Source organism: Mirounga angustirostris, unplaced genomic scaffold, assembly GCF_029215605.1.
Source record: "Mirounga angustirostris isolate CCGP_5_RB_7025 unplaced genomic scaffold, mMirAng1.0.hap1 SCAF_8, whole genome shotgun sequence".
In the NCBI taxonomy this organism is placed as follows: domain Eukaryota; kingdom Metazoa; phylum Chordata; class Mammalia; order Carnivora; family Phocidae; genus Mirounga; species Mirounga angustirostris.
Genome location: NW_026991716.1, coordinates 48,720,463 through 48,782,326, shown reverse-complemented (window position 1 = coordinate 48,782,326; position 61,864 = coordinate 48,720,463). Strand labels below are relative to the sequence as shown.

Genomic DNA, 61,864 nt, shown 5'->3' with positions numbered 1-61,864 from the left:
TTCTTTAACTTCTGACACATTTGAAGCTGGAGATCTATGGGTGAAAACAAAGAATTTTTTTTAAAAAATCAAAATAGTTTTCCCTGCTAAAAAGCTGAATGGAATTTAAGCCTAAGTAGTAACTAAGGTGCTAACCAGCGAGCTGAGAGGTGTGGGAGGACTAGAAGCCAATACATATGGAATCATAGAGTCTTAGAGTTGGAAAGATATCAGGGATGATCCAATGCAAGTGCCCAGCCAGAACGAGAGTCCCTACATCACCCAGTCGTGTGGCTTCTTTTATCTCCCCTCTTCCACTCATAAGGAACTGGCTCCTTTTTCATCATTAGGACCCATTTTCGTCATTAGAAACCAGTTGCTATCAGAGTTTTCTTTCCTTATTTTTAATATTTCCCTGGAATTTCCACCCATCGGGCCCAATTTCGGCCATGATAGGCTATAAGAATGTTCACTGAATCCCCTTGTTGCACAACAACCCCCAATACACTTGCCACAGGAGTTTCATCCATCCTAAGTCCTCTCTTGGTATTTTCTTCAGATAGTCCCAATATTCACAGCTTCTGAAGTTCTCTTTATTCCAACCACCTCCTTCAGGATGCAGAATAACTTCGCAGTGTGCCAATGGGCAAAGCGATGCCTAACACATCATCTGACTAATAGTTACAACATTAATTTTCCATGATCTATTTTTCCATTATTGCAGTCTAATATCACTTTTAACTCTTAGCAGCCATTTCACACCCTTGGCATCTATTAAAAACTTGTGGCCAGTTGTAATCCTTTAATTTTTTTGTTTGTTTTCACATGGAGTGTTGCCAAAGTAGATATTTCTACACCTGCGTGTGTGCTAGAGTGTGTGTTAGCCTCAGATCTCTCTGTGGATCACTGGAGAGTCAAGGACTGGTCGCAAACCTGAGTCTGTGAAACTATACCATGACCCTAATCATGTTGATGCCACATGTGAGATATCAAAGAAAGCACCTTGTCCTCCTAAACACGTGCTCTTCTTCTAAAGAACAGCCTATTTATAAACTCTATCTTTTCAGAGGACCTGAGGTGACCAGGCGATTTACCTTTCTAGAAACTCATTTTTTATTCACAAACTTCCCTTCTTCTTACCAAGTATGTACCCTGAAATCCCTGCTTCCAACAATTCAATTCCCACCTAATTAATTTTCTTTTCCTCCCACCCAGGGTGACTGACTCTTGACTCTTTTTTTTTTTTTAAACAACTGAGCAGGCCAAGAAACCCAACCCCACTCCACCAACCAGAGCCCCGCCTCTGCCCCAGGAGGCCTGGAGTTGAAGGCCAAAGAGGGAGAGGGGACTGCAGCGCCCACTCTGTGGCAGGCTGGCTGGGGGAGCGTGGGCTCTGCTGCCTCATCCAGTTGGGACCGCCCAGGGTCGCTCCAGAAATTGCTGCTGCTGGGACTCATCAGGTGGCTGCTGGTGGCTCCCCACCACATTTTCCTTCTCCCTCTCCCTCTCTCTCCACAGATTGCTTCCCAAGAGGAGCCTGCTGCTGAAAACTCATCATCACACGTCCAGACGCCACACAGGAGGGTAAGGAGCTGGGGCCACGATCTCCAATCCCTGTCTTCTAGAATTGAGGGTGCATATGGGTGTGTGGGTGGGAGAGGGTGGAGGTGTCCGCAAGCTCGTGGTGGTGGAGCTATGTCGCTGACAGGCAGTCTACAGCCGGGCCATGTTGCTCATGTTCTGGGTCTGAAATTGGGAGCCAGCACACATTCTCTCGAAATGTAAGGAATGCCAGAGATCAGGAGAATGTCGTAGTAATAGAAATGCATGAGAGGGATGCCTTTAGAAAGTAAAATTACTTGTCATGTCCATTAATAAGTTTCCATCTCTAAAGCCTAATGCATGTTTTTCTTCCTTCATTTTATAGAGAAAGGAGGGACAAAGTAAAATTTGCAGGTTTTGTTCACAAAGTTTGGAATTCCATCTTCATTTTTATAGGAACCATGTAAACATTTAGTACGTGATAATGTTTAGATGAAATACAATCAGTTTCAACTCAATTGGTAGCACAAAAATCAGAGAACGCCTCAAATTCCCAGAAATGTTCCTATTGGCAAAATAGAAACTCCCCCTATAAAAAGAACACGTGTTTTACTTAACCATAAAATGAGTTTTTGTTCTCGATGTGCACCCATGGCTATCCTGACCTCTGTTTTATGTTAGAAGTGAAACGGTGAAGTGGGAAAGCCCCCTTAAGTTGGACTTAACTTAAAATGGCAAGCAGCAGAAGCTGGAGTGTTTCTATTCCCGGAGTCAGTGCTGATGAGCTGGGACAGATGCAGCGACTGGAATGTGACAGGACAGGGGGAAGGCGCAGCTGATTTGCCCCTTTGGCAAGGACACATTCTGGGATCCCAGCTCATTCTGGCATGAGAATGAGAGTGATACTTGAGCACACATGGCTTTTCAGCTTGCCCTGTGGAGAGGCTCTCCCAGGAGGCAAGGGGAGAAGGCGGCAGAAAAGAGAATGTTCTTAAATATAAAGTGGCAATTCTTTTCTATAATCAGTTGTAGGAGATTTTCATCTGAGAGCTGTGTCAGGCCAAGAGGAGCTTCTCTCTAGAGTAATTCTTTCACAGGGACTTGCCTGATCCTCAAAGAGTAGAATTACGTCACCATTTCTTGTCTGCACCGTCTTCAGCCCAGTGGTTCTGGGTTTATTTTGGGTCAGGGGTCTTTTTCAGAACCTCGTGTAAACTCTAGGCCCACTCCACAGAAGAAGACACATAAACACACATGCATAACATGTTTCATAATATTCTAGAAATTTCCATGGAATTCATGGACTCACTTAAAACCCAAGCAGGGTAGCTAGATAAAATACGGAACACCCAGACTACATTTGAATTTCAGATAAACCACAAACCAATTTTTTGTATAAGTATGTCCCAAAATACTGCAGGAGATATACTTACTCTAAAATATGACTCATGGTTGATCTGAAATTCCAATTTAACTGGACATCTTGTATTTTTATTGGCTAACTCTGGCAACCCAGACCCCGCTGCATGCCTCCCAGGTGAAGAATCCTGTCCCAGTTGGTGTGTCTGTATCTGATAGAGTTGATCCTAGGATTCTGAAAAACCATATTGAGGGGAGAAAAGATTTAGGACCAGACTTTGACAATTCTGGCAGCAAAAACCAGCTGTTTATTCTTAACACTGTGTCAAGTTTTAGAACTGAAAGTTACACATATCCTCATCTGACGGATGTTTAAACTGAATTTCTAATTCATTGATGTTTTGCCATAGGTCTATTAGATGGTTAAAGCAAAAAGAACACTAAAACCCAATTTCCAGTTCTGTGACAACCAAAGAGACATGAATCTGAAAAATTACATTTCCAACCACCCCCCCAACACATAAACATACAAAAGACTAGGAAGAGAAAGAGCTATTTTCCTGAAATTTCAACAAAACCCAAACCAAAAATTTTAGCACTGGATCCTTGTGTCCTGTATCCAGTCTTGGTGAATGGAATTACAGTTAACTTTGTGCATAGTTTCTGTATACTTTATAGATAAAAGCCAGACATAAGCCTCTAGCTAAGTTGAACCATATGGAATTAATGTTTGTTTTTAAACAAAAATTGATAATTTCATATTCAACCCAACACTTAAAAGGAAGTGCTTGTGCTCTGATCAACAAATTCATGCAGGGTCTCCTTGAACCTATTTCTATTTTTGGCTTACCCAAAAGTTTTCTATCTTTACTACCCATAACAGGATTAAGAAATCCACAGGTTCTGTTCATCCTCAGATTTGTTTTACATTCGAAAAGGCAATTCTCTTATTTCAGTGTTTGGAGTTACAAAGAACCATTTCATGTTCTCTATATCCAAATTTTTATTTGACAGCCTCAGGTCTGTGTCACTCAGTCTCTGTCTTCTCATGCTGGAAAGAGCTAACTTTTTAACCTGCCACAGATTTTAACCTACCCTGGCTTTAAGGGAGGTGATTATGGGGATCAGGACTCAATCTGGGTTTGAGTCTTTGCTCCACTATGCATTGCACGCTTGTGTGACCCTGGATATGTTTTTAAACTCTCTCTGAATCTTAATCTCTTCATTTGTAAAATGAACATAATATGACCATCTTTTCAGATTTCAGTGATGCTTAAATTAAAAAAAAAAATAATAAAGTCATGTAAAGTACTTAACCCAGGGCTCAGCACACACAGTAAGTTCTCAATTAATAAATTAATATAATTATTATTTTAATTAGAAATGGAGGTAACAGTTTACAATTAATACATAATATAGATTCATGCTCGGTGATTTATATTTAAGAATAATTATTAATGTACTTAAATTTGGCAAATACAAAAGACGATGAAAAATGCGATGGCTCACATGACTGCCCAGCTGTTTATTGGATGCCGAATGTATGATGACACTATCGTAATAGAAATGACACGAGAGCCAAGATCTGTGGTGGACAATGGGAGGAGAGTGTGGAGGTGCATCTCTATTACCCTTCTATCTAGTTGCTAATGGGCAGCTCTTCCAGGAACCCAAGAGGCTGCTCTGGGTAATCCTGGATGGAGCAGAGAGGGAAGGAGGCTGTGGTGTCTGTGGTCAGAGAAAGAGAATTCTCTGGGTTTTCTGCACAGAATGAAGGGATAGTTTGGAAGCATAGGGAGCCTCCTATAACCCTCTGCACCCTGTGCAAAGTCTTTTCTTTCACCCAAAAAGGAAAGGGATGGGAAAGGATTTGCAGTGCCTCCAAATAGCTGCTCATCCCATTACACCACCTCCTCTGCGGTAGCTGGTCCTCTCTCCAGCAAGTCTTACTATGGTAGGGGCTGTGTGAAAAGTGCAAGTTGTAGCTGTCTCAGGGAGTGTGTATAGTTCTTCCTTTCTTTGATCCCCCGGTGGGAGGGCTCCCCCGCCCCGCAGCTCCCTGGAGCTGGATGGAGAGGGAGAATCAAGCCTGTTGTGCTTTAAGAAAAACAGAGAAACAGTCTTGAAACTCTCCCAGCCATGGGCACCTCAGCAAGGCTGTGTGCTCCTCACCACGCAGACCATGACCCCAGTCAAAGCCCTGCCCAGGGAATGGTATCCATGGTGATTGCCCTGCTACCAAGCCTGGAGAATCCCTGAGCAGTTGGCCACAAGGCACTCACTCAGTTTAAAAAAAAGAAAAAGAAAAAAGCTTTAAAAAAATAATAACTAAAACCCTCATCCAACTCTGAATTAATATATAATTGAATCAATAGGAATGGGATGCTTTCAAAATTTATTACTTAATGTCTAGGTTATATCCTAGATTTGTCCAGCCTCAGAGGGGTGACTGATCCTCAGGCTTCTCTGAGGGGTCTGTGGTGTCCTGATTGGAGGAACAGGGCACAGACTAAGAACACCTGGGCAGGTGGATATACAGTCTCACCTCCAAGGTGCACACCTAGGAAAAGGATGTAGTGGCAGCTCTAGTAAAGAAAGATTGAATTTGCGAGCATCTCTGGGAAAATATGGCCACTAGGAAGTGGAATGTAGGCTCTGATTTCAGTGGTTTCTTAACCAGTCTCCTGTTTCTCTCCCTCCTCCTCCCCTAGAGCCAAAGAAGCCAGTTACCTCTACAAACTGATTTTGAGGGCTCTAAAATCCCTCTCTTATTTTAAAAATGTATATATTAAAATATTATTTAAAGTGTTAGTAGGAGCACGTGGCTGGCTCAGTAGGTAGAGCATGTGACTCTTGATCTCAGGGTTGTGGGTTCAAGCCCCACATTGAGCGTAAAAATTACTGTAAAATACAATCTTTTAAAAAAATTAATAATATTAAAATCAAATTAATTGAATTAATTGATATTATTTAAAATAGCATTTAAAGAATAAAATGATATATCCATAATAAACAGCTAACCCTTGAACAACACGGGGGTTCAGGGCGCCAACCTCCTACATAATCAAAAATCTGCATATAACTTTTGACTCCCCCAAAACTGAACTACTGCCATACACAATTTACTGGGGAGACAAACTCTTTATGCAGAGATGATTAGGGTCCCACAGCATGTTAAGAGAATATTTGCAACACTTGAGCTCACTGCAATAGCAACAGGAGGTGGCTACAAAATTCTTATGTAGTATAGTATGGACTACAGTTACTTTTATGCAGTTATGACTTCATACTGTATCTTTACATTTGTTCACATTTCTCTCAACTATAAATGGTGCCATGCATGGTCTGTAAGTGTTTGTATGCCTAAGTTTTGATAAAATCTAACTTTTTATAATAGATTTGTGTATATCTTATGGTAGTAAATGATAAAATAGACTAGTACCTATGTACATTTTATGCATTCATGACAGACCAAACTTTTTCTTAATTTTTCAGTATTTCTAGACTACATAGTTCATCTGTGTTTTCAAATTATTGCAAATCTCCCCAAAAATCTCCAATATACTTATTGTGGACCCACGCAGTTCAAACTTGTGCTGTTCAACAGTCAACTGTATATATATATATATATATATATAAAGGAAATAAAAAGTGGCAACAGGAAATAAGAGAAGGAAGGCCTGGAAGAACTACTGATTTCACTAGGGCCTCAGATTGTCTTCTCCCTTCCTGGAGATTTCTTAATCCTTCTTGATCATAAAGGAATTTATTGAGTTCAAGCCCTTCCCAGCATCCAACATCCTTTATGTATTGGCCTAATAGGCCCGCCCACTGTCTCCCTCATGACTCAGCTATCTGAGTCTGCGCATACCGTGCTGAGTCATGGCTCCCTGCTACAGCATGAGGCATTTCCTCTACTCCTAATGACCTTCTCCCTCCAATACCCACTCCTCTTAAAAATCCTTTGTTTGGTACCAGGACCAGCAAGACTCCTATTATCTTCAAACCTTCCCATCCTAACACCACTTCATCTAAATGATCAGAGAACATACTCTGTATGACTTCAGTGCTTTTAAATTTATGGAGACATGTTTTGTGGTCCAGCATAGGGTCTATCTTGGTGTACCATGTACACTTGAGGAGAATTTTTATCCTGCATTTGTTGGGTGTAGTGTTCTAGAAATATCAATTAAGTCAGGGTGATTAATAATGTTGTTTGATAATCTAAACCTTTACTGATGTTTTTTGTCTGAGAGACCGTTACTAACATTTTCAAATATAATTGAGGAATTGCCTATTTCTCCCTTTAATCCAGTCACATTGTTTTGCTTCACATAACTTTGAAGGTCTGTTATTTGCACATATACATTTATATTCGTTATATCCCATGATGATTTGAACTTCTAATCATTATGAAATTCCCTCTTCATCACTGGTAATTGTTTTTTTCTTGAAGTGTATTTCACCTGGATATTAACATATCTACTCCAGTCTTCTATTTCCATGGTAAATCTTTTTGTACGCACTTATTTTTTACCTATCTGTGTCTTTATATTTATAGTGAATCTCTTGTAGACAGCATATATTTGGGTCTTGCCTTTCTTATCCATCCTGAAAACCTGTGTCTTTTAATTACAATGTTTAATACAATAAGTAATACAATTGGATTTAGGTGTACCATTAAATTATTTGGAGGGGTTTTTTTTTTTTTTTTGGTCTCCTCTAATTTTTGTCCCTCTGTTCCAACTTTGCTGCCCTCTTTTGAATTCCATTTAAATTTACCTATTGGTTTCTCAGCTATACTTTGCATTCTTTAACTGGTTGTTTTAGGGCTCTACTGTCCATTACCAGTCATCAGTCAGATGTGGCTATTGAACACCTAAAGTGTAGCTGGTCCAAAATGAGCTGTGCTCATTTAATATAAATACACTTTGTGTTTTGAAGACTTAGGATTAAAAAAATGTAAAATATCACATTAATAATTTTATACCAATTACATATAGACATAATATTCTGTAGATATTAGGTTGAATAAACTATATTATTAAAATTAATTTCACCTGTTTCTTTTTAACATTTTAATGTCATACTACTGGAAATTTTTTAATTGCATATGTGACTCATGTTATATTTCTATTGGCCAGCACTAATCTAGAGATTACAATATGCAAAGTTAAACTCTCACAGCTACAAAAGTTAGTATTTACCACTTTACATAAAATATAGAAACCTTGTAATTGTATAGATTCACTTACCATCACCCCATCCTTTATGCTGTAATTGTCATATGTGCTACATCTAGAAATGTTAGAAACCCCACAAGACAATGTTATCAGTTTTGCTTTGAAGAGTTATATGCATTTTAAAGAAGCTCAGAGGGGAAAAAAAGTCTTTTATATGCATCCAGATATTTATTATTTCTGATGCTCTTCATTCCTTCCTGAAGCTTTAAGTTTCCATTGAGTTTTCCCTTTTGGGATCTCTCTTTTCCAAAATTCCCAGCTCACTTTCCAGAGGATGTGGTTGCCACAAACTCTATCCTCTGCTTCTTCAATGCAGCGATACTTCCTGTTGGAGTTGTAGCTGCCCTGTAAAGTACCAATTGCAGTCTGCTCTTAGGTGAAAAACCACCAAAAAGCCCCCCAAAAAACAAAAAACAAAACCCACCAAAAAACACCCCAAAATCTTGCAAGCGTAGGGGGACTCATCCTATGCTATTTCTTTTTTCCAACTCTTGACTCCTCTACAAAATCATCCTGCTTTTTACACTCCCTATAGACCCTTGGTAGTTTCCCCCTACCTCTCCCCCTACCCCCTCTAATCCATGCGCACCCCCTCACTCCCTAGAGCTCCTTCCTAAACTTAAGTGGTCTTTCAGAGGCTGGGGTCTTCCCAACAATACTATATGGTATTCCTAAAGGCAGAGTGAGCTAGTCAGCAATTTATCAAACTTAATTAAGGATACCTGAGGATACCTCAATTAAGTCTGATATAGGAGAATAACAATGTAGAAAAAGAAGATTTGAAACTGGAAATCATATATTAGTGCTCCTACAGTTCACCTTTGGATTCTTTTGGAATTCCCTGCTGGTCCTTTGTCTCCTTAGCCCCATCATATTGCTGTGTTGTCGAGGCCAGATTCTCTCTTTTCTCCAGAAACCTCAGAATTATACCCTGTCCCAAGGACAAGAATGATTCGGTACAGTATACCAGTTGTTAAAATAGAGATCCTTCTGTACAGAGTTGGTAAATGGGCAAATAAACAGCCAAGTAATTGCTGCCCTGACCTCCCCCTGAATCCCTCCCACCCCTCCATCCTTCTCTGAGAAGCCCCTGGGCCCCACTATTATCCAGCAACTGAAAACTTACACAGAGTCCTCCAGGGAATCCTCTGGAACCCAGCTCCAGAACCTATGAATCCATACCGTTTAGTAGGTGCCCCGTTTTGTCAGTTGTTGAATATTTAAATACCACCCTGTGTGCTGCCAATGAAAACAGGAGTTGCCGCTTATCCACAGGGGAGACATTCCAAGCCCCCCGGGTGATGCCTAAAACTGCAAACAGTACTGAAGCTTAGATATACTGTTTTTTCCTATACATATATACCTGTGATAAAGTTTATTTTATAAATTAGACACAGTAAGAGATTAACAACAGTAACTAATAATAAAATAGGACAATTATAACAACATACTATAATCAAAGGTGAACGTGGTCTCTCTCTCAAAATATCTTATTGTACTGTACTTACCCTTCTTGTGGGGATGTGAGATGATAAAATGCCTGCATGATAAGATGAAGTGAGGGGAATGATGTAGGCATTGTGACCATTGACCTTCTGTTGATATGTCAGGAGGATCATTGATTGCTTCCTGACCACAGTTGACCATGGGTAACTGAAACTGAAGAAAGCGAAACCACAGATAAAAAGGGGACTACTGTAATCATTTAATGATAGATAAACAGAATATTTACCATTTCAGTCTAAAACATCCATGTTACTCCTCAAGTTCAGAATTTCCTTCAAAATAATGAGTGGTTATGAGCCCTACATCTACATGAGTAGAAACTTCTCCAAAGGGGTTCTTCTAGGAAAATAGACAAGACTTTTCCCAAAGACACATTGGTGCTTCTACTCCAGATGGTAGAAACTGATGCTTAAAAAAAATATATTCTGCTGTGCTTGCTAGTTACTTGTTACCATTTTGTACTTATCATGTCTTGTCTGTCTCCCATAACTTACGTATTGTATGGCTCCATCATTTCCAGCACAGTGCTGCCTACACAGCAGGAGGTGTCTGATAACTGCTTGCTGAACAAAATTTTTTAAAATTTTCCCCAGAAAAATCCATCACGGGGACACTTACCACCTAAGTCAAATGCATTTGAAGACTAAACTGATGGTGGGTTGAAAATGTATTTCATAAGGTAAGGTTGCATCTGGCATTGCTTGCAAGAAAGAATGAGGAAGGACAAATGTGCTGCAGTCTGTAAACCAAATGTAAATATGAATATGACAATTTGAGCTTAATGAGGAAGACAAAAGCCCTGGCAAAGAGATAGATCTCTGTTTCCTACCTACTTGCTATGCTTCTTCCATGTGGAAAGGAATAAGGACAAACACAATAGAAAGGTTATGAAATTTTTAAACATACATTCCAGTAATTAAATTGAAGGGCCTTTCAAGGGAGATCAAAGCGAAGTTTTACCCTTCAGGATGAACTCAACAGTGTGACTTAAAAGAGACACATACATACACACACCCTTCAATAAACTATGAAACACCTAATACCTAAGTGTCCATCAGTAGGAAAAGAATAGCATAAGTTCTATATATCTTTAGTATGGGATACTATGCAACTATTAGAGAGAATAGGGTAAATTTATATGTGTCCTGATATGGAAGGAGGTACATTGTTACTGCTAGGTGAAAAAAGCAAACTGCTGAATAATAAAGCATAAACATGCTTTGATGTAAGTTCTCATAGAGTGGTATGCTGAAGCTGACTTGTACTGGCTCATGAGAACCAATTGTTATACCTTCAGGAGTTTGACAAGCTGGTTGTTAAGCAGTAGAGAGCTTAAAATCAACTACAATAAGTGTATTTGCCCAAAGAAATCCATACCTTACAAATAAGGGCTCCCCCACTCTTAGAGAGCTGATTTATCAGCACACCACTGCTCAAAAATGTGCAGATACGAGTTTGTATAAGCATATCAAATTATCTGGAATAATATATACCAAACTGTGAATTGTTGAATTTACACATACTGATTTTATAATCTTAAAAATGAAAAAAAAAAAAGAGTAATCTCACAAAAAAAGTGAATGCTACCATGCTGTAAGTAAAATCCATTGAAAAAGTCCAAGTATTACATTTTCTGATGACTATGCTCAATATTTTGAAAAATTCTAAAACAATTTAATCAATGATATTTTAAGGGCTATGCATGTGTTTGCTAAACTTAATATATTTCAAGTCTGTTTAATACTAAAGCTGCTCAGAGCTACCTTAAAGGTTCAGACCACTTCATACAGGTTTAAAAACTGGTTCAAATATTGGGGTGCCTGGGTGGCTCAGTTGGTTAAGCATCCAACTCTTGGTTTTGGCTCAGGTCATGATCTCAGGGTCATGAGATTGAGCCTATGTTGGGCTCCACTCTGGGCATGGAGTCTGCTTAAGATTCTCTCTCTCCCCCTCCCTCTGCCCCTCCTCTGCTCACTCACACTCTCTCGCTCTCAAAACAAACAAATAAATAAAAAACTGGTTCGGGCGCCTGGGTGGCTCAGATGGTTGGGCGTCTGCCTTTGGCTCAGGTCATGATCTCAGGGTCCTGGGATCGAGTCCCGCATCGGGTTCCCTGCTCAGTGCAGAGCCTGCTTCTCCCTCTCCCTCTGCCACTCCCTCTGCTTGTGCTCTTCTGTCTATCTCTCTGTCAAATAAATAAATAAAATCTTTAAAAATAAATAAATAAATAAAAATAAAAAACTGGTTCAAATATTTATAACATTGATAGTGAAAAATGGTTATTATCCATATAAATATATCTTTATGAGGATATATCTCTATGAGCACATTCCTAGATTTAGATTTAATGTCAAAGCAAAGACTGTATCAATTATACTCCATCAATAATGTATGGAGAGTACCACAGCAATATCTGATATTGTGAATGTTAAAAAATATTTTAACCATCTGATACTCAGAATGTGTCCACAAAAAAATAAAAAAGATCTCTGTATTTCAGTTGATAGTTCCCTGATTATAATTAGTTTAGCTTTAAAAAAAGTATTTATCAACTATTTCTATTTTATTTTCTGTGAACAACCTAGTTACCTAGTCACAGTCTTTGATAATTTTTAATTGGATTACCTTTTCCTTATTAATTAATTATTGGAGCTCTGTAAACATGTCAATTAACCTTTTATCTGTCAAGAATGTTAAAAACATCTTTCACTATCAATTGCTTGTCTTTTAAATAGTTGATGTTGTTTTATAGAAGTTTTGGGGGGTTTTTTTGTTTCTTGTCTTTTTGTTTTTTTGTATTCAGATACTTCAGTCTTTTCCCCTATGGCTTCTGGATTTTGGGTTATGCTTAAGAGGGCCTTTCCTACCCTAAAATTAAGACAAACAAACAAAAAACCTACTTTGTTCTAGTTCTTTTGTGTATGTGTGTGTATGTGTGTGTGTGAGTGTGATTTAGAGATTTCATCCATCTGGAAGTTATTTTAGTGACTATGTAGAGTGGAAATCAGTTGAACAAATGTATTGGTACAAGTCCGTACCTATTGACTTTTAAATTCCACAGTTATTCTGATATATATACATTTTACATGGATTCCTGAATTTTAGTATTTTTTTGAGGAAAACTTCAGAGTTATAATTCACTTTTTCAGGAGAGTAAACTAAGCCCTTCAAATGTTGTTTAACTACTATTCTAGAATTGCTGTACAGCTAGATCAGAGAGTATTTGGTCACTTCCTCTGCATAAAATGACTTAGCAGTATAGCTATTGAGAGGTCTCATTTGATAATATAAATCTTTCTAGAATTGTCTTCAGTGCTTGATGCGTCAATAAAATGTACATTTAGTTTAATGTAAGTCTTTACATCCACTTTGAGTTTTAATCTACATTATGTCATTTAAAAACTATTGTGAAAAAGAACAGTTTCTCAATGTAGCATTTCAAAGTCCAAAGCACCGTTAAAATAAAATGTAATGTATGGTGATTAGCATAACATAATAAAAAAAAAAGTAAAAAAAATAAAACCATGCTTTTTTTTTTTTTTTTTTTTTTAGCAAGTTCTTGCCTGTGACAGTGTGTTTGCCAACATGGCCCCCAAAAAGAAGACTGTCAGAAAGAGCAAAGGAGATATCAATGAGATGACCATAATCGTAGAAGATAGCCCCCTAAACAAACTAAATACTTTGAATGGGCTCCTAGAGGGAGGCAATGGCCTTAGCTGTATTTCTTCTGAATTAACAGATGCTTCTTATGGCCCCAACCTCTTGGAAGGCTTAAGTAAAATGAGGCAGGAGAACTTCCTTTGCGACCTAGTTATTGGCACCAAAACAAAGTCCTTTGACGTTCACAAGTCAGTGATGGCTTCGTGCAGTGAATACTTTTACAACATCCTAAAAAAAGACCCATCTACCCAAAGGGTGGATCTCAATGATATCTCACCACTGGGCCTGGCTACTGTCATCGCATATGCCTACACCGGAAAGCTGACGCTCTCTTTGTATACAATAGGAAGCATTATTTCTGCTGCTGTCTATCTTCAGATCCATACCCTTGTAAAGATGTGCAGTGATTTTCTGATCCGAGAGATGAGTGTTGAGAATTGCATGTACATTGCTAACATTGCTGAAACATACTCCCTGAAAAATGCAAAAGCAGCAGCCCAAAAATTTATCCGGGATAACTTCCTTGAATTTGCAGAATCAGATCAGTTTCTGAAACTTACATTTGAGCAAATTAATGAACTTCTTATAGATGATGACTTACAGTTGCCTTCTGAAATACTAGCATTCCAGATTGCAATGAAATGGTTAGAATTTGACCAAAAGAGAGTGAAATACGCTGCAGATCTTCTGAGCAATATCCGCTTTGGTACCATCTCAGCACAAGACCTGGTCAATTATGTTCAGTCTGTACCAAGAATGATGCAAGACGCTGATTGTCACAAACTTCTTGTAGATGCTATGAATTACCACTTACTTCCATACCATCAAAACACATTGCAGTCTAGGCGCACGAGAATCCGCGGGGGCTGTCGAGTCCTTGTCACTGTTGGGGGACGTCCAGGACTTACTGAGAAGTCCCTTAGTAGAGACATCCTGTACAGAGACCCTGAAAATGGATGGAGCAAACTGACAGAAATGCCAGCCAAGAGTTTTAATCAGTGTGTGGCTGTGATGGACGGGTTTCTTTATGTGGCCGGTGGTGAAGACCAGAATGATGCAAGAAATCAAGCCAAGCATGCAGTCAGCAATTTTTGCAGGTATTTGATCCTTTATTAGGAACTGAAATGGTTCAATATTATGAGGAAATTGCTCTGACATAGAAGTAAATGAGTCCTGCCTGTTAGCTTAGTTCATTGGCTCAGTAAATCAATAATAATAATAATGCCACATTTCATATATACAACAGTCCACATTACATGAAGTATATGCTTATATAAAATGCACTCTATATTTCTGAATAAGCCTATGAAATGAGCCAGGAAGATGTGGTTATTCTGATTTTACATGTGAGAAATCTGATACCTAGACAAGTTGTACCACAAGTGAGTGGTACACATTCTCTCATTTATAGTAAGGTGCCCTTCACAGTACACTGTTTTTCTGAAAAGAAACTGGATACAGATTTAGTTTTTAACACTAAGTGGTAAGAAAGGTCAAAATAATACAAAATTTCTTTTAAGTGACTGTTACTAATGACTGTCAGATTCATAATTGGCAAATACAATGAGATCATTAAAAATGTGGCAGGTAATTAGTTCTAAATATTTTTTGAAGACTGAATACTATAAAAAATGTCAATATCTTTGATGCATGTAGAAACAGTAAAGGTATAATATATCCTTCAGAAAATGGAATTCAAATGCCATGTTGTTTTTGTATATTTATAATAAAAAACACTCATATATATGAAATGTCAGGAAGTCATGCTTATATCATGGTAGAAATACAAAGTCGAACATAACTAATGAGCAAGATCTGAAAATTTATAAAGTATATCATGAAAATATTCTTTATTATTTCATTATATGTGTGTCATTTAAATGAATCCAAACGATTAACTTATTTTTGCCCTTTAATTTATAAGTATAGTTAAGTTTTGATTTGGAAGTTAAATGGGAGAAAAATGAACATCAAACTAATGCAAGGAGGTCTGTGTTTACAATACTTTGGAACTATGTGAACAGTTAAAACAGTTTTTCTATGACTGCTTATTTTTCTCCTGCTGATAACTCTGTTAAGTATTCAAGTAACTGTTTTTGCAGTATTGATTTCAGTGGTTATGGTATAACTGTAATATAGAACACTGAAAATATATATCTCTAAGCTAAAAAATCTTACCTACTAATAAGTGCTAGAAAATAGAGAAATATCAAATTAAGCCTCTGGTGATGCTTTTGGACACAAGTTCCATTGATCTCATTCTAAACAGAAGACTTGGTTGAGTGACTTAGCTTTACTGTTGCAGTGATCAGGTCAGGTGTATCCATGAGAACATGTTTGCGAGACATGGAGAAATCCAATTAGCCAACTCCTATCTTAATTAAGCAGTAAGAACGAGCCAGGAATGGCTGTTGTCTGAAGATGTGTGGAACTGACTTAAATGTGGCAGTGTTCCCTTTCTGATTGCCACGAATACCCAGCTTCCACCGCCTCCCCACAAGCGCATCTCATAAGCCCTCCCCGATGATGGACAGTGTGGAGTATAGAAGAAGAGGGACTGACAGTTTGGTCTCTGTGGGGACTTCTCCAAGAGGCCCGATAAAGGCAGTGGTTTTATTTTTTTTAAAGATTTTATTTATTTATTTGAGAGAGAGAGAGAAACAGCATGAGAGGGGATAGGGTCAGAGGGAGAAGCAGGCTCCCCGCTGAGCCGGGAGCCCGACGTGGGACTCGATCCCAGGACTCCGGGATCATGACCTGAGCTGAAGGCAGTCGCTTAACCAACTGAGCCACCCAGGCGCCCAAAGGCAGTGGTTTTATAAACGGGACTAGGGGGAGTCACAATGCCCGTCTTGTCTTTATCAAGTGTCACACTTCCTCACTGGCTGAGAAACAAACACCAGCCTCCAGGTGCGGAGCTGCGCTCTGTGCGTAGCGTAGCCTCCTTGCATCAAGAGGGTCACAATTTCCACGCTGTGGTTTGTGGAGTCACGTGGGTTCCCTGGCTGCCGCCAACAAGGCTGTCACACTTGCTCTGCCATTTTCAGATACGATCCCCGCTTCAACACCTGGATACACCTGGCCAGCATGAACCAGAAGCGCACGCACTTCAGCCTGAGCGTGTTCAACGGGCTCCTTTACGCCGTGGGCGGCCGCAATACCGAGGGCAGCCTGGCCTCGCTCGAGTGCTACGTGCCCTCCACCAACCAGTGGCAGCCCAAGACGCCCCTGGAGGTGGCGCGCTGCTGCCACGCCAGCGCGGTCACCGACGGCCGCGTGCTGGTGACCGGCGGGTACATCGGCAGCGCGTACTCGCGCTCCGTGTGCGCGTACGACCCGACCGGCGACGCGTGGCAGGAGCTGCCGGGCCTGAGCACGCCCCGAGGCTGGCACTGCGCGGTCACGCTGGGCGACAGGGTGTACGTGATGGGGGGCAGCCAGCTGGGGCCGCGCGGGGAGCGCGTGGACGTGCTGACGGTGGAGCGCTACAGCCCGGCCACCGGCCAGTGGAGCTACGCGGCGCCGCTGCTGGTGGGCGTGAGCACGGCGGGCGCCTCGGCGCTGCGCGGCCGCGCCTACCTGCTGGGGGGCTGGAACGAGGGCGAGAAGAAGTACAAGAAGTGCGTCCAGTGCTTCAGCCCCGAGCTCAACGAGTGGACCGAGGACGACGAGTTGCCCGAGGCCACCGTGGGCGTGTCCTGCTGCACGCTCTCGATGCCCAACAGCGTGACCCGGGAATCCCGAGCCAGCTCGGTGTCCTCGGTGCCAGTCAGTATCTGAACCCAGGTAGATGCGGGGACGCAGGAAGGGCGAATAGGCGTCGTGGGTTCCCTTTCGGTTAGCGAAAAGGAAAATATCTAACATTTACTACAGTGATTGCGTCTTACACATATCGAGGCGTATGTATCTTACATATCGAGGCGGATGTCTTGGTAGTTTTAAATTCCTGGTGTGGCGGGCGTAATCTACCTCTGTGTCTTTTATTTTATTTATTTTCTTTTTTTTTTTTTAAGCCGAATACAGGGCCCTGGCCAACAAAGAAAAGAAAGCATTTATTTCAGCGGCCACTGGGTGGCAGACAGAATTCGTTGTAGGCACTCTTCCCCCGGGGCATGTTCCCTTCATGGATAGCGGTTACACCCACACTTGAGATTTTTCTTCTACCCTTTGGTACACGTGAAGCTTATGTGAGCAAGCAATTTCATGCCCGAAAATTTATCTTCTTCTCTCGTCTTTTTCTTTAGGAAGTTAAAAGTATTTATTTATGGCTTTTATTTTAAAATGGAAGTCCATCTATATCCGTAAAGACTTAATTCTACATTTAAAAGCAGTTTCTTTTTCCATACATGAGAGTAAAGAATATTGAAAGGCGTCCCATGATAGTCATAAAGCTTAAAACAAAGTTTGACTGGAAAGTAACAGGGATTCCGCCCTGGGACTGTCACACTGACCCCTCTGGTTTATCCCTTATTCTCTTCCTCTGTGCCTCAGTCCCCAGGGTATTTGCTATGAAAAAAACTGCTCTCAAAGAAGGAACTACTAGTCATTTAGCTTATGGTGTAAATTTAGGTCATTTTGTTGCTTCCCCTAGAAGTATCTGCACTTTAACCTTTGTCCCCTATTAAAGGAATTGTATCATGGGAGCCTTACTCTGATCCTAAAAACTACACCAAGATGCAACCTTGACCCTAATATAAGCCCCAAGAAGAACACCAAATAAGACTATGGCCATAAGGACCATTAACTTAAAGCTTATATAGCCCAAAAGTTATGCATCTGATGCCGATAATTTGATTGCCCCCATTTTTTATATGGATGAGAATGAAGAGAACATTTGGAATTCTTGGGTTTGGCAATAACAGGATAAACGGCTTCTCCTGTTAGTAAATGTCACTGTTTCCAATTTCATAGCAATCCTCCTGATTTCTTAATTAAAACTCTAACACATTCATTTCACATGGAAATATCAATGCCCATTCTGTTCTATATGTTTTAACGTCATCTGCTCCAAATTAGCTTTGCAAATGAAAGTGTATCCACCTGATATCATTTTTCTTATATATTTGCCAAGTTTTTGGAGCAAGGGAATGATTGTAGTAAATGATACATATTTTCCTTTCTTATAATTTATCACTTTATTCTTTGGTGGTTTATTTGTTTTGGAGACGTGGCCTATCAATTATGGGTTATGTGCAATTGGGTTTTGAAAAATAAAACTATTTAAATGGTTAACCATGAGATAAGTGGAAATCTAACTGGGTTTTCATTAATCCCATTTCTCCTACCTTGTGTAGATAGGTTATTGCTAGAGTTACAATATTTATATTTAAAATATCTTATTTGAACTGTGAAAAGTGGTTCATATAGTACACTTTGTGGAACAATTTTGTATCATTTCCCCTCATGAAAAGTTCAATCTCTGCGTATTTAATGGTACCACTTGGTAAAGCGTACAACACTGTAAGCTGAGAACAAGGCATTATTAATGTAAAAACACTGGGCTGTTTCCTCCCACACACACAGAACATTCGGAGCTTCTCCAAGTAGGGAGCAGATCTAATGGCACCTACTCCCTTGACTCCTTCTCTGTCCACACTGGAAAATTAAGCTGTCTGAGAAAGTAGTTCATGGAGCAAGTGAAATCATTGAGCCCCTTGAGCTATCACTGTATGAACTATACATAACTTTTGTCCTTGCAGCATCATTGGTAAAATAAACTTTTCATGTTTAATAAATTATTTTGGCCACAACTGACAAAACCTATGTGAGGGTGACTCTGACATCTTTTAGTTTGGTATAAATGTATATTCTTGTACAATTGAGCAGCCTGTAGTATGTTATAAATTTTGAGAGAAAAAAAGGTGATTTATTACGGATCACAGGTCTTAAGTGGGCATAATCCCTGATGTACACTAGTAGATGTGTCTCCCACTGAGATCCTAGGGGTTTTGTGAAGTGGAGGGCCTAAGGCTTGGAATGAAATAGGAATCAATTAGTTGTAATATTTTATCTTGGAAGAATGAGGAGAGATTGAAACTAGAGGATTTTTCAGCCTTCAGAGTTTGGTAAGAGGTTGTACACAGACTTGGCAGTGGCTTTCTAGACATAAGACTGAAGACATGTTAGACCTGAATAAATCATTTGAAATGACCATGTAACGTATTTTTGACATGGTTTATCTGAAGACTCTGAAAACACACCCGTCTGGGCTTATCAGGTTCCTGGGTGCATTGCTGTTCTATCTTCTGTTTCAACAGTTAGGGCAATAAATAAAGACCGTATGAATTTCGAATACTGGAATTTCTGGCATAGCAAATTGGTAGGGAGCATGGAACCTAAGGATGGGTGAAGGTGTTATATCCTGGGACATCCCTCCCTGACAACTGAAAGACATGGAGGTCTATAGAATCAAAATAATGTGTTGGAACCATCGCTCCTAGAAAATGTGACAGTTTGTCCATGTTTCCCAGCTAGAAAACGACTTCATTTTTAATGTGTTTTAAGCTTACATTCAGCTACACTCCCAGCCTCAGGATCCAACCCTGGACCTCCTTTTATTTTTCTTAAAAAAAAAAAATAAAAGACGTATTATTTTTGTAATCGCAAAGTCCTGCGATTAAATAAAAGCATCAGTTCAGTCCATCAGAGGAGTAGCAGGTTACCCAGCAGCTGAAATGATAAGCTCTCTTTTTCTGAATGGGCCAGAGACCTGATGTGCAAGTCTCGAGGAAGCAAGACTTTAATGTAGTCTGTCTGCTTTTAGTTAGACTCTTGGTGCTCTGCTGTTGTCCCTGACGCACTAGTTGCTTTCATTGGCATTGGATGAGTTTTATGTTTACTTCCTCTGGTGTAAGACTGGCTTAGGATAGAAAGTCAGTGATGGTACAGATTAACATAATTCTAATCAATGGTAGTGGGGTGTTACGAGTGAAGAGGTGTAATTGGGGAAAGAAGGAAGTGAGAAAGTACTGAATGGTTCTGATTTAAGGCAGAGTAGCAATTATAATAAGTGTATTTTACAAACATGCATGTAACTAGAGGCTTCCCTGGAAATACGTAAGTGTTAAAAGGTCAATTTTTTGCTGGTTATCTTGGCCAAATATCTTCAGAAATCGATGCAAGATACTAGATAAAAGAAACTAGAATCACTTCGTTTAATTTTTTCCCTGAGTTACAAAGAAACACGTTTATGTAATCTTCTTTGAAGGACTCTTCTGCATTCTTTTCTGAATGAATGTTCTCTGAATGAGCTCTGTCCTCATCTGAGCCACTGATGAATACGTTCTCTAGCACAAGGCAGCATTACAAGGAATTATTTTTCAGTATGTCTCTTCATAGCAGTAAAAACTACAGCACAATTACCTAAACACTCCTCCTTGGTAATTATAAGAATTAAAGAATCTAAAACATTAAAGATTTACCCTGCAGCACATTCAGAGGGTAAAGACCATCAAAATTACCCTCCCAGAGAATTTGAGATAAAATACTTGTCTTGGACACTCCTTAAAAAACAAAAGCAAAAACAAAAACAAAAACAAAAAACCTTTGCATTTATTCAGCAAATTCTGGCAAAACAAATTCTTTGCTTAAAACATTCTGGTATTATAAAAGGAACAACAAACTAAAATGTATGTGGTATCTGTATCCTCATCACTATCAATAAAGCTGTATTCAGTAAGAGCTTAGTCAATGATCAAATGTGGGTAGTTTTGAAGTGTCCTTTGTGTGAGGATTGGAGTGTTTGGTTTTTTCCTCTAGTTAGTTTTCATGATGATTCACCTCAACAAAACACAACAACAACAAAAGAAATTACAAATAACTGAAGAGCTATTCCAATAGCTTGCAGACTAGTAAAAGAAAAATGTATAAAACATCAATAATGACTTGCTTGTAGCTCAGACAAAAGCCTACATTTGGTCTATCTCAGCCCTGACCACTTAGAAATCATAGATTAAGTGTGGTGGTTTCTAGCCTCCTTCTCACCCTGACCACAGCCAGCCCGGCACGGATTTGGGTTCGTCATCATTTTCAATGAAACTACATTTTAGGAAATGAAATTGTATTGCTGCCCCAGCAAACCCTCACAGCCCTACTCTTCCACCTTGCCTTCCAAATGAGCAAAGGAAATGTAAGCAACATAAGATGCTCAATCTTTGATCTGATCTAGTAGTTAAAGAATAACACTCAGTTGAGGCGGTCATTTCTAGAAAATTCTAAATGGCAGCAATTACTTGTTCTTAAACTTCTCCAAGCTTTGTAACTTTGTGATGAATTATTCTTTATACCAATGCCAATCTTCCACTCAGTTTCAGACCAGACATGTTCCTTAAAGAGTGGTGAGGAAGGGAGGCATTTTTCCCCAACGTTTGAACAAATACAGTAGCCTCTGGTTATATGGCTTATTTTCTTATCCCTTTCAGAGAAACACCTTTTAAAGTCAGGCTGATTCGTCTTGGAGAAATGACCATTCAGATTTTGCCTCAATATTCAGTCAGAGCTATAGAAGCAATGTTCAAAAAAGACCTTTTTTTTTTAAGATTTTATTTATTTATTTGTCAGAGAAAGAGAGAGAGCAGGAACACAAGCAGGGGGAGCTGAAGGCAGAGGGAGAAGCAGGCTCCCCACTGAGCAAGAAGCCTGATGTGGGACTAGATCCCAGGACCTTGGGATCATGACCCGAGCCGAAGGCAGATGCTTAACCGACTGAGCCACCCAGGCGTCCCCAAAAAACACCTTTTAAAATCACTATTTCTCTCACCCAGATGGGGTGATATGTCAAAATGGAAGAAACAAGACTATGATTTTGTAACAAACATTTCTCTGTACCCCAGCCCCACCTCCACCATTGCAACATGTACCCACAGGAGGGAAGTGTCCTGTGATATGAATGGAGGACTTAACGTCTTTATGTCTGGCTGTTTTTGCTTTGTGCTCACATTTAGGTTATCACCATAGGCTCTGCATTCAGAAATTCTTTTTCCATCTTGGAGACATCACTACCATCAGTTAGAGGGGGAAACTGAGCAGGATGCATTTTTAGTAAGCCAGGTATGAAGCGACCTATGTCAATTCTGCCTATATCACTTTGGCCAGAAATAGGCATATGGCCTTACCTCGATGCAAGGGAGCTGGAGGAAAAGACTTCAAGTGAGTCCAAGAGGAAGAAAGAATTTCATATAGCATCATCTCTGCACATTGAGTGATTACATTTTGGAAACCACTGCTCCCATCTTCCTTCCTGGTTGCCCATGGAGCAAAGAGCTTCCTAGGCAAACTGCCTCCCCTCAACCTCTGGATCTGCCTTCTCCTCTTTCCCTTTCCTGGCTCATAAGACTTGCACTCAACTCCTCTAGTGTATCTTGCCTTTTCCCTTCTGAAGGATAAGCCCAGACAACTCTTGCAGCCTTTTCTCAATTCAGGCCTCTTACAGGTCTACAGCATACATTAAATGTATTTGCTAAGCCTTGAGTGTTGGTATAAATCTGGTTCCCACAAACCATCAGGGGAATCTGTCCAGTATCAGAATCACCCCCTCATTCCTCCCTCCTTGGGTCTCCCTGTCCCTCTACTTCTAGAATACTCTAAACTCTTCTTGTTTTTTACCTCTTCTAAAACAATATTGACTATAAATCATACATCTGTGACTAAATTCCTCTCATTCCAGCCATAGGAGGAGGTTCCCAATGCACGATGGTCCGTGAGAACAGACACGTTGTGGAGAGTCTAAAAAGAGGAAAATGCAAGGATCTATTCTTAATCACCATAAGAAGAGAGGATTCCTTGGAGAGAGAGAGAAGGGAAATGAAATGGCTGTAAGCTGACCCCCAAGTCTTCTTCCCTAACCATTTTTTTCCTTCCCAAACCTTTATGCAACCTTTCCATTTGTTGCAGAGTCCCAAGTTGAGAAGTGTTTTATTCTATCACAGTTTTGCATAACAAAGGAAATATGTATGCAAAAAGAATTCTTTCCTTGTGTAGCAAATGTTCATTGAACATAACCATGTACCAAGCACACTGTTGGAATACCGTCATGAAAAGGTGCTGTGTTTCCCCAGGGCAAGTGAAGAACCAGAATTCCCAGCACACTCACGTTCAGGCAGAGCCAACCCAACAAAGTGCAATTACATTCACAGGCATTTACTTCTTGCCAAGTTTTGTGCTCTCTAGTGCGAAAGAGAAAGATAAGCCCAACTTACCACCTGCCCTCAGCTTAGTGGTAAAACTTTTTCTAATTGACTCCATTTGGAGTTTATTCTTTTGTTTTCCAACCCCATGCATCTGATCCTGCTCGGTCTTTCTCTGCCCTGCTCTGTGCTCTAGGAGGCTGACCCCCAGGGACTGCATCCTGTGGACTCAGACCCTTTGGTCCATAGGTTGTATTTACCCAGTGGAAGACCTCAGGAGAAAGTGGAGGGCAGAGGAGAGTGCTTGGGGCATTTCTTTCCTGTCCTTTCTGGGCTTCAGCACTGCGCTCAGGCCAAGCCAGCAACTCTGCAACTTCAGCTCCTACTGGGCAGGCCCTCCCCCCGCCCCACTCACCTCACCACCCTGGGATCAGGACCTGAGCCAAAGGCAGATGCTTAACCCACTGAGCCACCCAGGTGCCCCATTTCTTTAAATACTTCTCGAGGGCAGCCATGTTTCTGGCCACCCGGAGGAACCTGAAACGTTCGGAGCCTACCCATTGACACCCAGAGAACTTCTTCCAATTCAGGAATAAGAGCTAGAAGGAGGGACCCTGGGGAGCAGGGCACTTGCAGCCCAAACCCTGGCATCCTTCAGAACCCCCAGACCCACCTCCGTCAGTGGTTCTCTCATTTCTCTCAAGGTTAATGATACTGAGGACAAGGCAGAGTCCTGGGTGATAGACAGTAAGGCTCTGGGCCTGAGTTGACCAGAGATACTAGAAGAGTGAGATGTTGTATTAAAAAGATAAGAAGTGGCAAATTTGGCGGAAAGGGGAATTTGCCTGTTGTTCTTCGGAGACACAACGTGGAGGCACACTTCTGAAGGTGATGTGGGGGACTGCAGAGCAACCCCGCGCAACCTTGGGAGTCGTGCTCTGATGGTTGCAGGGCCATTGGAAGAGTCTCCCCATGGAATGCTTGCACTGAATGGGGACAGACTGGCTCCAGCAAAAATCCATGAAATATGAAGACATGTCAGCTCCCCCTTGATTTTTCCTGAATTTTTCCAGTTGAAATCCAGCTCAGTACGTTAGTACCTTTGGTAAAGCCCTCTGCCCCTGCCTGCACTCACCAAACACAAAAGAGAGAGGGAGCCTTCAGGGGTGGGAGGTCCCTGTGATCTCCATGGGCAGACCAGAGTTCTGGGCTGCAGAAGGAAACGTTGAATCAGAATAGTGAGCCTCCCCCAGGGATGGGGGTATATGAGCGCTCTACTGTGGCGTGCACCCCCATTAAGCCCTGACATGTGGGGACTGGGGTCTGGAGCAGCACTGATTTGATGCCTCCCAGGTTTGCTGCTGGGATTTTGCTGTAGGTTTGCAGGTAGAGCCGAGAGAGAGGCCAGTGCTCACAGGCTGGTCTTCGCTGGCTGCATCAGCCTTTTCCATTCTGCACCCACCTTGCCGCACCCCCCCTTCCTCCCCGCGGTGCACCATACAAACAATTTGCTTGGGCAGAGCAAAGTTAGATAGCACTGTTGTACAAAGTTAGATAGCACTGGCCTCCCCCTCTCCCTGTCCCACTAGTGGTCTGTCCTGGATGCAGGCAGGGGTTTGGGTCAGAGGTGGAACAGACTGCGGGGTTAGTAGTAGAGTAGTCGTGGCTCATAGGACACCGGCAACCAGAGGTGGCGCTGCAGCACCCTTTGGAGAGGCGGAGGGCCTGCCGACTGGCACAATGACCTTCCGGCAGTCCTGAGTAGCTGTCGGGAAGCTGGATCAATGCCCAATTCTCCCTGGGTCTCCTGGTGATTCTGGTATTTGCTTTTTTTTTTTTTTAGGGTTCTTTTTTTTAAATTTTATTATGTTATGTTAGTCACCATACAGTACATCATTAGTTTTTGATGTGGTGATCCACGATTCATTGTTTTTGTATAACACCCAGTGCTCCATGCAGTACGTGCCCTCTTTAATACCCACCACCAGGCTAACCCATCCCCCTCCCCGCCTCCCCTCTAAAACCCTGTTTGTTTCTCAGAGTCCACAGTCTCCCATGGTTCATCTCTCCCTCTGATTCCCCCCCTTCATTTTTCCCTTCCTTCCCCTAATGTCCTCCATGCTATTCCTTATGTTCCACAAGTAAGTGAAACCATATGATAATTGACTTTCTCTGCTTGACTTATTTCACTTAGCATAATCTCCTCCAGTCCCATCCATGTTGATGTAAAAGTTGGGTATTCATCTTTCCTGATGGCTGAGTAATATTCCATTGTATATATGGACCACATCTTCTTTATCCATTCATCTGTTGAAGGGCATCTCAGCTCTTTCCACAGTTTGGCTATTGCGGACATTGCCGCTATGAACATTGGGGTGCATATGGCCCTTCTTTTCACTACATCTGTGTCTTTGGGGTAAATACCCAGGAGTGCAATTGCTGGGTCATAGGGTAGCTCTATTTTTAAATTTTTGAGGCACCTCCACACTGTTTTCCAAAGTGGCTGTACCAACTTGCATTCCCACCAACAGTGTAAGAGGGTTCCCCTTTCTCCACAACCTCTCCAACATTTGTTGTTTCTTTCCCTATCCATTTTTGCCATTCTAACTGGTGTAAGGTGGTATCTCAATGTAGTTTTGATTTGAATTTCCCTGATGGCTAATGATGATGAACATTTTTTCATGTGTCTGTTAGCCATTTATATGTCTTCTTCAGAGAAGTGTCTTTTCCTATCTTCTGCCCACTTTTTGACTTGATTATTTGTTTTTGGGGGCGCCTGGGTGGCTCAGTTGTTAAGCGTCTGCCTTCAGCTCAGGTCATGATCCCAGGGTCCTGGGATCGAGCCCCGCATCGGGCTCCCTGCTCAGCGGGGAGCCTGCTTCTCCCTCTCCCACTCCCTCTGCTTGTGCTCCCTCTCTCACTGTGTTTCTCTCTGTCAAATAAATAAATAAAGTCTTTTAAAACATTAAAAAAAAAAAAGAGTCCATGTACTTTAAAGAGGAGGAAAAGAGCTAGGCAAAAGACTTTCTGCCAAGGGTGCAAGAATATGGTGAAGTCAGTGAGACCACGGGAATGCTTACAAGCCCAAGAAGGCCTCCAGTCACCACCAGCCGAGGTGAGTCCTCAATGTTACAAGCACCATGTTTGGCGGCACTTGAAAAAATCTGAACAAGTTCATCTCTTCCCTCGAGGATACGGGAGACCTTCCTGACAAATAATAGAAAAGTGAGACACCTCCATTTTCATTTCATTTCACAGAGCAATAAAGGCTCACCTTCAAGGGCAAACCCATGACCGCTTGCAGATGAATCAAAATCCCTCCAATCCCTAAAAACTGACATCAGAAATGTCTTAAAGGCTCTTGATTTCATCTCAGTCATGACCTCAGGGTCCTGGGATCGAGCCCCATGTCGGGCTCCATGCTCAGCACAGAGTCTGCTTAGGTTTCTCTCCCCCTCTTCCTCTACCCCTCCCACGCTTGCAAGCATGTGTGCTCACGCTCGCTCTCAAATAAATACATAAATGTCTTTTTTAAAAAAGAACATGTTACGAAATTTTGCAGAAAATCAAGGAGGTAATTTACCTCAGAAGTAGAGAAAAAACTCCTTAAAATGTAGGGCAGCATTGGCAGCATAAACTAGAAGCATGACTCCCAACAGGAAGATGGCTGGAGACCCAGGGAAAGAATTGCAACACGCAGCTTCCTTCTTTGAATGCTGGTTTGATCATCTCCTATGGGGGGAAAAAAAAAAGCTCAAGAGAGGTGGGTGGCGGCTTGGCCAACTGAGAGAAAGCACAACAAGCCAGGAACAGGGAATAGCCAAACATGCAAAAGTTGGCTGAAGCAGAGTTTAAACTCTAGTTTTCCCAAGTGGCCTCATAGCGGGCTGATTAATGTCCACAGCCTAATGTCTAGATCCTGTGCCTACATCATGTTACGTGGCAGAAGAGATTTAACAGATGTCATTAAGGTGATGGAGCTTGAGGTGAGGAGACGAGCCTGGATTAATCTAATCACCTGAGCCCTTAAAGTGAGAAATCTCTCCAGCTGCAAGGTAGTATCTCAATGTGGTTTTGATCTGAATTTCGTATTCCTGCAGAGATGCAGGAGAAGGGGAATTCGAGGAGCTTTCCAGGGTGCGAAGGATTGACTGCGCTGTTGCTGTCTCTGAGGCTGAGGTATCCATGGGCAAAGATTGAAGAAAGGCCTCTAGAAGCCACACCCAGCCCCCAGCTGGTGGTTAGCGAGGCGATGCGGCCCTCGGGCCTACGGCTGCAAGGCACTGGATTTTGCCAAGGACAACCTGAATGAGAGTGGAGTGAGCGAGTCTCCAGAAGAGCCCTTCCCGTCAACACCACCATGACAGCCTGGGGAAATCTGGAGCAGAGAAACCAGCCGAGCTAACCCACACTTCTAACCTGCAGAACTCAAAGGCAGTAAGTGTGTGTTGCTTTAAGGCACTGAGTTGGGGTCATTTGTTCAGCAATGGAAGAAAAATTAAAGCCCCTGCTATTCAATGAGCAGCTCTGACACAGGCCCAAGAGAATCAGGGCATCCCCTGATCCTCAGGTCCCCAGGGGAAGAGTAGGGTTAAGTTGGGAGGACCCTGGAAACCTGGGTCACGTGCAGGTTTGATTCAACTTTAAAAGTACCTGAACCCTGCGTAGCCAAAGCCACTGGCAATATGCCTGTGTTCTCTCCCTTTAAAAGTCATTTTGATGTATCTCTTTTTAGCTTAACTACTATGATGATGCCACATTTACTGTTAGGGCTGATAGAATGATAATTCCTAAGGTGTTTTTCAGATACAGATGGTTGATCTATAATTCTGGTGCATACATCATTTCCACTTCAGTGGACCCTGTAGAATATACATGATGTATTTTGCTCAAAGAAAAATGTCCATTATTACTTAAATGATCATTGAACTTTAACACAACCAAATGGAGACATTCAGAAGAATAAAGACCATTTCTTTCTCCTCCGAGCTGCTATTAGAAATCAGTAAAAGTCGGGACTCCTGGGTGACTCAGTCGGTTAAGCATCTGCCTTCAGCTCAGGTCATGATCCCAGAGTCCTGGGGTCGAGTCCTGTATCGGGCTCCTTGCTCAGCGGGGAGCCTGCTTCTCCCTCTGCCTGCCACAAACTCTCTCTCTCTCTCTCTGACAAATAAAGTATTAAAAAAGAAAGAAATCAGTAAAAGTAAGTTAATATTACCTCAAAATGTTTTGACTGGTTTTTAAAACAACACATACACACAACCCCAAATGGCAGCATCATCTCCAGCTAAACTTAGTAATATTTTTATTATTAATTCATAGGTTAGGGGATTTGACATTTTGCAACCATTTGTTTCTTATTTTTCTATTTCTTTTTAACTTTTATTTCATTTTTTATATTCCTTACTGTTTAAATGTTTCTGAACTTTATGCCGTCAAAATAAGTTTTCCTTTTATGAAAAAAATAAAGATCCTTCTCAAGCATTTCCTATGTCTAGCAACCTGCTAGGTGCTGTAGACCAAGATGGCTCACCCTTGTCTCACTGCCCCTGGGGGTTGGGGGGCCGGGAGGAGAAGTCTGGGGAGGCAGACACGCACACGAATTGTTGCTGTATGCGGGATACATGTAATTACAGGGGTAGGTATGCAGCCTCATGGGATTGCTGCAAGGGTGACAGATTCTTACCCGGAAGGGTCAAAGCAAAAGAGGCAAACTTGGAGCTGAATTTTTAAGAAGATTTTGGAATTCAGTGTGACTGGGGATTATATATTATGCTCAAAGACCTTTATCAAGTCTATGTATGCTCTTGCCTGTCTTGAATTTTGCCAAGAAATTTAGCAAGGGTTGACCCCAAAATGCCTCTTCTGTCGTCTTTGGAAAGGAGTCTAAACTGAGAATTGGAAGACTGGAATTTTATACCTAGACCCAGCATTTGCTACACAAATGGTTTGGGTCTCGGTTTTCGCAAAAATGGCAATTGATCATAACCGTCCTGCTTACTTCATAGGACAATTATAAAGACTGAATTAGTTCATGCATGTGAAAACATCAAGTCCCTCTACAAATTAATCGAGGTCACACCATTTCTATTCTGAGTTGCCGGCGGCCAATATTAATTACTATTATGTATTAAAAGAGACAGTAATCAGAGTAACAAAAATGTCTGATGCCTTAGAGTTTCATAGCACCTTTCCTCTGAAGCTTGGCACCTCTGTTCCCTCCTTAGGCCTTCTAATATCTTTCCGGGATAAGCTGGGGCCTGCGTCATTACCCCACACTTGCAGAAGAATGGGGAAGATGAAGTAGGAGGCCCAAGATCAACAGGCAGAATCAAGACTTGAGCCCCAGCTTTTGCCCCATCAGACCATTTTCCGGTACGCATAGTGCGCAGGGCACCAGGCAGGAATGACCGCGGTGCCTTCTCACGAATTATTTCAATAATCGCCCAGAACAGATAAAGATATATTTATTTTAAGTACAGATGCTCAGCAGTAAAGTTTATTCTCTTCAATCTTCAACTGGAATTAAAACACACACACACACACACACACACATACAAACATGCCTTTAAAATTTAAAAGGAGAAAGCCCTACCTGACTACCTCTCCTCTTTGTCCCGCAGGCTCCACCCATTCCAGGCACCTCCCCATCTCCACCTGTGGAAAATCCCCCATCCCTAAGCTCAGGTGCAGTGCCATTCTCTGATCCCAGCTGCCAGAAACATCTCCCTCTCTCGAAATCCCTGCGCTTAGACTAGTGGGTGAGAACCCAAGCTCCCAAGGCCGTCTGTTGTTGGGGTCTGAATCCCAGCCCTGATGCTTATGAGCAGCCTCTCTGCCTCTGGTCCCTTATCTGTCAGTGGGACACTGGTGGTGACACTAAAAAACAAGCAAAAACAACAAAAAGCATGGTCATTACAAGGTTATTAAAAAGATTAGCAAGGGGCACCTGGGTGTCGCAACTGGTTAAGCATCTTGACTCTTGATTTCAGCTCAGGTCATGATCTCAGGTTCATGAAATCGAGCCCCATGTCGGGCTGTTGGGCTCTGCACTGGGGGTGGAGCCTGCTTAAGATTTTCTCTCCCTCTCCCTCTGCCCCTCCCGGTCCCCCCCATCCCCCCTCACTCCCATTGTGTGTACACACTCTCTCTCCAAAAAAAAAAAAATAATAATAAGATAATGCATGTAGAGCATTAATGACACACAGCAATACCCAATAAATATTAGCTGTCCCATCCTCATCTGTTCTTTTGCAGGTTTTTCATCTGCAAAGGGGATAGGAACTGATTCCATAGCACCCCTCGCCTAGTGCATAAGAGAACATCCCAGCTCTGCTATTTATGAGCTCTGTGGGCTTAGCTTGTCATTTAATTTCTGTGTCTCACTTCCTCATCTGTAAAATGGGGAGAAGATGGAAATTAAAAGCAATAATGTCTATATATCTTAGCCATTATTTGGTGTTTAAGCGTCTATACTAAAATTATATTAAAGAGGTAAGGCTCTGATGTCACAGTGTTTCTCAGACTGTATTTTCTGACCTATACAGTTGAAATCATAGATCAAAATTAGGAGAGAGAGAGAGAAAATGCAATGTGAGGATGTTCAGGGCTGGAAAGACAGCTGCAGGCAGTCTTATGAGATATATTCTCCACGAGAGACAAGAGCCCCCAACTCTGCGATTGGAAAAGGGCCACCACCTCCTCCCTGATGAAGGGGAGAAGAAGGAGGAGATGGGGGAGAGCAGAGCAAGGAGGGGAGAAATAAGGGAACAAGGAAGCTGAACAAGAGTGGTGGCAGGGACGCCTGGGTGGCTCAATCTGTTGAGCAGCTGCTTTTGGCCCAGGTCGTGGTCCCAGGGTCCTGGGATCGAGTCCCACATCGGGCTCCTTGCTCAGTGGGGAGCCTGCTTCTCCCTCTCTGTCCCTCTGCTTGTACTCTCTCTGTCAAATGAAATCTTAAAAAAAAAAAAAAAAGAGTGGTGGCAGAGGGAAAGAGAAGGGAGAGGAGAGGGAGACAGAGACAGGAGAGGACAAGGGGACGAGAGAGATTTGTGAATAAGGAAGCCGGAGCCTAGTGACCACGCGTTGGAATGATACAACCCCTAGAGGTGTGGACATTCCCAGGGGTGGTCGTTTGTTCCAACAACTGAAGTTCAGACGTGGTAGATACCGGGGAACGCGTAAGATGGTCCCCCAACTAAATAGTCCCACATCCTACTTAACTGTCCTATTAATTCAGATAGGTGACAAATTCAGACTCAAGTCTATTTCCCACATTAATGTAATGTTTTTTCTTGGTTTTGATATAGGCTGAATATCTCAGCAATGCCACTAAATTTGAGGGGTGGGATGCCTGGGTGGCATAGTGGGTTAAGCCTCTGCCTTCAGCTCAGGTCATGATCCCAGGGTCCTGGGATCAAGCCCCACATCGGACTCCCTGCTCAGTTGGGAGCCTGCTTCTCCCTCTCCCTCTGCCTTCCACTCCCCCTGCCTGTGTTCTCTCTCTCTCTCCTTCTGATAAATAGATAAAATCTTTCAAAAGATAAAAAAAAAAATTGCAAATTTTTGGAAAAAAAATTTGAAGGGAAATTGTATGCCACTTTGTTGACAACTTTTTTTTTTTTTAATCAGGGGAAGATTACATGCTGTTTTACTAATTACTTAGATTACTCACCACTGGGAGACTCTCACTTCAGAGGTAAGGCCACTCTTGATGTGTAAGTCACGCCTCACCCTTTTATCAGTACATACTTGCACATTCAGGTGCAAGCATTTGACTCCATCATTATGACTTTATTAGAGTTGGTGCTGAGCAATAAATATACTATTTAATTTCTACTTACTTTCCTTTGTTTTTTTCTTTATGATTCAGTTGGGGCATTACACTGGGAGTTTTTAATTATGTAGAGAAGTATGTTATATTACCTATGAAAATCATTTTACAATAAAAGAGTTTTAATAAAAAAATTGTTATAGGCAGGGGGTGTTGGGACCGATGGGATTAAACCCCTGTCCTAGAAGTGGTTCTGACCCCTCCATTCCCTAATCCTTTCTCCTCTTGACCACTTCAACATAGGAGCCACTGGCCTGCAGGAGCTCCCCCAGGAAAAGCATTGGACTCTGGCTCTCTCTTTCCTGGGTCTCTGATACCTCACCCCAAATGTGTGTTGTGTATGGAAGTATGTAGACCTGCAGTCAATCACTATCACTATCACTAAATCTATTGTATAATAACATGATACAAAAATAGAACATTTAATTTTGAAACGTTGTGATATTTCCAGTTAGTGGGCCTAGTTGGAGAAAATATGATTGCTTAAAAATGGTGCCCATGTGGCCTAGATCATTCAAAGGTCAAGAGACATCTGTAACATCGTCCAATCACCAATGCTCTAGAGCTGAATTACAGAGGCTCTCATTCAGTCCCCTTCCTGCAAAGACGATCCTGCAACCTTGGGCAAGTACATAGATCCAAAGTTTGCATTAGCTGAAAAGGACATAAAAACACTGATTTTCAGTGAGGAAAACATGACAACATTAAGATCCAGGATGGGAGTATTTCCCAGGTAGAAAAGAAACAGAGTAATGGTTAAAGAAAAGACTTTGCAACCAGACCACCTGGGTTCATAATCTTAGCCCTGTGACCTCGAGTAAGTTTTACTTATCATTGCCATAAATTGGTTCCTTAGCTGTAAAGGGAGGAAAGCAATAGCACCTGCCCCTTAGGGTCCTTAAAAGACTAAAAACGTTATCTGCCGTCAAGCATGTAGAGAAGTGTTTGGCCATGGGACTCACTCAAGAACTGTTAGCCCTTAGACTTCTGTGTGGAAACGTTCCTTCCTGCACCGCAGAATGACTTTAGCCATGCTTGCTTGCGATTCTGCTCTACCAGGTACGTGGCGTTCTTTATAACCATGTCATCAAGTACAGATCAAATTAGAGGGGAAAGCTCTAAAGGGAAACAAAGACACCAGAGAATTCCTCTTTGACGGGCGCAGCCGAAGACAAAAGGAGTTATGTGATCACTAGCCATATATTCAGAAGAGTTTAGACAATACAGTGCTTTGTTATATTTCATGAGTTCATAGGACCCAAAGAAGCTAATACAGGAGAACAATAGCTGACATATCAGGTTTTTCAATCACACTATCAGTTGCTGACAGTTTGCCAAACTGCCTTTGGCCTGGCTCCGAATTCACATCACGAAAAGAGGGAAAGTATTAAAATGATCACTTCCATTGGACTTTGAAAGTCCCAGGTTATCTGCAAGATCCCTCAAAATAAAATCAGAATGTAGCCTCTGCATATGATGATGGAATTAATTACTAAGCTTACTTGACTACCGAGGTATCTAGATAGTGAGGAGGAAGACATTTAACAAACATGAGCAGAGGGGAGCGCGCTACAGAATTTGAGTTATTTGATGTCGGCCCACAGTTGGCATATTAGTTTTCTAGGACTGCCGTAACAAATTACCACAAACTGAGCAGTTTAAAACAATAGAAGTGTGTGCTTTCAACAGTTCTGAAGGCTAGAAGTCCAAAATCAAGGTGCCAACAAGGTTGGTTCCTTTTGGAGGCCTCTGACAGAGAGCCTGTTCCATGCTTCTGCCCTAGCTTCTGGAAGTTAGCACTCCTCCCTGATATTTCCTGGCTCGTGGTTACCTCACTCCAGTCTCTGCTTCTGTTGTCACGTGGCATTCTCCTCTGTGTGTGTGTCTGTGTCCAGATTTCCCTCTCCTTACAGAAACACCAGTCATACTGGATTAGGATCTACCCTAATGACTTCAACTTAACTTGATTACATATGCAAAGAACTTATTTCCAAATAAGGTGACATCTGCTGGTCCCAGGGGGTCAGCCTTTCACTGGATCTTTTGGGAAGACACGATCCGACTGATAACAGGTGGTGAATCTGCTAATTGCTGAAGAGAATCTAGTGTTAATCAAGTGCTACCCTGCGATCTGAGCATTTTCACTCCTTAGATAAGGAGGGCAAACGTGTTTAACCTTTGGACTTGATTTTGGCCAGGATAACTCTCTTCTAGTAGTTTTTCACTGAAGTTCTCTGTTGGGTATTTTTCTGCATTTCAGGAGAAATCACATTTACCTCATCTTTAAATCTATTAACTCTTTACTTGGATAAGCCACTCCAAAGAAAATAAAATTACAAAGGCTCTTTAGATGGTCACTGTTGCCAGTGAAATGGGGAAAAAGAAAGAGTAGAGGCCACCTAAGGGACGCTACTCAACTCTTACCAGAGGCTGTGTGTGAAGAATATTCGCTAGATGGGAGGAAAAAATAACAAATTAAAATTTAAAATTAAAAAACCTGCAATAACACATTCCAGCCCCTTCTGTATCTTAAAAGCAGGCAAGAAGTTTGGTTTAAGGCCATTAGCTTTTGAAGTTACAAATGTAAGAGAGAAGGTAAATGACAGTGACTTACAGTTCCATGCAGGCAAAATGGCTCCTCCTTCCCCCCTGTCCTTTAGGAAAAGACAATTAGAATAAAACAGTTTCTCATGGAGAGTATAAAACGTATTTATCTGTTTGTCTGTTTATTTCTATCATGGAACAGCCACAGTGGCCCACATCCCAAATCCGATTGCTGCCTGTTTTGTGCATAAAGTTTTATTGGAACACAGCTCTACCTGGTTGTCTTACTGTCTATCACAGATTCCTGCCACAATGGCAGACCGGAATGTTGCCAGAAAAGCCTAAGGTATTTACCATCTGGCCCTTAACAGAAAAAGTTGGCCAACCCTTTCTTTAGATTTAGGGGATTAGGAACTGAAGAATACCACAAGACAGCAAGCAAGAATGGATTACGCATGGGTCACAAGTAGTAACTTGCAGCAAATCTCTTGGCATTACCATTTCTTTGACAAGCCTATGGATTCAGTCATAAAAGCTTGGCATTAGTGCCTATTGGTACAAGCCAAGTCGGATTTAAACAACCAAAACCCTGAGTAATCATAATCATCCCCATGCCAAAAGTCAGTACCATGAACAATTAGAACCCTAGACCTGATGGAAATGAAGACTGAATCCCAGTCCAGTATAGCCCTTCTAGGGCTCAGAGTAGGGTATAAAAATCCTCTTCTACTTTTTGTAACTACTTTTTAGTGTTGGAATGAAATCTGGTACAGCATCTCCCTGCTATCGTGATTCTTGTACCTTGTCCCTCTCTCTGCCTGGGTCACCATACCGTGGGAGGGTATGCTCAAATAGTGCTGGAGACACCATGCCCTTCTCAGGGTTCCCCGAGAGTACCCCACACACCAGCGCTCTATAAAAAGTAACTGCCACTTTATCCCAGGGGCTGAGACTTCTCTCTAGGGCCCTGCACCCCTTCCGCAGGCCTCTTGCTTTGATCTGGTGCACCCACATTCTCAATCCAAACTGTGCCTCTCTGGCCAGCCCCTATGGAAGAATGTCTCAGTCCAACTGTCTGCCTGGCTTCCCATCAGATCATCTTTGACTCCAGGCCCTGCCACAGAAGTGCCAGACCTGATCTCTCCCAGTCTGCTCTGACCTCATCTTTTTCCCCCTGAGGGCACAATGTCCAATCCCTGACACTAAGCCACAGGGGCTTCCACATAACATATTGGCTGGTCCCTTTTTGCTGAATCTGTTTTTCCATGACAGTTTCTGGGTTAACTTGTCTTAGAACATACCAGAACTTGAAAGGTCTGCTAATCCTTTTCGCTCTAAGAGAATGAAGAAATTAGTATCTATCTCTATCTATCTATCTATCTGATCTATCATCTATCTATAGTACATTAGTGTATATAGTATTTATATAAATAGCATGTGTGCTTCATTGTCAGGCACACTTAGAAGTGAAAAGCATCTAATGTGTGTTATTTTATCAGGGTCTGAGCCCGCAATTGTAGTTTCTTCAGGGCTACATGGTATTCAGAGAGCTTCTGGAACCAAGCATTTACTTCTTTTTTTTTTTTTAATTTTTTACTGTTATGTTAATCACCACACATTACATCATTAGTTTTTTATGTAGTGTTCCATGATTCATTGTTTGTGCATAATACCCAGTGCTCCATGCAGAACGTGCCCTCTTCAATACCTATCACCAGGCTAACCCATCCTCCCACCCCCCTCCCCTCTAGAACCCTCAGTTTGTTTTTCAGAGTCCGTCGTCTCTCATGGTTCGTCTCCCCCTCCGATTTCCCCCCCTTCATTCTCCCCCCCCCCGCTATCTTCTTCTTTTTATTTTTTAACATATGATGTATTATTTGTTTCAGAGGTACAGGTCTGTGATTCAACAGTCTTACACAATTCACAGCGCTCACCATAGCACATACCCTCCCCGGTGTCTATCACCCAGCCACCCCATCCCTCCCACCCCCCCCAACTCCAGCAACCCTCAGTTTGTTTCCTGAGATTAAGAATTCCTCATATCAGTGAGGTCATATGGTACATGTCTTTCTCTGATTGAGTTATTTCGCTCAGCATAAGACCCTCCAGTTCCATCCACGTCGTTGCAAATGGCAAGATCTCATTCCTTTTGATGGCTGCAATGTGGTGTATATATATACAAGCATTTACTTCTAAGAACAGGATTCATCTTTAGGATGCTGAAACTCTAGTCTTATCTAGTATCTCTTTTTACTGTTGCTCAATTCCCGTTTTCAGGTGGAGAAGAAAGGCTTGGGAAATTTGCCTTTAAGTAGAATGAGATGGAAAGACTGCCTGTATTTATTTTTCTTATTTTATTTTTAAGCCACTGAAACTCAGTTTGGCCAATAGATAGGTGATCCTTGAACCCTCACCAGCTTTCTCTAAAACAAGCATTTTTCATCTTCCTAACAGAATATCTTTTATAGTTTCTCGTGTACAGCAAGAAAATACTAGCACAGAAGGAAACGCTAAGCGTAAGAGGCAGTCTGTTAATCTAGTATGACTCCACTGGGGCCATCTATTTTCATGTCTTGCTAAATTATCCATGATAATGATGTGCTGAGTTATTACTGCTCATTTCTTGAGCTTCGGGTCCCTCCATGACTGGTTTCTTGCCCTTTGAGCTCTTCTACCAGCTGGCTTTGGGAGACAGGGCTACATGAAAGCATGTGATAGAAATCAGGAAGCAAAGGTGCTGGTTCTCCAGCAAGAGCCAGACTGGAAACAGGCCTATTTCAAAGATCGTGCGGGACAAACCCATGCGGTCCTGTTCCTGATACTTCCTGTCTGGTGTCTGGTAGCAAGGTGGGATGGATAATAATTAATGGGCCTGTAGGGACCAGACCAATAACTTGGTAGCCCCTGGGAAATTTCAGACAGCGGATACGGGCTCCGGATACGAGATAATATGTTATCTTTAGACTCATTTAGAATAGCTGGAGCTAGAGCTGGGCCCACACAGCTTCAGGTAAAGGACCTCCCAGGGACATTTTGTCCAATGCAAAGTGCAGAAGATTCCTTATGTCTTTATTTGCTTTATTGTTGTCCTTATCACACAATATCATAAATGTTTATATCCCCCATTTAAACTCTGAGCTCCTTAAGGGTTTTGATCATATAATTTTCATGTTGAAGTCCCCAATGCCTACTGATCAATCAATTAATTCATCAATTAATCCATCAAGTTTAGGTTAAAAAAGAACACTGTATTTACACCCTTCAATTAGACCAAACAGGTGAGATACTAATGAGGCTTTAGGGACTCCTCCTGTGTGGATTAAAGGTGGTATCTTCCTCTCCCCTACCTCATTCTCTGAGGTCATTCACAAATGGACTGGGAATATTAGTCCCACTGTTGCCTTAAAACTAAAAGGCTCTGGATATGCGGTCCCGGCAGAACACGGAGGACTAATGAAATTTCTCCCCCTTCCCTTTCTGCCAGGGGGCATGAACTCCCTCCAAGCCGAGATGGAGGGATCCTCTGCTAGGACGGCAGAAGATTACTTCCATATCTCTGTGTTTCTGAATGTCCTATCTTTATTGAATCTGACCAAAGGGCATCTCTTGATCTTTTAGTGCTGACAGCATTGACCATTGTAGTACTTCCAGTGTTGCCCTGACCAAACCCTCTGCAAGTGTGCATGACTCATCAAGTCCCATCTTCTGGAGGTTACAGTAGTATGACTAGTACAGTAGGGTCATAGCCATGGCAATAGAGGTGACCAACCTGCCATTTACCCAAGAACAAAGACCACTGCAGGTTCTTTCCATTCTTTATCCTCCTGAATACTCAATTTATATCATTTCTGTAAATGAATCTAAATTTGCCTTTCTGTTCCTTAATCTTAGTCCTTCACTCGAGATTCAACAACCTTTATATAGCTCTTTACAACCCACTGGTTCACCATCGGAGTCTGACCTTCTGGACTTGGACAGAGCTCTGGTCAAATATTTGGTACAACAATAAAGACTTTCAAACTTTCAAAGAATAAGAACCAGAACCGCACAGCCAACCCCAATAAGTCTCCATGTCTCTCAGAAGTAACAACCATTTAGATGTTAAAAGACTAGCAGAGAGGGGCGCCTGGGTGGCTCAGTTGGTTAAGCGACTGCCTTCGGCTCAGGTCATGATCCTGGAGTCCCGGGATCGAGTCCCATATCGGGCTCCTTGCTCGGCAGGGGGTCTGCTTCTCCCTCTGACCCTCCCCCCTCTCATGTGCTCTCTCTATCTCATTCTCTCTCTCAAATAAATAAATAAAATCTTAAAAAAAAAAAAGACTAGCAGAGATACCTTAGGCTCCACAGCCCCCTGATTAAACTGACTATAAGAAGGGGGTGGAAAACAGAGAAGGGAATGGAGGGGAACCAACTAGAAGGTATGCTGGCTCGAAGCCACATGCCTTGTGGGGGAAACAAATTCTTTGACCACCCCCACCATGACTCCCAAACTTTTTGGAATCTTGACCATCCAGTCTTGATATGACAGCCTCCAATTCTGCACATGCATGAAAAGGAAATGCAATTCATTTAATGTTTTTAAATGACTGTGAATTAACAAGACTTTTATCGCAAGCATTTTGCAGCATCCTTTGTAACAACTCGCAAAACATTGGCTAAGAGGAACGCTGCTTTTTAAAATAAAATTGAGCCGTTGTGTAGCTGTTACAACCCTGTAGTCACGTCATGAGGTGAGCCTTCCTACAACAGTCCTAGGAAATAGCAGGTGCAGTTGGAACCTCAATCAGGGAGACAGTGAAAGCCAGATAGAGGTCCCAGGAGGTCCAGATACAGTTCCTGCAAATGAACTCCAGGACATAACCTCAGATCCTTCCGGTGAATCCTCCTTTACTTGAGCTACTTTCAGTTGCTTTCAATCCTTACAAACAAGTGATGCTTGCCTAGATCCTGCTGAATTGGCATGTAGAAAAAGGATATGTAGAGAGCAGTAAAAACCCTTGGCAGGCCCATGCCCTGCCTCCCTCTGACCATCAGAGCACAGCGCCTTGTGGGGAGTGGAAGGGAGACACCAAGGTTGCCTCAGCATCTGGAGTTACCGATGTGCTGCCCAGTTTTGCTATAACCAGATCTTGTGCTCTCCTACCTAAAAGAGCCATCTATCCATACATGAGTGTTTAACTGTGGATAAAAGGGGGCACTTTGCTTGGCTCCCTCGGCCAGTATCTTTGGATAGAGTGAGAGGAAAAGAGACACTAAACAACACGGAGAGGAAAAATAAAGATGGAGACTTGTGGCCAATATATTCCCACCCAAACACGCACACTCCATTCTACAGAGCGTGTAAAAGAAAAGACCCTAGATCTAGAAAAAGACTGTTTCATGAGAATGACACTTACTGGGCTTTTCAACAAAAACGTTTTGCCCTACAGACTGGTCGGGCTGCCTCATTTCCACTGTAAAACAAGCTCCAACTTGGTCTGGCCTGAAGGGGGAAATGTGAAGTTTGAAAAATGTTTATTTCCCCAGCTTCTTGCAGTGCCCCACCTCCCACATTATTGTGGTCACTTCCTGATTTCCACCCCCATGTACCCACAACTGCCTTATTTCCCTCATGCCCATGGCCTGATCAACACATACGGATCAGTGGTCATTTCCTGAAGTCTCTGCTTTCTGCCATATGACCGTGGGTGGTACTAGTTCACAAAGAAAGTAGTAGTGTAGACAAAAGGCTTTGGATTAGACAGGCTGACAGACACAACTAAGTAGCCCAGGGCCTTCTCTGGGCTCAATTTCCTAGTGTGTAAGATTTACACTCTCATGCACTGTTGGGAATGCAAACTGGTGCAACTGTGGAAAACAGTAGGGTGGTTCCTCAGAAAGTTAAAACTAGAACTCCCCTGTGATGCAATAATCATACTACTAGGGTTTTTACCTCCCAAACACAAAAACAGTAACTCAAAGGGATACATGCACCTCTATGTTTATAGCAGCATTATTTACCATAGCCAAATTATGGAATTATGGAAGCAGCCCAAGCGTCCACTAATAGATGAATGGAATGTATTCCACATTCCATGTATATATATATATATATATATATATATACACACACACACAATGGAATACTACTATATATATACAATGGAATATATACAATGGAATACTACTCAGCCATCAGAAAGGATGAAGTCTTGCCATTTGCAAGGACATCGATGGAGCTAGAGAATCTAATGCTAAGTGAAATCAGACAAAAACAAATACCATATGATTTCACTCATGTGGAATTTAAGAAACAAACAAAAAAACAAGCAAAGGGGGGGAAGAGAGAGAGATACAAACAAAAACACAGACTCTTCACTACAAGAGTAGTGCAAACAGGGTTACCAGAGGGGAGGGGGGTGGGGGAGGGGTGAAACAGGTGATGGGGATGAAGAAGCGCACTTGTGAGGAGCACCAAGTGATGTATGGCAGTGTTGGATCACTGTATTGTACACCTAAAACTAATATAACACTGTATGTTAACTCTACTGTAATGTAACATTTTTAAAAATGGAGATTTCTTCCCTCTTGGTGTTGCTGACTAGATGGAATGAGGTAGCAAATACAAAGCTCCAGGCTGAGGGTAGGCACATGGGAAGACTCTCCACACTTTCCTGTGGGGATCCTGGTCTTTCCTCCTGAGATAACAAAGTACTTGCCTCCTTAGAGCTAATGTAAGTGTAGGTCCAAAAGTGCATGGAATTGGAGGACAAGTTTACGAGGCAGAGAACAGAGGATGGAGGGCTTTCAGCTCCAGGGGGCTCTGGGCCCTCATGGGTGGAATATGCTTCCATATACCTACTAGGGTCTCAGATGAAAACCTCAGGATGCTGAGAAATAGAACTCAGTACAGTGCTGCGTTAGAATCAAAACCAGAATTGTGCAGATAAAATTTTATTGTGAAAGATATGAATTGGGAATGACAATTTGATGACATGAAATTAACTGATTTTATGTACTGAGATAAAAAAAAACATTTAAAGTCATTCTTACTGTTAAATGCTTAGCCAATTCAGAGTCCTTTGGGGGAACCAAAATGTCCCTTAATATGTTAAAAAAAATAAATGACTTATTTTAGAGCCTTAATAAATCTCTTTGACTCTTTGTTGGCAAAGACTTTAAACCTATCCCTTCCTGAAATTAATTTTGTTCATTAAATAACTTTTGATTCCAAGAAATTTCAAGCTTTCAGATTCCAGGCTTTGACCATGCGGGTGAAACACCAAATCCAGATAATGAGTTTGAGAGAATTTAGCTGATAGTGTGGCTGGACATTTCATTCCCTGAGGTATTTTAGAAAATGAAGTCTGTGGTTGTTAAATGTGAAGACAGGAATGCAAGTCACATTACTGTGTCAATCTTTAGTTGGTTGAAGTTGTTTTTTTTTTTAATATTTTATTTATTTATTTGAGAGAGAGAGCGGGCTCATGCATGAGCAGGGGGGAGGGAGTGCAAGCAGGGGGAGCAACAAGCAGAGGAAGAGGGAGAAGCAGATTCCCCGCTGAGCAAGGAGCCCACTGTAGGGACTCATCCCAGGACTCCAGGATCATGACCTGAGCCCAAAGCAGAGGCTTACCCGACTGAGCCACCCAGGTGCCCCTAGTTGGTTGTAGTTTTTAAATTTAACTAGTGAGTTAGTTATTCCCGCACCATAGTCCATAAAGAATAAGAGGCCACTTAGAAGATTTTATGAAAGATAGCTTGATAACATAAGTTACATAGAGGTGGAAACCAATGAGGAAAACAAAGGTAAGTTCCTGAAATAGAACTAGGAATGAATCCAACAAAAGATTAATTGTTTACTATATGAAGCTATTTAGTGATTTTGGAACCAACTTTTTAACCAGATGAGGAAAAATAGTTTGACATTTTATAAATAGGAAATATTTAACTTTTTACTCTTTCCAGTTTAAATTTTACCTATTTGAAGGACATTTCAAAAATATTCCGGTGCACATCTCAGGATCTTCTTCTTTTTTTTTTTTTTTAAAGATTTTATTTATTTATTTGAGAGAGAGAGAATGAGAGACAGAGAGCATGAGAGGGAGGAGGGTTAGAGGGAGAAGCAGACCCCCTGCCGAACAGGGACCCCGATGTGGGACTCGATCCCGGGACTCCAGGATCATGACCTGAGCCGAAGGCAGTCGCTTAACCGAGCCACCCAGGCGCCCCATCTCAGGATCTTCTAATAAGTCTTCTTAGAATCAAAATTTTATCTTATTGTCAAATTAAATGACTTTTTTCTACCTGATAGTTCAAAAATAAAGACTATTATACCATTAGAAAGTCTTGCAAGAAAGCAAATCTCAGCAATAGTGTGAACTCCTGGAAGTGATAAGATTGTTTTAGGGACTAAATAGAGAGATACATTTATATCTATCTATATATATATTTTTAAAGATTTTATTTATGTATTTGAGAGAGAGAATGAGAGACCGAGAGCATGAGAGGGAGGAGGGTCAGAGGGAGAAGCAGACTCCCCGCCGAGCAGGGAGCCTGATGTGGGACTCGATCCCGGGATTCCAGGATCATGACCTGAGCCGAAGGCAGTCCCTCAACCAACTGAGCCACCCAGGCGCCCCTATATCTATATATTTTTTAAGACAAAAAATTTCTGTAGGAATTGCTTGCAACTTTCTATTTCCAGGCTTTGAAGACTTCACGTACACCTTACACCTCCACTTAATAAACTAGTCTTTTACTTAAAGGATTTTTCCAATAAAGTTTTAGTCTTATCAGGTTTGGGTTTCAGTCAAGGCAGTCACCTTGCAGATTTCAGTGATACATAGTCCTTGGAGAATTCGGCATTCCCAATCTTAGATTTTCTAAGTCCTACTTTCCAGGATTCTATCCCATATTCTGTCCTACTGAATCATCAGAATACCCCAGAAATTCCAGCATTCTGGCAAAGAAAAAAAATGTGTGTGTAGGTAGGTATGTGTGTGTGTGTATATGTAATATATATTATATTGTATATAAACTATATATTAATATATATCATATTAAGGTGTACTTGCAATACTTTTTATTCCTAGGGTATATCCCAAAAGGTTTACACATTAAAGTACTGTTTTTTAAAGTCACTTGAAATAATTTTTCTCTGTATAGTTAAGCTACTGACTCAACACAGTAATCTTTATTTTACTTTGTTTTTAGGAATTACTTTTGAAATTTAATTTTATTTTTATAATTATATAAAATCTTTACATGGTTCCAAAATCAAATTCCCAAAACAAGGTATAATCCAAAGTGTAGTTTTTAATCTGTGTTTCCTTCACCCTATTCCCAATATAGATAACCATTTTCTTTTCAGTTTTTTTTAGATTATGCCCTTGTGTTGTTATGATTTCAAGTATAAGCAAATATACATTCGTATCCCTGCCACATTTGGGAGATAAAAAGTGGGATATTATATATTTTCTTTCATCTTGTTTTTTTCAGGTAACAATAAATCCTACAGAGTATATATCAATAGCAGCATTTAGAGATGCTCCTTATTTACAGCTGCATACTTCTCCATCGATGTGTGTCTGAGTCCCCTGTTGGCAAACATTTGGGTTATTTCCACCATCTTATTGTTACAAAGGGAGTTGCAATGAATAGTCACCTAAAGATTATAAATGAACTTTGGAGTTCATTATGGAAAACATAAATATTCTCAGACTATTTTGGAAATTGTTAGATAATTCATGGATTGAAGAATTTTGTTTGTTTAAACTTTTCTTAGTGTATGTTAGTTATGATTATATAAATATGTTTTCTACATTTTCTCATTTTTATTATATAGTAAAATTCCTTTTGCGTCCGGGTATATGACCAGCTGCTGCAAATGGTCCACGGATGTGTGACAAAGGTCTAGTCTCTGCTTGTAAAATACAAAGTCCAATATCTACCTACTGATTCAATCTTATTTACTTTACAATCTCTCCGAAATCTTGAGAAAAATGTGTTAATGCCTCTTACAATTTTATTTGTCATTTTCTCTTTACTATTCCAGAAACTTTTTTCTTTATTTCTTTTAAGAAGGCTCATGAATCTTACATCTTCATTGTGGATTATATCTTGTATCAATATGAAATGATCCTTGTTCTCCTGACAAATTATTTTTGCTTTTAATAACACTGGTATTACTACCTTTGTCTCCTTTCTTTCCTTCCTCTTCTTCCTTTGCTTCCCATTGCTTATCTTTTTATTTTTAACCTTCACAGCTGAGAACTGGCTGCCCGGTTTTCTGGCTAGTAACTGTCCTGAGTTCTTGAGCCAAAGAGTATGCAAAGCCTCTCTCAACCTCCAGCAAGATCTTCCATGTCAGGAGGCAAACCTTTGATAGCTACTGACAGGGATCATCTGTCAAGCTTCGTAAGATTGTCACTTAATGACATTCCTTCCCAGATTCCTCCTGCCGCTCAGGCTTCATTTCAGTGTCACTTGAATTGACGGTGGATTCGTCATTTTTATGTGGGTTCATCTGGATGAGATACTGGCTATATAAAATTAGAAGAGGTTGAACTGAAGCACATTCCATTTTAAACGAAGCCAGCTTGTCATGTTTTGAACATTCACTGCTCTTCGGTAATATGATTTGAAAATTAAGTTTGTATCATAAAAGCGTATCTTAAAGAGATCTTAATAGCTGAATAATGACACAAAAAAAGAAACAGTGTATCAGAGATGATAAAATGTAGTTATACATTTTTATTCTATGAATGTAAATATTTCAGACCTAAAGAAAATATATAACCTTGTCTTTTCACTTTGGGGTCAACTTATATTTTTTAAGTACTCATATTTTTATAGTGAGAACTTTAGATGAATTGGAAGTTTCAACAATGATAACTCAATTCTGTTACTCTGATATTTGTTTAAAAATTTTGAGAAAAAAATTGTTGAGCAAACCGAGTTCTTCAAACAGTACAAGTGGATCAATATACCATTGACTTGAAAATGGGTAAATGACAACTCTTCTATTAACCAATAAATGTAATTTATTAAATTATTTTTTCTCATGTATTATTTTAAAGATTTTATTTATTTATTTGACAGAGAGACAGCGAGAGAGGGAACACAAGCAGGGGAATGGGAGAGGGAGAAGCAGGCTTCCCGCAGAGCAAGGAGCCCAGTGCGGGGCTCGATCCTAGGACCCTGGGATCATGACCTGAGTTGAAGGCAGACGCTTAATGACTGAGCCACCCAGGCGCCCTTTTCTCATGTATTTTTGTTCTTTTCAACAGAAGTATATCCAATGTGTGCCTTAATTTGCCATCTTTGGAGGATTTTTATATTTAAAATATTTTAAAAGACTCTTCAGACAGAATAGTCCAATCTGCAGCTCAGAAAATATTATCATCATTCTTTTTTTAAAAAAGATTTTATTTATTTATTAGAGAGATAGCACAAGTAGGCAGAGAGGCAGGCAGAGGGAGAGGGAGAAGCAGACTACCCCCTGATCAGGGAGCTGGACGGCATGCAGGACTGATCCCAGAAGCCTGGGATCATGACCCCAGCTGAAGGCAGATGCTTAACCAACTGAGCCCCCTAGGCGCCCCTATTATCATCATTCTTAAAGACCATAAATTAAAACTCCTCCATCTTTCAAGTTGGAACACTGGGTCTCCAAATCACAGGACTGATTTTCTTTCACTTTTTATTTTGAAATAATTTCAAATTTATAGAGAAGTTGCAAAAACAGGAAAAAGAATCCTATATAACCCAAATTCATCAAATGTTAACATTTTGCCACATTTACTTTTCCAGTCTCTTTCTCTTCATTTCACTCTCTTTTCTCTTTTGATGTACACACACACACACACACACACACACACACACCCAGAACAAGAACATCCTCTCACACAACACTGCAATGGTAAGTTTAACAATGATATCATAATCAATACCTATCATTCAGTCTGTATTCAAATTCTTTCAATTTTCCCAATCATGGCCTTATGGCAACCTAGGATCCAACCCAGGATTCTGAGCTGCATTTAGCTGCCATGCCTCTTTCATCTCCTTTCATCTGGAAGAGTTCCTCAGCCTTTCTTTGTCTGGACGCATTTGAGTGCAGAAAGTCGTTAGAACAGAAGCTAGTTTATACTCTTCTCAACCCCTTCAGGAGTTGGCTTTGCCTTAGCAGATGAAACTTGGTGTCTGCTCTTTTTTTTTTTTTAAGATTTTATTTATTTATTTGTGTGTGTGTGAGAGAGAGAGAGAGAGAAAGAGAGAGAGAGAGAAAGCACAACCAGAGGGAATAGGAGGCAGAGGGAGAAGCCGGGTCCCCGCTGAGCAAGGAGCCCGATGCGGGACTTGATCCCAGGACCCTGGGATCATGACCTGAACCGAAGGCAGACGCTTAACTGACTGAGCCACCCAGATGTCCCGGTGTCTGCTCTTCTAACCTTCCAGAATCTATTCCTTAAGGGTGAATAAACCCAACAATTCATTTTCATGAGTTTTTATGTGTAGCATCTGAATCCACATACACATACAAAGACTCAAGGCAAACCTAAAAATAATAGTAATTGTGGCCGTGGTAGGTTGTATTACATGGAGCTTGCTCTGGTTCATATATTTACTCATTTGCTCCTTATGATAACTCCACGAGAGTGATACAAGTATTTTTTATATCCTTTTTATAACAGGAAACTAAGGCACAAAGACGTTAAGTAACTGGACAAAATTGCGCAGCTAGAGTATGGCAAAACCTGAACTTCAACCCCAACAATCTGGCACTAGAAGCTTCCGTGGTTCCTTCTCTCTCAAATGAATCTCCCCACCACTTGTATAAGCAGTCAGCCTGGAGAATGAGTACCTGGCCTTTATGATAGGTTGGCATGTGATACAGGTAGTAAAATCATAAGAACAATGTTCCGGTCTGCTTCATAAGCCCCATACTCTCCATCTGATCGAGGTGGGAAAAGAAGAGCCAGAGAAGCAGTAAGTTAGCAACAGACAGCAGTTCCCTGAAAGCAGGAACTGGCAGTATTTGAACAAAGTGTCACTGAGCCATATCAAGTAAGTTAAATATTTACTTAGCTGGCAGGGGTAAATATTACATTTTTAATTGTTACCCACTTTAACAACAGGTAGCTTGTATCTCCTGCATATGGAGGATCATATTATGTATTTTGGAAGGAACCCAAATAGAAGAAAGGGTCTCTGGGAGCAATACCCACTCATGAAAAGACAAAAGCTTAAGAATCTTTACTAAGAAGCACACATGTGTTGATATATTAGTATTACATAAAGAAAACACTGTTCCCACAAAACTCAAGGGAGCTGTTAGAGTAGGGAAAGTCTAAGAAGATAAGTTTCTCCTTGAATGTGTGAGTTTTAGAATGGGTTTAGAAAACCAAGGGGCTAAGTGGAGTTAAGAGTGTTCGGAGGAGGGTAAAGATATTACAGCTGCAAGGGGACCACACCCCGGAGGACCGACAGAGCGGGGAGAGTCCGGGGCTCGCTTCAGAAAGCTAAAGGATGCAAAGAACAAGTGTGATCAGCATTAACCTGTTCACTAGATGGCTTAAAAAAAAAATGAGCTCAGGGTCATACCTGTCAGGAAGAAGAGACTATCTTAAAGGAGAAAAGACTTTTGGTTAAAGAGGGATTTTTGTTTCATTTTGTTTTTTTAATAATGTCAAACCAACTAAGCTTGAAAGAGGAGTATGAAAACGGCCTCCTGGCTCAGGGTCAGAAGAAAAGCACTGAGGCTTTATAGAAAGTGATGTGTTCATGAGCAGTCAAGCTGAAGTCAGGCAGCCCCTCGCTGAGGTGAAAGTGACTAGGGTAGAAATGTTGATTTCCCCACACTATGCATTTTTTCATAGATATTCGTGAAAAATGAAATGGTAATTGGACACTGTAATGAGGTCAAGGGAGGGATCCCTTTTTTTTTTTTATTTGAGACAGAGAGAATGAGAGAGAGAGAGCACATGAGAGGGGGGAGGGTCAGAGGGAGAAGCAGGCTCCTTGCTGAGCAGGGAGCCCAATGCGGGACTCGATCCCGGGACTCCAGGATCATGACCTGAGCCGAAGGCAGTCGCTTAACCAACTGAGCCACCCAGGTGCCCGGGAGGGATCCCTTTTAAGTAAAGAGAGAACACTACACACTGGTTACAAATTCCATGTCTGAGACTGTGTCTAACCAGTGCCGTAGATATAAAATCCAACTCCTGGGCCCCTGGGTGGCTCAGTCGGTTAAGCGTCTGCCTTCGGCTTGGGACATGGTCCCCCGGCTCCTGGGATGGAGCTCCACATGGGGCTCTCTACTCAGTGGAGAGTCTGCTTCTCCTTCTCCCTCTGTGTGTGCAAGGTCTCTCTCTCTCTCAAATAAATAAATAAATCTTAAAAAAAAAAAAAAACCCTACTCCTGAGAACAGCTTTCATGACTCCAGTCATTGCAAAGATGTTCAGAAGAAACAGGAAATATGAGAAATAAAAACATTTGTGCAGAAAATTGTGGGGATTCTTGAAATAAAACTTCAAACTTTTCTGTATAAGGCGAAACTGCATATACTTTAAATTAAAAGGAAGGAACCAGAGGGATGCCTGGCTCAGTTGGTAAAGCACGCAACTCTTAATCTCAGGGTTGTGAGTTCAAGCCCTACATTGGGTGTGGTGCCCACTTAAAACAAAAATTTAGGGCACCTGGGTGGCTCAGTCGTTAAGCGTCTGCCTTCAGCTCAGGTCATGGTCCCAGGGTCCTGGGATGGAGCCCCGCATAGGGCTCACTGCTCCATGGAGAGCCTGCTTCTCCCTCTCCCCCTCCCCCTGCTTGTGTTCCCTCTCTTGCTGTGTCTCTCTGTCAAATAAATAAATAAAATCTTTTAAAAAATAAAAAAATAAAAAATAAATTTAAAAATAACCCACCAAAAAAAAAAAGTAAAAGGAAGGAACCAGAGAAATGTGATCATATAAAAATACCAAAGTCAGTTGCAGTTTTACATATGAGGGTTCAAGGCAAACTTAGAAATAATAGTAACCATGGAAGGCATAGTTAACACTTGTGTAGTGCTTACTCTGTATATGAGCATAAGTCCTACTGAGACACTAATTTTTTCATCACATCTCAAGAGTTTTGGAAAAAAAGTAGAAGATGGATTTATTAATCGACTCGGTAAAAACATTTGCTAAACACTAGGCATATAGAGATGAATTCAATATGGCCCCTTTTGGTCAATGAGCCCCCCAATCCAATGGAACTGGCAGATAACTACAGTCCATTGCTCCGGTGGCTACCAAGGACGAGGGTAACAAACATGAAGCTAATGAAAATTTGTTTTAGTGACACGTGGGGTTCCACTCAGTGGACTCCAAGAAACCCGCAGCCTTCCAGCCCCTCTTTTATCCCAAGAGTATCCTGGATCACTCATGATACTTTCTGGCATTCTTAGCATTGTCTTACTCTAAGACTTGACTCTGTTACCACCCCACTGCACACACACACACACACACACACCAAGGAAGGACAGTCTCGGTTGATTATTCCATCCACATTATCACCACTTCTCTCACAACCAATCTTGCCAGGTGGACCTTGCTGTTATTACCAAGCGGGGCTTCATCTCACTTCTGTTGGAGCTCTCCTACTAGAATTCCAAAAGGTTGTCTGGCTCCTGAAGATAATGTTTTTTTTGTAATTTTCTCTCTAAAGCAACTTGAAATACCTCTACTCTGATCAACCTTGAATAAGTTTCTTAACCACCTAGTAGCGAGGTTAAGAAACACACACACACACACACACACACACACTCCTTTGCCATTAATCTAAATTTCAGTCTTCTGAACGTCAATCCCAACTCCTCCACCCCCTGCCCCAAATTCCCAGGCAAATCTTTTTTTTTAAAGATTTTATTTATTTGACAGAGAGAGACACAGCAAGAGAGGGAACAAGCAGGGGAAGTGGGAGAGGGAGAGGCAGGCTTCCCGTGGAGCAGGGAGTCTGTCGCGGGGCTCGATCCCAGAACCCTGGGATCATGACCTGAGCCGAAGGCAGACGCTTAACGACTGAGCCACCCAGGCGACCTTTCCCAGGTAAATCTAATTATTGAGTCTTTGAGGCAGCCAGGCAGACCCATTTCCCCTGGGGACACGGTCACCTGCGTGCTCTGCTGTTTCATTCTGTGAGGGAGACACACCTGAAATGTGAGCTTTAGTGAATGAAAAGTAATCATGTAACAGTGCCTCCAGCTTACTTCAGCAAAAGAAAGGAAGTGAAAGTTAAGCCCTCGGCATATCCTTTTCACTGGAGAATCACCAAATCACAGTGACTCAGCACCATCGTACTTTTCTGGCATTGGTACCACTACTATTCCATTATGACCCAAACATTGCTCCAAATGTGTTACTCTATCAAACCTCACCAATGTTGCTAGAAAGAAACATATTTGATGCAGGGAAAATATATTTGTTAACACGAAAGAGGAAAGAGAGATTGCATGGCAGAAGCAGGCAGTGATTCAGTACAGATCAAAGTTCTTTTTCAAAAGGAATTTGTCGTTGGTTCACGCTCTTAGATGCGAGCTTTTGTTGACTCATTGTACAATATTCAAAGCTTCACTGAGCTAATGTTTAGAAATCCATTCACTATGGAAGCAAAGTCCAATATCAAATTCTTAAAAGCATGTGACTGGGTCTATTCATACCTGGGTACCCACACAGAGCATGACTGTAAAAAAATGGCATGATAACTGGACATGGAAGGAAGGTCAATAAAGGATGACTTTTCATCAGAACTAAGAAAGAACACTACAGATTGGCCCACAGCTGCCCTCTGCACTGACATTCAAATGCACACGTACACATTCTCACATGAAAACTCTTTTTTATATATTTTTTAAGATTCTATTTATTTGAGAGCAAGCAAGAGAGAGAGAATGAGCAGGGGGGAGTGACAGAAGCAGAGGAAGAAGCAGCAGACGCCCCACATAGCAGGGAGCCCCCCCACCCCCCCACCCCACCCATGCGGGACTCTATCCCAGCACCCTGGGATCATGACCTGAGCCGAAGACAGACGCTTAACAGGCCATAATACTCTTCTGACCTCTGTCATTACAGTTTTGTCTGTTCTTGAGATTTATATAATTCAAAACTATCAGATACATACTTTAATTTTAACTAATTTTTTAAAATGCAATACATTTGAAAGGTGTTTCTCCCTCAGCTCTGACCTCCAGCCACTCAACTCTTCTACCCAAGGGAATCAATGATACCAGCTTCGTGTGCATCTCTACAGAAATATTTATTCATATACATGCAAATGCACATGCATATACATAGTTTTCCTCCTCACACAAGTCTACAGAATGCTGTACACACAATGTCCTTTAGTTGCATTTTACACACACACACACACACACACACAGTATCATGGATATTGTTCCTATTCAAGACTTTCCTGATCTTTATTCTGCTGCAGAGTATTCCTTTCATGAACCAATTCCCTACTGATAGATATTTATTTATTGCCCAATTTTTTGCTATGATAAACCTTCTAGATATGTTATTCCACACACAGGGAAGGAAATCTGAGGGAAAACATTCTTAGAAGTAGAATTGTTGGGTCAAAGGACATATGTGTTTGCAATTTTTATAGATTTATAAAATTACTCCAATGACAGAGTTTTCCAGTTTAAACTCCACGGGCCTGTTTTCTCACACATTTACCAACGTAGGCTATTATTAAACTTTGGGATCTTTGCCAATCTGATAAGAAAAAAAATTTCCTCTTTGTAGATCTAATTTGCATTTCTCCTATTGTGAGTGCAGTTGAGCATATTTTCATGGGTATAAGGGCCATTTGTAGATCCTGTTCTGTGCACTCTCTTTTTATACCGTTTCTTCATGTTCCTATTTGATTGTTGGTTTATTTTTTGAAGATATTTCTTATATCCTAGGAAATTTAGCCTTTAATTGTGAAAAATCTTGCAGACATTCTCCCCAAATTCTTGTTTCTCTCTTGTCTTTCCTATATTAGCATTTGCCATACAGATTTTTTTTTTTTTTGCAGTTGAATTTAATTTTATGGCTTCTGACCTGTCCACTCAAAGATTATAAAAGAAGATTCTCCCATGCATTCTTTTGGTGGTTTAATTCTTTTGGTGTTTTAATTGTTTTTTTGTTTGTCTGTTGAAATGTCTGATTCATCTGGAATTTACTTGGGTATAAGATGTTAGGTGCAGATATAACTTCATCTTTTTCCAGATGATCGTTCAAGTTTACAAACACCATTTATTAAATAACTGTCTTTTCCCTATTGATTCAAATGGCATTTTTTTCATATTCTAAATTCTATTTGTGTTAGGGCACATTTCTATAACAAGAAACCAACCCGTGAAAATTCTCCTATAGCCCTGTGATCAAATAGGACCCAAACAGAGGTCTTGATTACCTCTGAAGTTATGCTCACAGGCCAGGGAATCAGCAGACAGCATAGCATGTTCAAGGAGCCACACTCAATGAACTACATGCAATAGAACCATCGGAAAGGAGCTTTAAAATAAATGTTTCAAATGTCAACGAGATAGAGGAAGGAAGAGAATCTGTAAGGCAAGAAAAGAACTTTTTAAGAAAAGGACATGCAGATTTGAAAGAGAGTTAAATGGAATAGATTGGCTTATAATATACTGATTTGACCTGAATTCAGCACTAAGTTGACCAATTATTAACTAAGCTTTGTTGTAAATTTTGCCTAAGAATAGAAAAAAAAAAAATGAAGGAAACAAATACAAATTGGACGATTAAAATGTTTTGATTATTCTAAAGTTATTTAGAAAAATTACTTTAAAAGAATCATTCTACGTGTTTTGTCTCAACTTCTGCAGTCATTGTTTGATAGTAAGTTTTATTGAGAGAAAAGGAGCATCATTTTACCTGAGTCAACACATGTTGCAGGTAGGAGCGGACAAAAGCTACTGATGAGAGAAGCATCATATTGTAATTAGTCTTCGCAGATTGGAGGTAACCTTGAAAACCAACACAAGTTAAAGGCGTTTCTGATTGGTAAGTTAAGTAATAACGGATATGGACACAGTACAGAGTTATGATTATCATCCCAGGGAGTCCAGGTGGTTACAATTTATTGTATATAAAAATAAATAAAGGGGAAAAAAGTAGTGCTATTGTGTAACATTTATGAATGTGGTTAGCTACAAATAACAGAAACTTAAAAACAGTAGCTTAAATACTATGCTTGTGCTGTACAAGAAGTTTGGGGAAGTCCAACATTGCTCTGGAGGCTCACCAGGCTTTTCCTGTTTTTTACTTCCACCATCCTGAGCATGAGGCTTTTCGTCTTCACGCTTGTCACCTTTTAGGAGAGCTGCTGCACACCCACGTATTGCATCTGTACCCCTGCCGGGAGACCAAGGGATGGGGAAGCAGGAAGGCTGGATCTGTGTCAGGAAAACCAAAGCTTCCACAGAAACCCTCCGCACGAATCTCGTGCAACACCGCAGGCTTCCGTGACCCCTCTGGCTGCAACACAGTCCTGTGATCCAAATAGTTTTAATTGGGCACAGTGAATAAAATTTGGGTCTTTTAGAAAGAAAGAGGGGATGCACATTGGCATCAGCAGATACAGGGTTACCCCCGGGCCTCGCGTGATATTATGACTCTGTTGATTATGAAACACTCAGAAAGTTAGGGGCCATTCCAACACACCTACTTTTGATAAACACTTATTCTCATTCATTTTTGCTTTGTCCTTCCTACTTGCAGGCAAAAGGTAAACTAAAGCACTCCGAGAATTTCCTCTCATTTTGTTATGACAAACCGGTCCATCTTTCTTTATCCATGACTGCAAGATGTAAAAGCTTATGAAAACAGAGAAAAATGTCATAGCCAATTTTGTGGCAAAAACTTGATCTGACCCAAGAAAAAGATATTTACAGTCTTCATTCAAATGAATTCGTGTGAACGTTTATTTCATATGTTGCAGAAATATTAACGTTTGATTAAGGAGTGCTGCCCCAGACTCTGCTTGGAATAAGATGTAATAAACAGTACAATCTAAATTTGAAAAGTTCTGAATTCCTAAATACTTCTATTCAATGGTTTGAATAGGGGATTGTGGAAGCACACTTAAGATAAACTCAATGTAAATACACAGTTTAGCAGAAAGCATAGGGTTGTAGCATAAGTAACTATAATTTCTTAAAAAAAGAAAGAAATCCTGAAATTTTGAGAACCTAGAAAAAGGTCAAATTAATTTGCTGCTTAGAATTGAGTAATTTAAACCATTTCTATAGTCACTTATTTATATCTAAATTTTAGGGGCGCCTGGGTAGCTCAGTCGGTTAAGCGTCTGCCTTCAGCTTGGGTCATGATCCCAGGGTCCTGGGATCGAGCGAGCCCCGCATCACATCAGGCTCCCTGCTCGGTGGGGAATTGGCTTCTCCCTCTCCCTCTGCCTCTCCTCCCCCCGCTTGTGCATTCTGTCTCTCAAATAAATAAATACAATCTTAAAAAAAAAGGATTGTTTCTAAATTTTAAACATTACATACATTTGAATGCTAAACTAGTCCTAGGACTAGTCCCAGAAATATCACTGGCCAGTATGACTCAATGTTAATATTTGCCCCCCTGTATCCCTGCACGATGTCCAGTGTAAAAGCTAAACTGGCTACACTAGAAGTCTTCCCTCTGTTTGCTACTCTGAGATGATCCTCCACCTGAAAATATCTAAGCAGAGACTTCTTAGCATTACCATGCAAATGATACCTAGTGGTTCCCTGTGAATACTTGGGGTGATACTCAAACTCCTACGGTAACACATTGATTTCCATGATAAATAATAACCAAGGTGTTCGATGTGCCATCTTGTTCAATATCTGTATTATGTTGTACAAGAAAGATATTATACAAGTAGTATATAAAGAGTACTGTAGGTACAAAAATGCAGTAAGCTCACCTTACTTGAGCTCTCTGCAGGGCTGCCGTGGGAGAGCTGAGCCCCATGGAGGTGACGAGGGCAGGGGGCAGGCACAGCACACAAGTGGGGAGGCAGAGGTTCTTAAAATACGCATTCTGATTTAGTAGGCCTGGAGTTGGGCCCTAGATTCTGCATTTCTCCCAAACTTCCAGGTGATGCAGATGCTGATTGGTGGACCACATTTTGAATAACAAGGCCCTAAAGCTTCTTCCAGCCCCGAGTTATAATCCTCTATAAAGGGATTCATATAATCTATCTGTGAAATGAACTACAAAATATAGAGTTATAATAGTTTACTACTGTTAGTCGCTTGGGAGGGCAGCCTACATCTCCAAATACACAAAGTCTTAGGGGAACTCCATGTGATTTAGCAATCCAGCTAGTTTGCCAAGAGGATAATGAAAAACATAATTGAGATGTGGGCGAAAACCTCCAAAGACTAAAAGCCTTTGCTCTGACATGCACCCTGAATATGGTTGTCCCTATGCCAAGATTTTACTAAAAGGTAATTAAGCCTAACCTTGAAAAAACATGTACTCTCAAGAGTCTCTTGAACCCTCTCAGCCTCAAGTGGAGTTAGGCAATTCTGGAGGACTCCGTTAACATTTTAGGTCTATTACTTGCAAGGAACATGTAGATCCCATAAACAAATAAGATGTTACTTAGATAATAGGCCATAAAAGAAGTAGGGCAAAGTGGAGAACCACGATAATCAAGAAGGACAAAAAGGAATTCAGAGTGAACCATTTCTACAAGGGCTATTCTACTAGATTTAAACTGGTCTCCTTGTTTCTAGGAACTTCAATACCAATTTATGCTTCTTTCCGTAGCCAAAGTCATCCTCCCCAAAGAGAATTTTTTACATGCTGTTCTGCTGTGAAGTCTAACAGAGAAAAAGAAACGCTCACTCTTTTTTAGAGAAAAAGAAATGCTCACAATTCTATAGGTTTTCCCAAAAACATACAGTTGTGTAACCACAACTACAGTCAAGATATTATAACACTACAGGGGTGTCTGGGTGGCTCCGTGGGTTAAGTGTCTGCCTTCAGCTCAGATCATGATCCCAGCGTCCTGGGATGAGCTCTGCGGAGCCGCAGGCTCCCTGCTCAGTGGGGAGTCTGCTTCTCCCTCTGCCTCTGCCCCTCCCCCTGCACATGTGCGCTCTCTCTCTCTCTCTCAAATAAATAAATAAAATCTTAACACAAAAAGATATTGAACACTTCTGTCATCCCCCAAATCCTTCCCTATCCCTATACAGCCCGTCCTTTCTGCAATCCCAGCTCTCGGCAACCAGTGATTGGCCTTCCGTGCCTATCGTTTTTTCTATTCCCAAATGTCATTTAGGGCCTTCTGAACTGGCTTCCTAACTTTGCACGATACTTTAGAGATTCGTCAATGCGGTGACCTGTGTCAGGACTTTGTTCCTTTCTGTCGCTGAGCAGGATTCCCATTGCAGTGCCATGAGGAGCCCTACTGGAGCCCATGGCAAAAGGAAAGCTAGGCCCCCTACATACATGTTTTTGTGTATTTTATGGGTATTTTCTTTCTAGAACAATTAAGTAGCTAAAAAATAGTGAAAATTTGAAAAATAGGCATATTAAAATTCACATTGAGTATAAAAATTTTATTTATATCGAAGCAGAATTTATTGTCATTTTACTTTCTGGGCTTCAATGGAAGCAAGCTCATCATTCGTATTTTCTAAATCTACTTCTTTGCTTATCTCATTTTCTTTTGCAGAAGATTATTGCATTAAGATTAGCATTGTTAAAAAAAATCTCAAGCTCACTTCCGGGGCACCTGGCTGGCTCCGTCGGTGGAATGTGCGACTCTTGATCTCAGTGTTGTGAATTCGAGCCCCATGTTGGATGTAGAGATTACTTAAAGATAAAATCTTTAAAAAAAAAAAATCACTTCCAAATTTGGGTAAGATCACTCTAAGTAAAGTTTGTCTGTCGGTTTTAGAAAATCCAAATTCAATATTGATTTTACATTACAACTTATTGATATTGTTTATTGCTTAAAACTATTTCAGATGAAATTTCTATAGGACTTAAATTGTCATAATATTTAAGAGCCAAATCAGTGGCTGGTTTTTGTAAGTCAGATGTAATCATAGAAAATACTAGTTCTCTAGTTAAAAATTTTAAATCTGAAAATGCTTTATTTAATTTTTCATATCTCCACCTCAAGTGTGAAATTAGGATACTTATACTCTCCATAGGTTTGGCTTAGTGTACATTTTTTTTTCATAATAATTGATACTCTCAGGCAGTGATTTGTAAATTTCTTTCTTCTTAATTTTCCTTTTCATTTATTTTCAAATTCTGGAAGTATATTCATATCTCTTGTTAAAGTTTTACATTCATCAAATATGCTTTAAAAGGAATTGAGTCATTTGTTATAAGCAAAAGGATAGGCCTTCTAAGCACATGTTTTCTTTTTTTTTTTTTTAAAGATTTTATTTATTTATTCATAAGAGACAGAAAGAGAGAGGGGGAGAAGCAGGCTCCCGCTGAGCAGGGAGCCCAATACGGGACTCGATCCCAGGACCCTGGGATCATGACCTGAGCTGAAGGCAGACGCTTAACCATCTGAGCCACCCAGGCGCCCAGTCACATGTTTTCAATATACAACTTTATTAACTTTTTTTGTTGGTTTAAAACATCATTCCATACACATAAGTCTCATAAAAATGTGTGATCTATTGCACCAACATGCTTTCAGTTACTGCATACTGTATTTTGTCATTTGATATCTTTTAATATTTGATAAATGTTTTTAATTTTTATATAAAGTGCCTTGATGCAATTGATCTTTATGCAAATGATCAGGTGTTCCATAATATCATTCTTAAGACAGACATCTGACATTAAATTCACCTAAAAAACTATATGTGCTTTATACCATACTAAAAACAGTTTATATTTTGGGGCGCCTGGGTGGCTCAGTTGGTTAAGTGACTGCCTTTGGCTCAGGTCATGATCCTGGAGTCCTGGGATCGAATCCCACATCGGACTCCCTGCTCGGCGGGGGGTCTTCTTCTCCCTCTGACCCTCCTCCCTCTCATGCTCTCTGTCTCTCATTCTCTCTCTCTCAAATAAATAAATAAAATCTTTAAAATAAATAAATAAATAAAAACAGTTTATATTTCGATTCACAGAAGCAACATTTTTGCATATTAAGACTATGAGCTGAGTATTGCATAAATTTGGCATAATCAATTTTAGGAGGAAATACTGGCTTGTACACCCTTAATATACACCAGCCATGTTTGCTCCATTACCATATCCCTGGCCATGAGCATTTTTATGTTAATACCATCCTTTCCAATTTATTAAAAATGTCACAAGCTAGACCATAGCCAGTTGTCTTATTTCAGTAATCCGTAGAACTTTCTTTTATTGATGCCATTATTCATAATGTGAATATACCTAATAATCTCACACACCTGTTCACAATGAGCTATATAAGGTATACAGTCAAAATTATTTTGCTTCTTTTACTCTCAATAATTTTTCAGATTTACTATGATTTCCTAGTAGCACTACTAAATTGTTTGATTTTTATTAGACAAATAAATCATGGATTCATTTTTATGATTAGCCATGTGATTAGCTTTATTGACATTAATGATCTATAAGTTTGACTAAATTCAGAAATTCCAGCATCTAGACTTCCAAAAATTTATTGCTACTTTCTAAGAAGTAAATTAATTTTGCACCAAACATAACATCTAAAATAACTTGCAAAATATTCCACAATTTTTGTTTCTCTAATTTTATTTCCTTCTGCAAAGCATTATCTATTAAACAGTTTGAATAACTTTTAAAAAATACTTCCATTTTAGTGAAGCATTATGATAAAACGTGGCATTTTTATGGCAAAAAAAAAATGCTTAAATCTTCCAATCTTTGAAACCTGTTTTTGAGTTGCAAATATCTGATTTTGAAACTTGTTTTTGAGTTGCAAAAATGATTTTGTAGTATCACTGATAAAAAGTATGCATAAAAAAATAAAGACAAAGACTTTTTAGAATAAATGAGCCAGTCATGATGAATTAATTTGCCTTTAGAACATTTTTTTAAAAACAGTCTCTTGAATGGGGCACCTGGGTGGCTCAGTCGTTAAGCATCTGCCTTTGGCTCAGGTCATGATCTCAGGGTCCTGGGATCGAGACCCACATCGGGCTCCGTGCTCGGCGGGAAACCTGCTTCTCCCTCTCCCACTCCCCCTGCTTGTGTTCCCTCTCTTGCTCCTCTCTCTGTCAAATAAATAAATAAAATCTTTAAAAAAAAAAATAGTCTCTTGAAATCCTCAGCCACTATGTGAAATAGATTCACTATAATCTGATTAGGTCTATTAAAGTCACTTTTTTTGCCGAGAATTGGTGGCTACAATGGAGCATTATTAAAATTTATTATAAATGGCATTTTCTTGCTCTCTTGTTTATACTCTTATTTACTAGTTTCCGAAATGTACATTTCCTTTTCTTCAGTTTTTTTCTTCACAATTCAAAAATGATTCTTTAGGTAACTCTGAATTTGCTGGTTCTATTCTAATAATATCATTATCATTTTCAGTGGTTAAAGTACTGTGTTTTCTAGCCAAACTCATAAGTGCCCCACGTAATTTTGATCCATTTCTATATGCATTCTTTCTCCTTTTCCTGAACATCATGTCATCAAATATGGCTTTTTAGATGCCATATTTCTGAAAAATGAGTTTTTAGTATAAATTTACAACATATTTATTTTTGATCCATATAAGGCTCAAATAAATATAATATAGTGAATTCAAATAACCTCAATTCATGTAAATTATGATATTTAACAATTAAACCTACGTGGTGTCAAAAATATAGAAACTCCCTCGTGAGCAGTTGGTAGAAAGGCAACTGGTACAGCAACATGGCAGTTCCTCAAAAACTCAAAAATAGAATTACCATATGGCCAGTTATTCAGCATTTGGATATATAGACCAAAGAATTGAAAGCAGGGTCTGAAAGAGACATGGTGCAACCATATTCATAGCAGCATTATTTACAATAGCCCAAAGGTGGAATCAACCCAAGTATCCATTGACAGATGGCACCCAGGCACCCCTATTTTATTTTTTAAATATTTATTAAATAGAATTTGTATACCTTACATCAGTGCTCTTACTGTTTTTTAAAATCACACACACATGGGGATACCTGGGTGGCTCAGTCGGTTAAGCATCTGCCTTCGGCTCAGGTCATGATCCCAGGGTTCTGGGATCAGAGTCCTGCATCAGGCTCCCCGCTCAGCGAGGAGCCTGCTTCTCCCTCTGCCTGCCACTCCCCCTGCTTGTGCTCTCTCTCTCTGGCAAATAAATAAATAAAATCTTTAAAAAAAAAATCACACACACATGTATTTGTAATAAAATAAAACTTTCCCATTTACCCTGCGGTACTATGGTTTGAAGTTATAAACCATGGAAAGAACTTACTTCGTTTGGGAACAATTGTCATGACTGTTGAAAGAAAATGCAAATTAGATCATTTTTTACTTCCTTGCACTTTCACCCCCAACTTGCTTAACTCTCAGGGTTCTATAAGTGAGGATCAGGTTCTGTTTTAAATTTGCATATTTTGTTCATTGTGTATTTTTTGTATTAGTTTTGATTTTGTTTAATATTGCATTAATATTATTTATCTTTGAATGTTTTGGTGCCCCTAAATTTTGTGCCTGAGGCAAGAATGTCATTTGCCTCACGCTGCTCCTAGGCCTGTTCCACTGTATGGATGTGCCAGGGCTGGTTTATCCAACTGAAAAATTTTGCATTGTTTCAAGTTTGGGGCAATTATGAATAAAGCCACTATAAATGTGCGTGTTGAGATTTTTGTGAGAACCTATGTTTTTATTTCATTTGAGTAAATGTCTGGGCATGCAGTTTGTTGTATATGAAGTGTACATTTACCTTTATACGAGACTGCCAACCATTTTCCAAACTGGCAATAACATTTTGCATTCTCACCAACAATTTATGAGAGTTTCAGTTGCTCTTCATCCTTGTCAGCACTTGGTACTGTCAGGTTTTTTTTTATCTGAGTCATTCTAATAGGTGTACAGCAGTATTCTGCTGT

At 40.7% G+C, this 61,864-nt stretch overlaps 1 protein-coding gene and 1 long non-coding RNA gene across 3 annotated transcripts; both read left to right on the top strand.

Moving 5' to 3' along the window:
- Nucleotides 1-1,296: 1,296 nt before the first annotated feature.
- On the top strand, nucleotides 1,297-20,987 carry KLHL31 (kelch like family member 31). Of its 2 annotated transcripts, XM_045867024.3 has the most exons (4): nucleotides 1,297-1,563; nucleotides 10,223-10,308; nucleotides 13,182-14,386; nucleotides 16,337-20,987. In XM_045867024.3, the coding sequence occupies exons 3-4, from the start codon at nucleotides 13,215-13,217 to the stop codon at nucleotides 17,067-17,069; spliced, it is 1,905 nt and encodes a 634-aa protein (XP_045722980.1). In that variant the 5' UTR covers nucleotides 1,297-1,563; nucleotides 10,223-10,308; nucleotides 13,182-13,214; the 3' UTR covers nucleotides 17,070-20,987. The 2 variants fall into 2 exon arrangements, with proteins under 2 accessions (XP_045722980.1, XP_045722979.1); XM_045867023.3 differs by lacking the exon at nucleotides 10,223-10,308.
- Nucleotides 20,988-29,643: 8,656 nt separating this feature from the next.
- LOC123841512 (uncharacterized) lies at nucleotides 29,644-45,775 on the top strand. Its single transcript, XR_010413422.1, has 3 exons — nucleotides 29,644-29,788; nucleotides 32,045-32,111; nucleotides 45,038-45,775. It is a non-coding gene; the product is annotated as an uncharacterized LOC123841512 (long non-coding RNA).
- The last annotated feature ends 16,089 nt before the right edge of the window (nucleotides 45,776-61,864 follow it).

Coding starts and splice junctions, on each gene's coding strand:
- KLHL31 (XM_045867023.3), top strand. CDS start 13,215: ATGGCCCCCAAAAAGAAGACTGTCAGAAAGAGCAAAGGAGATATCAAT. Junction 14,387..16,336: donor GCAGTCAGCAATTTTTGCAG/GTATTTGATCCT, acceptor TGCCATTTTCAG/ATACGATCCCCGCTTCAACA.